Below are 72,089 nucleotides of genomic sequence, written 5' to 3'. Positions count from 1 at the left end.
CTGAGCACTATGTTTAAATAACAGTCCATATAGTAGCTACCTACATAGTGTATAAGGCTTCGTTCACATCACCGTTCAGCCTTTCCGTTTTCCTGATCCGTTTAGGATCCGGATTTGGCACATAACTGAGCCTAACGGAACCTAAGGACCCCATAGACTATAATGGGGTCTGTTAGGTTTCCGCTCAGAAGAAGATTATGGAGCGAAGACAAAAGTAGTTCATGCATTATAGTCTATGGGGTCCTTAGGTTCCGTTCGGCTCAGTTATGTGTCAAATCCGTCCTTTCCATTTTCCTGCTTCCAAACGGATCAGGAGAACGGAAAGGCTGAACGGTGATGTGAACGAAGCCTTATAGTGCAAGGTTGCACAATATATTAACGATTTCTGAGGCAACAGGGATCGTGAAGAAAGGCGTTGGGAATATATGGACTGCTATTTGTATAAGAGATCTACTCCTCTAACTGGCATAGTGTCCTCATTTATAGGAGCATATCTGTGAAATTAAAAGAGACAAAACAAATACGAAATTTAAATATTAAATCAAATCAGGCGTATAATAAACATAGCCTACTTGGAACACACACAGAATCCCTGCTATATCTGCAGATCCCCTATTTGACATATAAAGTGGGATGCTAAAGTTTGGGCAACCTTGTTAATCGTCATGATTTTCCTGTATAAATCGTTGGTTGTTACGATAAAAAATGTCAGTTAAATATATCATATAGGAGACACACACAGTGATATTTGAGAAGTGAAATGTAGTTTATTGGATTTACAGAAAGTGTGCTATAATTGTTTAAACAAAATTAGGCAGGTGCATAAATTTGGGCACCACAAAAAAAAGAAATTAAATCAATATTTAGTAGATCCTCCTTTTGCAGAAATTACAGCCTCTAAACGCTTCCTGTAAGGTAGGTTCCAATGAGAGTCTGGATTCTGGTTGAAGGTATTTTGGACCATTTCTCTTTACAAAACATCTTTAGTTCATTCAGGTTTGATGGCTTCCGAGCATGGACAGCTCTCTTTAAGTCACACCACAGATTTTCAATTAGGTCTGGGGACTGAGATGGCCATTCCAGAACGTTGTACTTGTTCCTCTGCATAAATGCCTTAGTGGATTTTGAGCAGTGTTTAGGGTTGTTGTCTTGTTGAAAGATCCAGCCCCGGCGTAGCTTCAGCTTTGTCACTGGTCTCCAGAATCTGCTGATACTGAGTGGAATCCATGCGTCCCTCAACTTTGACAAGATTTCCAGTCCCTGCACTCGCCACACAGCCCCACAGCATGATGGAACCACCACCATATTTTACTGTGTGTTCTTTTTCCTCCATGCATAACGCCCCATGTTATGGCCAAATAACTCAATTTTAGTTTCATCAGTCCACAGCACCTTATTCCAAAATGAAGCTGGCTTGTCCAAATGTGCTTTAGCCCACCTCAAGCGGCACTTTTTGTGCTGTGGGCAGAGAAAAGGCTTCCTCTGCATCACTCTTGCATACAGCATCTCCTTGTGTAAAGTGTGCCGAATGGTTGAACGATGCACAATGACTCCATTTGCAGCAAGATGATGTTGTAGGTCTTTGGTGCTGGTCTGTGGGTTGACTCTGACTGTTCTCACCATTTGTCGCTTCTGTCTATCCGAGATTTTTCTTGGTCTGCCACTTCAAGCCTTAACGTGAACTGAACCTGTTGTCTTCCATTTCCACAATATGTTCCTAACTGTGGAAACAGACCGCTGAAATCTCTGAGACAGCTTTCTGTATCCTTCCCCTAAACCATGAAGGTGAACAATCTTTGTCTTCAGGTCATTTGAGAGTTGTTTTGAGATCCCCATGTTGCTACTCTTCAGAGAAAATTAAAAGAGGAGGGAAACTTACAATCGACCCCCTTAAATACTCTTTCTCATAATTGGATTCACCTGTGTATGTAGGTCAGGGGTCACTGAGCTTACCAAGCCAATTTGAGTTCCAATAATTAGTTCTAAAGGTTTTGGAATTGATGAAACCGCCCTAAATTAGGGCATTTAAGATGCACTCTGGTGTTCCTAATCAATGTACCCTCAGGGGGTTAATATCCACGCGTGGTTGAGAGACTGGACACTGACACAGAAGTTGGTCAAAGCAATCTCTAACTTTTATTACATGGGGTAAGCCGTATTATACATCTTCAGAAGAGGACAGTCCTTGCTGAGGCTTAAACATTGTTTCATTGGTCAAAAAGGAAAAAGTGATAAGAGAAACAGAGATAACACTTCAACATCTGCGCAGTGAGTACCACTTTGGAATGTGAACTAATGTAAACATCTAGGTGTTCGCCATTTTGTAATGGCGGACAATCTAACAATAATACTGCATACGTCATATGTGACACTTCAAAGAGGTGCTTCTCTATAGGCAGTGAATAATATATATATCATCAAGCCATATGATTGGCTTATGCATCTCCACCACACTCTATGGGACACCTGTATAAAGATGAGAAATCAGACACTGCCCACAGCACAGCACTTTGCCCCCCTCTCTCTCCTCTCCAGCCTTGAAACAAAGAGAGGGGTGCAGGGGAGGCACTTGGAGAAGAAAAAGTTAACTCATTACAGTCCTAGCTATACAAAAAATATAGAATAAAATTCACACATCTTTAACAGTCCCCCCTTGAATTTCATTCTCTCCCTAAACCTAACCATCTGTCCCAATGCTCCGCCTCCTCTTCACCAGCTTCCACGACAAGTCATTCCTAGCAAACAACCTCCCGTGACACTGGATTTGAGCACGGGAAAGTCAGATGATCTTTCCCTAACCGGCGTCGTTGACATTATATGGGGGGACTGGAGGTCATCAGTGCTCTTGATTTTCTGGATCGAAGTCTTCATACAATTCTCCCATCATCATCTCTGGTGCAGCCTCATCAACTGCCTTGTTGAACAATTTCTTTACACAGGGAATAATACAGCAGATAATTAGAACAAGCAAAATCAAAACAACGATGATGATTAGAGTTGAGCGAACACCTGGATGTTCGGGTTCGAGAAGTTCGGCCCCGAACCCCATTGAAGTCAATGGGGACCCGAACTTTTCGGCACTAAAAAGGCTGTAAAACAGCCCAGGAAAGAGCTAGAGGGCTGCAAAAGGCAGCAACATGTAGGTAAATCCCCTGCAAACAAATGTGGATAGGGAAATGAATTAAAATAAAAATAAAATAAATAAAAATTAACCAATATCAATTGGAGAGAGGTCCCATAGCAGAGAATCTGGCTTCACGTCAGCAGAGAATCAGTCTGCATGTCATAGCAGAGAATCAGGCTTCACGTCACCCACCACTGTAACAGTCCATTGTCATATATTTAGGCCCCGGCACCCAGGCAGAGGAGAGAGGTCCCGTAACAGAGAATCTGGCTTCATGTCATTGCAGAGAATCAGGCTTCACGTCACCCAACACTGGAACAGTCCATTGTCAGATATTTAGGCCCAGGCACCCAGGCAGAGGAGAGAGGTCCCGTAACAGAGAATCTGGCTTCATGTCAGCAGAGAATCAGTCTGCATGTCATAGCAGAGAATCATGCTTTACGTCACCCAACACTGGAACAGTCCATTGTCAGATATTTAGGCCCAGGCACCCAGGCAGAGGAGAGAGGTCCCGTAACAGAGAATCAGGCTTCATGTCAGCAGAGAATCAGTCTGCATGTCATAGCAGAGAATCAGGCTTCACGTCACCCACCACTGTAACAGTCCATTGTCATATATTTAGGCCCTGGCACCCAGGCAGAGGAGAGAGGTCCCAAAACAGAGATTCAGGCTTCATGTCAGCAGAGAATCAGTCTTCATGTCATAGCAGAGAATCAGGCTTCACGTCACCCACCACTGGAACAGGCCACTGTCAGATATTTTTAGGCCCCGGCACCCAGACAGAGGAGAGAGGTCCCATAACAGAGATTCAGGCTTCATGTCAGCAGAGAATCAGTCTTCATGTCATAGCAGAGAATCAGGCTTCACGTCACCCACCACTGGAACAGGCCACTGTCACATATTTAGGCCCAGGCACCCAGGCAGAGGAGAGAGGTCCCATAACAGAGATTCAGGCTTCATGTCAGCAGAGAATCAGTCTTCATGTCATAGCAAAGAATCAGGCTTCACGTCACCCACCACTGGAACAGGCCACAGGACCCAGACAGAGGAGAGAGGTCCCATAACAGAGATTCAGGCTTCATGTCAGCAGAGAATCAGTCTTCATATCATAGCAGAGAATCAGGCTTCACGTCACCCACCACTGGAACAGGCCACTGTCAGATATTTTTAGGCCCCGGCACCCAGACAGAGGAGAGGTTCATTCAACTTTGGGTTGCCCCGCAATATAATGGTAAAATAAAAATAAAAATAGGATTGAATGAGGAAGTGCCCTGGAGTACAATAATATATTGTTAAGGGGAGGTAGTTAATGTCTAATCTGCACAAGGGATGGACAGGTCCTGTGGGATCCATGCCTGGTTTATTTTTATGAACGTCAGCTTGTCCACATTGGCTGTAGACAGGTGGCTGCGTTTGTCTGTAATGACGCCGCCTGCCGTGCTTAATACACGTTCAGACAAAACGCTGGCCGCCGGGCAGGCCAGCACCTCCAAGGCATAAAAGGCTAGCTCTGGCCACGTGGACAATTTGGAGACCCAGAAGTTGAATGGGGCCGAACCATCAGTCAGTACGTGGAGGGGTGTGCACAGGTACTGTTCCACCATGTTATTGAAATGTTGCCTCCTGCTAACACGTTCCGTATCAGGTGGTGGTGCAGTTAGCTGTGGCGTGGTGACAAAACTTTTCCACATCTCTGCCATGCTAACCCTGCCCTCAGAGGAGCTGGCCGTGACACAGCTGCGTTGGCGACCTCTTGCTCCTCCTCTGCCTTCGCCTTGGGCTTCCACTTGTTCCCCTGTGACATTTGGGAATGCTTTCAGTAGCGCGTCTACCAACGTGCGCTTGTACTCACGCATCTTACTATCACGCTCCAGTGCATGAAGTAAGGTGGGCACATTGTCTTTGTACCGTGGATCCAGCAGGGTGGCAACCCAGTAGTCCGCACACGTTAAAATGTGGGCAACTCTGCTGTCGTTGCGCAGGCACTGCAGCATGTAGTCGCTCATGTGTGCCAGGCTGCCCAGAGGTAAGGACAAGCTGTCCTATGTGGGAGGCGTATCGTCATCGTCCTGCGTTTCCCCCCAGCCACGCACCAGTGATGGGCCCGAGCTGCGTTGGGTGCCAGCCCGCTGTGAACCTGCTTTATCCTCATCCTCCTCCACCTCCTCCTCATCCTCGTCCTCCAGTAGTGGGCCCTGTCTGGCCACATTTGTACCTGGCCTCTGCTGTTGCAAAAAAACCTCCCTCTGAGTCACTTCGAAGAGACTGGCCTGAAAGTGCTAAAAATGACCCCTCTTCCTCCTCCTCCTCCTGGGCCACCTCCTCTTCCATCATCGCCCTAAGTGTTTTCTCAAGGAGACATAGAAGTGGTATTGTAACGCTGATAATGGCGTCATCGCCACTGGCCATGTTGGTGGAGTACCCGAAACAGCGCAACAGGGCACACAGGTCTCGCATGGAGGCCCAGTCATTGGTGGTGAAGTGGGGCTGATCCGCAGTGCGACTGACCCATGCGTGCTGCAGCTGAAACTCCACTATGGCCTGCTGCTGCTCACACAGTCTGTCCAGCATGTGCAAGGTGGAGTTCCACCTGGTGGGCACGTCGCATATGAGGCGGTGAGCGGGAAGGCCGAAGTTACGCTGTAGCGCAGACAGGCGAGCAGCGGCAGGATGTGAACGCCGGAAGCGCGAACAGACGGCCCGCACTTTATGCAGCAGCTCTGACATGTCGGGGTAGTTGTGAATGAACTTCTGCACCACCAAATTCAGCACATGCGCCAGGCAAGGGATGTGCGTCAAACCGGCTAGTCCCAGAGCTGCAACGAGATTTCGCCCATTATCGCACACCACCAGGCCAGGCTTGAGGCTCACCGGCAGCAACCACTCGTCGGTCTGTTGTTCTATACCCCGTTACAACTCCTGTGCGGTGTGGGGCCTGTCCCCCAAACATATGAGTTTCAGAACGGCCTGCTGACGTTTACCCCGGGCTGTGCTGAAGTTGGTGGTGAAGGTGTGTGGCTGACTGGATGAGCAGGTGAAGGAAGAGGAGGAGGAAGCTGAGGAGGAGGAGGAAGCTGAGTAGGAGGAGGAGGAGACAGGAGGCAAAGAATGTTGCCCTGCGATCCTTGGCGGCGGAAGGACGTGCGCCAAACAGCTCTCCGCCTGGGGCCCAGCCGCCACTACATTTACCCAGTGTGCAGTTAGGGAGATATAGCGTCCCTGGCCGTGCTTACTGGTCCACGTATCTGTGGTTAAGTGGACCTTGCCACAGATGGCGTTGCGCAGTGCACACTTGATTTTATCGGATACTTGGTTGTGCAGGGAAGGCACGGCTCTCTTGGAGAAGTAGTGCCGGAGGGGAACAACATACTGTGGGACAGCAAGCGACATGAGCTGTTTGAAGCTGTCTGTGTCCACCAGCCTAAATGACAGCATTTCATAGGCCAGTAGTTTAGAAATGCTGGCATTCAGGGCCAGGGATCGATGGTGGCTAGGTGGGAATTTACGCTTTCTCTCAAATGTTTGTGAGATGGAGAGCTGAACGCTGCCGTGTGACATGGTTGAGATGCTTGGTGACGCAGGTGGTGGTGTTGGTGGTACATCCCATGTTTGCTGGGCGGCAGGTGCCAACGTTCCTCCAGAGGCGGAGGAAGAGGCCGAGGCGGCGGCAGCAGCAGAAGAGGCCGAGGCGGCAGCAGCAGAAGAGGTAGCAGGGGGGAGCCTGAGTGACTTCCTTGTTTTTAAGGTGTTTACTCCACTGCAGTTCATGCTTTGCATGCAGGTGCCTGGTCATGCAGGTTGTGCTAAGGTTCAGAACGTTAATGCCTCGCTTCAGGCTCTGATGGCACAGCGTGCAAACCACTCGGGTCTTGTCGTCAGCACATTGTTTGAAGAACTGCCATGCCAGGGAACTCCTTGAAGCTGCCTTTGGGGTGCTCAGTCCCAGATGGCAGCGGTCAGTAGCAGGCGGAGTCTCTTGGCGACGGGTGTTCTGCTTTTGCCCACTGCTCCCTCTTTGTCTTTTGCTACGCTGTGGCTCGGTCTCACCACTGCCTCTTCCTCCGAACTGTGAAAGTCAGTGGCACGACCTTCATTCCATGTGGGGTCTAGGACCTCATTGTCCCCTGAATCGTCTTCCACCCAGTCTTGATCCCTGACCTCCTGTTCAGTCTGCACACTGCAGAAAGACGCAGCAGTTGGCACCTGTGTTTCGTCATCATCAGATACGTGCTGAGGTGGTATTCCCATGTCCTCATCATCAGGAAACATAAGTGGTTGTGCGTTAGTGCATTCTATCTCTTCCACCCCTGGGGAAGGGCTAGGTGGATGCCCTTGGGAAACCCTGCCAGCAGAGTCTTCAAACAGCATAAGAGACTGCTGCATAACTTGAGGCTCAGACAGTTTCCCTGATATGCATGGGGGTGATGTGACAGACTGATGGGCTTGGTTTTCATGCGCCATCTGTGCGCTTTCTGCAGAAGACTGGGTGGGAGATAATGTGAACGTGCTGGATGCACTGTCGGCCACCCAATTGACTAATGCCTGTACCTGCTCAGGCCTTACCATCCTTAGAACGGCATTGGGCCCCACCAAATATGGCTGTAAATTCTGGGGGCTACTGGGACCTGAGGTAGTTGGTACACTAGGACGTGTGGCTGTGGCAGAACGGCCACGTCCTCTCCCAGCACCAGAGGGTCCACTAACACCACCACGACCATGTCCGCGTCCCTTACTAGATGTTTTCCTCATTGTTACCGTTCACCACAATAAGAAAAATATTATTCGGGCCAATGTATTGAATTAAAATTCAGGCCTTTTTTTACAGACACCTAACACTATCTGGCTATCTATTTAGGTACCGTATTACACTAATACAGGCACAGCAGTAATGACAGATTTAGCTGAATATAAATTTGAGGCCTATTATTTAGGCGCTGGGTGACAGGTATACGTTTACGGACAGAATTAGACTTGGATCTGCACTGTAGCGTGTGTTTTGAAGTTCTTGAGAATTACCCTATCAGCACCTTGAATCTAATATACCCTTTTAGGGATAGATTTAAAGTAGGCCTGATACAGCAGAAACCACTAATTTTGAGAATTGCAAAATTGGGAATTGTTTTTCAACCCAGAACAAAAACTGTGCTTTGACGGACACTAAAAATAACTTGACCAGCTAAAACAGTACAGATTTGGATGAATATAAATGTGAGGCCTATTTTTTAGGCGCTGGGTGACAGGTATACGTTTAATCACAGAATTAGACTTGGATCTGCACTGTAGCGTGTGTGTTAAGTTTTTGAGAATTACCCTATCAGCACCTTGAATCTAATATACCCTTTTAGGGATAGATTTAAAGTAGGCCTGATACAGCAGAAACCACTAATTTTGAGAATTGCAAATTTGGGAATTGTTTTTCAACCCCGAACAAAAACTGTGCTTTGACGGACACTAAAAATAATTTGACCAGCTAAAACAGTACAGATTGGATGAATATAAATGTGAGGCCTATTTTTTAGGCGCTGGGTGACAGGTATACGTTTAATCACAGAATTAGACTTGGATCTGCACTGTAGCGTGTGTGTGAAGTTCTTGAGAATTACCCTATCAGCACCTTGAATCTAATATACCCTTTTAGGGATAGATTTAAAGTAGGCCTGATACAGCAGAAACCACTAATTTTGAGAATTGCAAATTTGGGAATTGTTTTTCAACCCAGAACAAAAACTGTGCTTTGACGGACACTAAATAACTTGACCAGCTAAAACAGTAATGACAGATTTGGATGAATATAAATGTGAGGCCTATTTTTTAGGCGCTGGGTGACAGGTATACGTTTAATCACAGAATTAGACTTGGATCTGCACTGTAGCGTGTGTGTGAAGTTCTTGAGAATTACCCTATCAGCACCTTGAATCTAATATACCCTTTTAGGGATAGATTTAAAGTAGGCCTGATACAGCAGAAACCACTAATTTTGAGAATTGCAAATTTGGGAATTGTTTTTCAACCCAGAACAAAAACTGTGCTTTGACGGACACTAAATAACTTGACCAGCTAAAGCAGTAATGACAGATTTGGATTAATATAAATGTGAGGCCTATTTTTTAGGCGCTGGGTGACAGGTATACATTTAATCACAGAATTAGACTTGGATCTGCACTGTAGCGTGTGTGTGAAGTTCTTGAGAATTACCCTATCAGCACCTTGAATCTAATATACCCTTTTAGGGATAGATTTAAAGTAGGCCTGATACAGCAGAAACCACTAATTTTGAGAATTGCAAAATTGGGAATTGTTTTTTCAACCCAGAACAAAAACTGTGCTTTGACGGACACTAAAAATAACTTGACCAGCTAAAACAGTACAGATTTGGATGAATATAAATGTGAGGCCTATTTTTAGGCGCTGGGTGACAGGTATACGTTTAATCACAGAATTAGACTTGGATCTGCACTGTAGCGTGTGTGTTAAGTTTTTGAGAATTACCCTATCAGCACCTTGAATCTAATATACCCTTTTAGGGATAGATTTAAAGTAGGCCTGATACAGCAGAAACCACTAATTTTGAGAATTGCAAATTTGGGAATTGTTTTTCAACCCGGAACAAAAACTGTGCTTTGACGGACACTAAAAATAACTTGACCAGCTAAAACAGTACAGATTTGGATGAATATAAATGTGAGGCCTATTTTTTAGGCGCTGGGTGACAGGTATACGTTTAATCACAGAATTAGACTTGGATCTGCACTGTAGCGTGTGTGTGAAGTTCTTGAGAATTACCCTATCAGCACCTTGAATCTAATATACCCTTTTAGGGATAGATTTAAAGTAGGCCTGATACAGCAGAAACCACTAATTTTGAGAATTGCAAATTTGGGAATTGTTTTTCAACCCAGAACAAAAACTGTGCTTTGACGGACACTAAATAACTTGACCAGCTAAAGCAGTAATGACAGATTTGGATGAATATAAATGTGAGGCCTATTTTTTAGGCACTGGGTGACAGGTATACGTTTAATCACAGAATTAGACTTGGATCTGCACTGTAGCGTGTGTGTGAAGTTCTTGAGAATTACCCTATCAGCACCTTGAATCTAATATACCCTTTTAGGGATAGATTTAAAGTAGGCCTGATACAGCAGAAACCACTAATTTTGAGAATTGCAAATTTGGGAATTGTTTTTCAACCCAGAACAAAAACTGTGCTTTGACGGACACTAAAAAACTTGACCAGCTAAAGCAGTAATGACAGATTTGGATTAATATAAATGTGAGGCCTATTTTTTAGGCGCTGGGTGACAGGTATACATTTAATCACAGAATTAGACTTGGATCTGCACTGTAGCGTGTGTGTGAAGTTCTTGAGAATTACCCTATCAGCACCTTGAATCTAATATACCCTTTTAGAGATAGATTTAAAGTAGGCCTGATACAGCAGAAACCACTAATTTTGAGAATTGCAAATTTGGGAATTGTTTTTCAACCCAGAACAAAAACTGTGCTTTGACGGACACTAAATAACTTGACCAGCTAAAGCAGTAATGACAGATTTGGATTAATATAAATGTGAGGCCTATTTTTTAGGCGCTGGGTGACAGGCTCAACTTGCCCCTGATGTAGTATATGGCCAAAAAATAACCACACTATTGATGGTTAAATGCACTTGATGAAAGCTTGACCCTGATGTAGGATATAGCAAAAAATAATCACACTATTGATGGTTAAATGCACTTGGGTGACAAGGTCAGCTTGCCCCTGATGTAGTATATGGCCAAAAAATAACCACACTATTGATGGTTAAATGCACTTGATGAAAGTTTGACCCTGATGTAGGATATAGCAAAAAATAACAACACTATTGATGGTTAAATGCACTTGGGTGACAAGGTCAGCTTGCCCCTGATGTAGTATATGGCCAAAAAAATAACCACACTATTGATGGTTAAATGCACTTGATGAAAGTTTGACCCTGATGTAGGATATAGCAAAAAATAACAACACTATTGATGGTTAAATGCACTTGGGTGACAAGGTCAGCTTGCCCCTGATGTAGTATACGGCAAAAAAATAACCTCACTATTGATGGTTAAATGCACTTGATGAAAGCTTGACCCTGATGTAGGATATAGCAAAAGATAACCACACTATTGATGGTTAAATGTACTTGGTGGCAGCTTGTGCTGGCGCACAAGCAAGCCACAAAATGGCCGCCGATCACCCCAGAAAAAAGTGACTGAAAAACGCTCTGGGCAGCCTAAAAACACTGAGCAATTGAATAGCAGCAGTTCAATGATCCACAGCTGTAGATCGATCACTGAATGAAGTCTTTTGGAGGAGTTAATCACTGCCTAATCTCGCCCTAACGTCGCAGCTGCAACCTCTCCCTACACTTGTATCAGCAGAGTGACGTGCAGCGCTACGTGACCCAAGCTTATATAGAGGCTGGGTCGCATGCTGCACTGGCCAATCAATCACAGCCATGCCAATAGTAGGCATGGCTGTGATGGCCTCTTGTGGCAAGTAGTATGATGCTTGTTGATTGGCTGCTTTGCAGCCTTTCAAAAAGCGCCAAGAAAGTGCCGAACACCGAACTCGAACCCGGACTTTTATGAAAATGTTCGGGTTCGGGTCCGTGTCACGGACACCCCAAAATTCGGTACGAACCCGAACTATACAGTTCGGGTTCGCTCATCCCTAATGATGATGATACCAATTTGCAACAACATCTGCTTCCAATTTTTGAACCAATTCTCTAGCCCTTCTGCCCATGAATTGTCTATTCCTGAATTCCTTTTTAATTCTTCTGATAGTGAGGTCAATCCCTTTAAAGCACTCATGACCTGCCCATTGGGCCCTAGATTATCGGGTATGACAGTACAGCAGGTTTCTCCTATCATTTTGCAAACTCCTCCTTTCTCTGCCAGCAACATGTCCAAAGCCATTCTGTTCTGGAATGCCATAGTACTGGTGGGACCCAATTGTTCTATTATACCTTTTAGGGCATCCCGAGTATAATTCACAAAGCGTTGCTGGTTATAGTAGATATAATTTATCCATTCCACATTTTTGTTTACCACAATTATTGGGAGTATAGATTCAAATCCTGCTGCAACTTGATTCTGTGCCTTAAATTCATCAGGGACCCCCCTTGGGACTCCAATAGCATCTATATATACATGGGCGTCCAAACTACCACCTGGAATAGTCTCCCGTTTTTCCCTTGTCCCTATGTGCCCCTGGGATCTTGGAGACTGCTGTATCTGACTTACAACCTTCCTCCAATCAGGGATATCGAAAATATGGAAGGGCATCAATACCATGGCTAATGCACACTGACCATGCCATTGTACTTCGATTTTTGTTCTCAATTTCATGTCTGCACATATCCATATTATATCTCCTAGAGCCTGGGTTTGATTCACCAAATGGATTTTATACTCCTGTCCAGTGGTATTTACTATCTCACCACAATATCCTTCTGGGAATTTTCCCATCTCCTTTCCTTCCTTGCCCTCTATCTAAAAACAAGTGTAGTTGCCCTTGTATATAGTAATACCAACTATCTTGGGGCCTTCATTAAGAAGAGGGTACTGGTTTTTCCATCGTTCACAGGCTCTCTCTTTAGATGTGGAGTTGGTGTATAGGCCAAGGAAACAGGTGAAATGATCTTGAGGGAGATGCAGAGGAACGGTACCTAGGTGGGGCCGGGCTGCAGCACAAGTTATACACGCACTCCTATTGGCTTGGGCTGTAGTATATCTCACCCAATCAAGCCACACATTACGATCTGCAAAGCCAGTTTCTGTGACTAAGGTTTCTTTCACTGTGTAGGGTTTCCTTCCCTCCTGACTGCGAGCAAGGGGCAATAAGGGGTTTCCAGGGGTTGGAGTGGGGCCAATGAACCTACTTGCCAAATCCTTTAGGTAGAACTGCCCCCAAGGTGCATAGTTTCTATAATTTGACGGGTATCTTCTGAGTACGTACCTGCCCAGATCTGTCCTTTGTGGGTTCTGCAATGTTAGGGTCAGGGGGTAACATTTTTGGGGACCCTTGCAAGTTATAGTATTTGGATATAGCTGACAACCACTGGGCCGAGTTTTCCCCACATTTCTGTCAAATAAACGCATTCTATGTATCAGGTTCTTTCCCTGTTTATCCTTACTTTTTAAAGCCTTTTGGGGCCTATATCCCCAATCTTCCCCTGCGTTAGTGATCACATTAGACCAGGAGGAACAGTAAGAGTTACCTGCTTCAGTAGCACAGATATAGTATTGGAACAGTTTATACTCCTGTATTGTCATCAAATCATAACATCTGCAATCAGCAACATCACAGTAATCAAAGTCATATACTTGAAGCTCATTGTGGTTCCCAATAATGACATTTCAGCGGAGGTTTTGGGCACACATCTTTGTAGAAACATTTGTCTGAGCTTACATAACCCCCCCATGTGATGAATAGAATGAAAAAGGATATCATCATTGTTCAGGAGGTGAGTTAGGATTCGTGGTTCTTTTACAATGGGATGCGTGTATCCAAGTCTTTTTTCCCTCAAGTTTCACTGAGGTAGCTGTGGTGAGCAGTACTTGGTAAGGCCCCTCAAATATGGGTTCCAGTGTCTTTCTGACGTGTTTCTTTACCAGGACCCAGTCTCCGGGCTGCAACTTGTGACTTCCAGGAATCTGCTCGGGATCTGGAATTGAAGAAAAAACTTGAAAATGTAGATCAGTCAAATGTTTACATAGAGCAATCACATAATCAGCTAGACAGTCATACTGTAATGCAAGCTGTTCTGGAAAATACTGTCCTAGCTTAGGGGCACTACCAAATAGGATCTCAAAGGGGGATAGTTTCTCTTTTCCCCTGGGAGTATGGCAAACACTGGCCAGGGCAATTGGAAGGGTTTCTGGCCATGGTCTGCCAGTCTCTTGGGCCATCTTCAGCATCTTTAGTTTCAGAGTGCCGTTCATTCTCTCTACTTTTCCGCTGCTTTGTGGTCGGTGATGGGATATATGTGACTCCATTTTGTCTCATTTAGCCACGTGTATTACATTTGGTTAGTGCACTACAAAACCTCCCTCCCCCCTATGGAATGTGAGACACTTCCTTAAACTGTTTCATGAAATCCATACATGTTGAAAGTATGAACAGCCTTCTAGCCATAAAAGGACATCTGGCTCAACTGTATGCTAGCCTATGTGTATATACCTGATTGGTCAAATGCTGTTACTATGAGTCAGCTATGATGTTAATGCAGAGCTTATGTGTGACCATACTATTGGTCACATACTAATGCTAACATATGATTGGATGTAAAGGAAGCTCAACCCCCTCTATTAAAACTGTTTGCCAGCTGTGAATAAACCAGAATGGATTGGAAATAGACATGTGTTCATGTGGTCTATCTTCTTCATCTCCCGGTACCGGTAAGACTTAATTCAAGCTGGCCACTGAAATCATGGTGTCAGGGACACACCGTTAGGGAAGAGAGTAAATTTTCCTTACAGATCTGGGGACTCAGTCCGGGATTGGGAGGGTCAACTCTTCAGGTCTACCGTGAAAGACATCAACTTTTGTCCCGCCTTGGACCTGGGAGCAATGACCAAAAATCCCATTCAAGTAAGTCGAACCATCTATTTATGATTCAGTGGATTGCGATGTCTGGGACCACGCAAATGTTGATTTTAAGCGGCTCATATCATAGGTCCATATCGTTAGGTAAAAATGTTGATTATTAAGAGGCTTAGTAAGTCCATATCGTTAAGAGATAGTGCACTATATAAGGATATCTGTTCCGGGAACAGAAGGATACAAGCTTGAATTAACTCTTATGTATATATAGTATAAGTATTTTAGAAGTATTAAGATTATCTGTCTGTGTGAGATGTTGGCCGGGTGGTAAGTTTACGGTCGCATCCCGCTTTGAAATCATTCTGTTTCTATCACTGCCAACATGTAAACTTTGTTGCACGGTCTAGTCCCACAAATTATTTTCTAGTTAACACATGAGTAGACAATTGGGCAAGATGTGAGAATTGACAGTTAAAATGTGAAACAGAATGTTATGCCAGGCTGGCAGGGATGAAAGGCTGCAAAAATCTGTTAGAAGCTTACAGACAGTGTACATCAGAGCTCCTGTGATTGTGAAGGGGGGCTATAGTGAGTGACAAGACACAGCAGAGTCAGGAAGTTAATTCATGGCAAGGGAAAAAGTGTCTCAGTGTTTGCAATTAGAAAGGGCTTGTGTTAAACGTTCAGAAATGAACTGGTTAAGTTTGTTGCCCTAATGATCAGTGTGTGTTTAAATAGTGACGATTTATAGTCCTGAATTAGAGATTACAGCACTAAAAGATGACAGTTAATGCATAAGTGTATTGATAGTTGAAGAGAGAAGTTGTTGAAGGATAATAATAGCCTGGTGCAAGCTGAGTAATGGTGAAAAAGTGTATATGGAAGTGACTGAGAGAACTTGAAGTTAGAGAAATGAAATGAGCAGCATTTCTAATTTCAAGATGGAGGATTTTGAATCCTATAGAGAACAAAGGTTGCCATGAGGCATCCCCCCCCCCCCACCACATCTGCAGTAAACTCCAAAATGTCACTTGTAGTCCCACAAAAAAAAAATAATAATAATAATTTCTTCCTGTTCTGTCTGAGATGTGTTTTCAGAGAGAGCCCCCTCCCATCTCACCCCCCCTCCTCTGCTCAGGAATTTCATATGGGGGTTGAGGGGGGAGGGGGGGCTGCTAATTGGTAATGCATAAGCAGCAATGTGAAGATACTAACCTGTGTTATCTATAAGATATTCCAGACAGGGCTCCAGTATTAATTGTATCTTTCCAAATTTGTATGTTCCGATGGTTTAAAATGTGCCTGCAGTGATGATGCTAATTGGAAGTGTCGCACTCTTATCAATCTAAGGTTGCACCCCAATAAGTCCTTATTCAGATGTGAGTAAAAGTTTGAGAGAACATGTGGTACAGCTGAACGTCTTGATGTATTGCTTTACTTCCCCTGTTTGAACACTCCTGAAATGGGAGACGCAAGACAAGAGGAAGTAGAAGGCACGGTTGTGTACGGTGGGGGGCGATGTGTGTAACACTAAAAAAAAAAAAAAAAAAAAAAAAAAAAAACGACATGGCATATAAGATGATTTGTTAATTTTAACAAAATGACTGTATGATTAACATGTATATTGTTTTACAGCGACAGACCATCAGCAATTGCTGTGTTTGTCTGTGCTGTCAAGTTTTGGGATGTAACAAAGAGATTGTGTGATTGGGTGAAAGATACATGATTCAGTGGAATGTGAATGGGTGTGGCTCTGAGTTGTATGTACTAGCAGAGCTGTGTGTGGCAATTCATATATTTATGTATAAGGGCGTGGTTATGAGCTGGTTTGTGAAGATGAGTACATGAAAATGTATATGAATGCGTATGGAATACGGTATTTGTTTTTAAATATGCGCATTAAGAATTTTATTTATTTTATTGGAAGTTTTTTTTTTTTTTTTTATTGGTACCAACAGCATTGATCAGCTGTACATTTTATTTCAATGAAAAGTTTTTATGGGCCCTTTGTGTGTTCATGTCTGTATTGTCAGATCTGTTTGTTTCGATGTTTGCAGTTACATGTTACATGTTCAGTGTTGTGCTTAACATCAGAGCTCTGCTCGTATGGACAGCTAAGATACTAATGGCGAGAACAGAAGACAGACCAAAGCGTCCACCAAAAGGGGCGGACTTAGGTGACTCAGAGTGTCAGGGAAGGAAATGTGAGCCCTCTATGTGGAATAAATGGGGTAGCTGACAAGGACATACAGAATCAGATTCCTTACCAGTAGAAACCATGGACAGGGAATACAACATGTCATGTATTTAGCATTATACTAGATTGGCCCAGTCAGCCTATTAGGGAGAGATTTGTTCATTAGGCTTAACTTGCAGGTATCAGCAAAGAATCAGGACATAAGATTACACTCTAGGTCTCATTCCAGTCTCTACAACCAGTGCCACTGATTCTTGCAAACATATACAGGACCACCCAGAATAACATTAACCCTGCATTATGGTTCCTCAAATGAATATGACACAGGAGATCATAGATTGCAGCACCTTACAAAGCTACTGTGAAACCAGGTGTCATCTCAGTGTTCCAGAAACAATACCTGCTGTTAAAAGAGGAAACTTGATGGACTTAGGCCAATGATAAAGGAATTCCTACAAAAGGGAATCCTGGCAGAGGTGATTTCACCCTAGACAGCACGCCCGTGAATCCAGTGACAAAGGCAGAGTGTTGCTGCCCGCTTTGTACAGGATTTAAGGGCCATCAACAGTCATTGTGCCTATAGCCCCTGTTGTACCTGATGTCACTTAATTATTATCTGCCATTCCAGCAGACGCTGTTTGGTTCAGTGTGATAGATCTGAAAAATGCTTTCTTTTCTATCCCAGTTGATAAGATAACCAGACTACTTTTTGCTTTTTTTCCTTTGACAGACGACAACTGACCTGGTGCAGAGATGCCCCAGGGATATTCTGATTCACCTGTAGTTGTACATGCATAGTCCTCCGAGCGATGTTAGAGCCATGGTACACCCCCCAAGGTTCTGTGCTGCTGCAGATATGTCGAATGATTTATTACTGTGTAGCATGTCAGTCGGAGGGCCAAGCATTCAGGAATGGTTTATCACTGTTATAAAGGTTGTCTGGATGTGGTCACAAAGTGACACTTAAGCAAATGCAATGGTGTAAAATGCAGGTTGAATATTTGGCTTTTGTCCACACAAAAGGTGAACGGTAGAATCAGCGCAGAAAGAGTTCCAGTCTATTGCGGGTTGGTCGCCCCGCACAACCAAGAAAGAAATGTAATCTTTCCTTGGTATGATAAACGGTAGACAATGGATTACTGGTTGCTCCCACTATTGACAATGTTTTGAGGGCAAGCCACTCTGGATGGAAATCCAGATTTGATTAAATGGGTCTTCTGAAATGTAGCAATGCATTTGATTACTGAAATGTTCGCTCATGTCGAGTCCAGGGACTGGGCCTCGCCTGACTATAATATGCCCTTCCACATGTTTGCACGGCCAAAATTGTAAAACCATGGGCGGGTGTACTGACACAAGAAAACGGAGGCAAGTTGCGTCCTTGTGTTATTTCTCAAAGGTAAGTGCCCACCTCTGTCCAGGGGGATGCCGGCATGTCTGGCGTTCTCTGGCAGCCTGTGCTATGATGGTAGAGTCGGGCAAATTCTTTCACAATGTGACATTACACCATTTTGCACACCACTCATGATGTTGTAGGCCTACTCAAGGACATCCGCACTCAACACAGCAGGCAGCTGAGCTTATTGCACTCACTAGGACATGTATTCTACATGCTGATAGACCTGTCACCATTCATACTGAGAGTAGGTACACACATGGGGTAGTGTGGGACCATGGTATGATCTGGCAGAGGAGAGGATTTACGGCAGCAGATGGTAAGGATCATGTCTCACAGGGCAATGCGCTGGCAGTTAAGATGGCGAAATGAGTTGCCAAAAGCAACCTCACAGGTTTGTATAACCATTGGGAGATGCCATGTTTGGCATCTCCAACCCCTGAGATGCTGCAAATACTTACTGATCTTCAGTGGTATGTCACTGAACAGGAACAGCAGGACTGGTGTTATCCAGTATTGCAGAAAAATCCTGAGATAGGATTAGTCTGCGAAGAGGGGAAGTTATGCATTCCCCAACACAGTGCTTCCATCTTAAGTAGCACATTTCCACAGAGTAGGACATTCCACAGAGTAGGACATAAACAGCATTGAGATACTCATGGGTAGGCCTTTCCCCACACCATGGGCAAGACGCCCCCTGGTGGTGGCAGGAAGGGGACTTGGACCTGATCAGAGAGAACGTACTAATCTGATCAAAGTCCTCAGTCAAACTGAAGAAAAAGTGGCTTGTAAGTCTCCTTCTCTTTCACAGGAATCAACCCGTCCATTCCGGATAGGCAACCAGGTGATGATCAAGATCTTAAAGAAGGGAAAGGAACCAGGAAGTTTCACCTACGGACAACCCACCGAGGTAGTCGTGATCACCAGAACAGCGGTCCTCACTGAACAATCGCCCATGTGGATCCACGCCACAAGGATTAAGTTGGTGAAGGAAAAGAGAGGTACTAACGGGGGCAGACAGGGCCCTGACCTCCCAACGAGGCCCAGAGGTACTAACGGAGGCAGACAGCCTTGACCTCGAAGAAGATACAGAAGGGGTACTAACGGAGGCAGACAGCCTTGACCCCCAACAAGATGACGCAGTCGGGAAATTCCTCGAGATGGCTGAGATGTAGTGCCTTAATAATTGTAATTTTGTGTCTCCTACTTACTGGCCCATGGCTGTGAACAGACAGTATATAACCTGGAAACAGAATGCAGAGGGGGAAGACAGTCTATGCAAGACAAAGGAGAACTTATGGCTGTATCCTGGCCAAAACTCTGAACTTAACTGACTTTTGTCTCCAAACCACTTTATCGGCATCTACATTTTGGAGACATGGTCTGGTAGCAGTCCCCACCCCACTAGACGTATGAGAGGAGCTCCTACGTTCCCAATGGAATGACGCAGATATGGAGGATCATGATGTTAAATATGGATATGTAAATCCTTATCATGCTTGTTATGACTGTCCTACATATGAGAATCTGCAGAGTAATATGATAGAAGTAATTACAGGTCTTGTCACAGCAGCAGAAATATGTTATAACTTCACCTGTGATGAGACACTATTGCCTCCCTGCATACAAGCAAAAATGCAGAATAAGATTAAGCCTAATATTTGTGATAGAGATTTAGGTAGTTGTAAAAAGATAATATCAGGAAAGAATATGCAATGTAATATTACAAAAACAGTAGCCAATCCCTAGACAAAACATGGTACCTCTACCATGCAGGATGGGGTATTGGCCTGTGGGAATACTAGTCACACATATATACCCGGCAATATTACAGAGGGACCCTGTACAATAGCCAGGTTGACATTAACAATGATACCACTATTCCCAGCAATGCAGCACTCGACACACGAGAGACACTTCCCTACAGCTACCAAATAAATTGTGATTATAATGTGAATCTCCTCTCTAGATTAGAATATATGAGTTTAGGGGTAACTTTGATAGGGGTACCAGGGTTGGCCATATATAACCACAGACAATATCAAAACTTGCCTGTTTTATGGTAAAACAGATAAATGTCACTAGTGCATGTTCTGCAAGATAGCTGCTGATATACAATCGTATGAAAAGGCTATCCTGCATATTGACTATTTATTGCTCCAACATGGTGTAGGATGCTCAGCGTTCACAGGGATGTGTTGTTTCAATTTATTAGATCACTCCCGTGGAATAAAAGATAAAATAGGCCAATTTAGAGGAGATGAGAAAACATATAAAACAGGATGTTGACCAAGGTTGGTTGGGACTGGCTTTTTTGGCTGAATACCTGACTTTGGTCAAATAAGATATGTTTTAGGAGTGGTAGCTCCGCCGTGGTCGCTGCAATAGTGTGTCTCTGCTGTTGTCTGTAGTGTGTGCCCTCCTTCTAGCCATATGTCAAAAAGGTGGCCGTAAGAGGGGTACACCCACATCCCTCTATTCATCCGGTAGAGGTAAGAAGAGGTAAACACAACCTCAACAAAGCCTGAGGATTATACTGCTGAAGGGTACATGGAATACCTAAAGGCTTATAAGCAAACAAGGAAGAGCAGAGAGAAGAACCATATAGTATATTATATATATATAAGGTTCTAAGGAGGGGATTTGATGGGATATATGTGACTCCATTTTGTCTCATTTAGCCACGTGTATGTACATTTGGATAGTAGCACTACAAAACCTCTCCCTCCCCCCTATGAATGTGAGACACTTCCTTAAACTGTTTCATGAAATCCATTACATGTTGAAAGTATGAAACAGACCTTCTAGCCATAAAAGGACATCTGGCTCAACTGTATGCTAGCCTATGTGTATATACCTGATTGGGTCAAATGCTGTTACAATGAGTCAGCTATGATGTTATTGCAGAGCTTATGTGTGACCATACTATTGGTCACATACTAATGCTAACATATGATTGGATGTAAAGGAAGCTCCTAACCCCCTCTATTAAAACTGTTTGCCAGCTGTGAATAAACCAGAATGGATTGGAAATTAGACATGTGTTGCATGTGGTCTATCTTCTTCATTCTCCCGGTACCGGTAAGACTTAATTCAAGCTGGCCACTGAAATCATGTGTCAGGGACACACCGTTAGGGAAGAGAGTAAATTTTCCTTACAGTCGGTATGGTGTATGAAAGACCAAGTGCGTTCCCAGAGCTGTCCATATTTCCTCTGCAATGTCCGCAGTGAAAGCAGTCCCTTGATCACTCTCGATCACTTCAGGTACCCCGAACCGGCAAACCACTTCGTTCAACAACTTCTTCATAGTAGTTTTTTTCGCTGTCTGGTTCTTCACGGGGTAGGCTTCTGGCCATCCAGAGAACATGTCTACAACCACCAAAGCATAATGGAACCCCTGTGCAGGGGGCATTTGGATGTGGTCGATTTGGATCCTTTGGAAAGGGTACAAGGGTTTTGCTAGGCACTTTGTGGGAACCTTCTCCAGCTTCCCTGGATTGCACTTGGCACAGACCATGCAGCTGTTCACATATTGAGAGGTGTAGGTGGAGATGGCGGGTGCAAACCATATGGAGGATATGAGATTGTTCATGGCTGTCTTCCCTAGATGTGTAGGTCCATGGGCCCAACAGACTACATTTGGATATAAACTTCTCGGTAGGCACAGGAGGTGGCCCAATCTCCATATTCGATCTTCATCTGGGCTAGCATTTTTCCGAGCCCACACCTCATCATCTGTAGCCTCACATTGTCTGTCTTCCAAGATATCCTTAGTGAGGAACAATCCCTTTGGAATTCCACCTTCTTTCCTGGCCACTTTACCCGGAGCGAAAGCCATTATGCTGCTGAGATCCTTCATTTCCCTCACTGCCACTTCTTTAGCTGCCTTGTCTGCTAGAGCATTCCCCTGGGCCTCTGGAGTTTCCGCTTTTGAATGAGCTTTGATCTTCAAAATTGCAGCTTGTATGGGAGTGGCTCAGGGCTTTCATCAGGGCCTGCACAGCTTCCCGCATTCTTCACAGGTGTGCCTCCTGCTGTAAGAAACTTCCTGCTTCTCCATATTGGTCCAAAGTCATGGGGCTACTCCAAAGGCATAACGTGAATCAGGATACCGTATTTTTCGCTTTATAAGACGCACTTTTTTCCCCCAAAAGAGGGGGAAAATGACAGTGCGTCTTAAAAAACGATGGTTCGACAGTTTTTTACAGGGCTGACACGGATGGTATCGCCGGCCGCTATGCTGCACATGTCTGGCCGGCGATACATCAGTCACAGTGCGGGGAGGGAGGAGGGGCTGGAGGCAACTCACAGCGGGGCCCGGGGCTGTCACTGTATTACACCGGGCCCCGCTCACGAGAAGTCTCTTTGTATGTAAATCTTTCTTTAATCCTTTATACCGTAATCGCTCCTCCTTTTGATAAACTTTACTAGCCTAATCGCCTGCATCAGTACTCACTAAGAATGTAGCGTGCGGTCCGGCCGGCGTGTGACTGACGTCACGCTCCTCCCTCTTCATTAATGAAGCAGGAGCAGGCTGAAGTCATGCGCCGGAGGGACCGCACGCTACATTCATAGTGAGTACTGATGCAGGCGATTAGGCTAGTAAAGTTTATCAAAAGGAGAGCGATTTACGGTATAAAGGATTAATGAAAGATTTTACATACAAAGAGACTTCTGTGCGCGGGGCCCGGTGTACTACAGTGACTGCACCGGGCCCCGCTGTGAGTTGCCTCCAGCCCCTCCTCCCTCCCCGCACTGTGACTGATGTATCGCCGGCCACACTGTGCAGCATAGCAGCCGGCAATATATCAGTGTCAGCTAGTTTATCAAATGGAAAGCGATTGATTCAGGATTAAATAAATATTTTACATACAAAGAATAAAATACTGTAATGCTGTGAAACATAGGGCCATGAGGGGGACCAGCATAAGATACTATATGTGTGTCACCCACACATATGGCATCTTATGCTGGCCCCCCTCATGGCCCTATGTTTCACAGCACACATCCCCCATAACAGTGCATCATCCATAGATCCCTCCCATAACAGTGCATCATCCACAGATTCCCCCCCCATAAAAGTGCATCATCCATAGATCCCCATAACAGTGTCATCCCCAGACCATTAGTTCAAAATCCACCAAAAGCACACCTTTTGGTTCAAAATATTTTTTTTCTTATTTTCCTCCTCAAAAACCTAGGTGCGTCTTATAAAGCGAAAAATACGGTATATGTTTGCAGTTTTCCCTTCTGCCATCTTGCAAGCCTCAGTCAGAGCTATTAATTCAGTGCCTCCTGTGCTGATTTATTCCGGTGGAAGGGGGTTGTTGCTGTAATACTGTTTCCATTGAGGTAACTGCATATCCTGTGTGGAATTTTCTGTTTCATCTGCGTATCTAGATCCATCCACAAACAGTGTCAAGTCCGGGTCCAGAATAGGAGTTTCTTTGATGTTCCATAGGGGCTTAGTTTCTTGTTCAATTAATTGTAGGCAGTCATGGGCTTCCCCGTTATAAACTCATCATCTGAGTATGTGGCATTGATGCTGTCGTCCTTCCCTTCTTGAGACCCCCCTTGAGGGAAAGGAAGGAGTGAAGCTGGATTGAGGACATGGCATCTGCAGATAGTGACCGTATCCGGAAGTAAGAGAGAACACTGCATTCTGAGATTTTTGGGGCCTGAGTTTGCTGAAGGATGGCTGATATGTCATGAGGGGGCCAGGATTTGAAGTGAATGACCCAGGACAACATCAGGCTGTTTGTCCAATAGCAAGTGACATGCATGAATGGCTCGGGATACATGATGGACTTTCCTCTGGCCACTGGGTCAAGCCTGGCAGAGTAGTAGCCCAGAGGGCGACTGCGGCCTCCATGTAGTTGGGTTAGCACACCTGTGGCATATCCTTGACGTTCCATGACGTAGAGTCTGAATGTAAGTTGTAGTTCGGGAGGCCCAAGCTGGAGAGGATATGACTGCCTGTTTTAATAGTTCAAAGCATTGTTTTGCCTCAGAGGTGAGGTAGAAAGGCTGAGTAGGAACACAATCATACAAGGGCTGCATGAGGATTGAAGCATCCAGAATCCATGGTCGACAATATGAGATGAGTCCTAGAAAGGCTTGAAGTTGTTTTGGTGTTGCAGGCTCAGTCATCTTCATAACCGCTGTCTTTCTATCTTCAGTCAGGTGTTTAGCCCCAGGGCTGAGACAATGGCCCAGGAAGACCACCTTGTCCTGACACCACTGTATTTTCGCAAGACTGACCTTGCATCCTTGTTGAGCCAAGAAGAGTAGTAGTGCAACAGAAGCTTCTCTGCATGTTTGTGCAGTGTCAGCACACAAGAGCAAATCATCCACATATTGCAGAAGTGTCACTGTATCATGCTCCATTCTCCATTCATCCAGTATGGAAGACATGGCTTTACTGAACTGAGAAGGGACTGTTCTGTGGCTCCTTGGGGGCATGACCGTCCAGGTATATTGGCATCCACAGCATGTGTGAAAGCAAACAGATATTGACTGTCTGGATGAAGTGGCACTGAGAAGAAGGCATTTGCCAAATCAATTACAGTGAAACGGGTGGCTTCTGGAGGCACACATGACAAAAGGGTATATGGGTTTGATACCACTGTGTTTTCCTGGACTGTAACTTCATTGACAGCCCGTAGATCTTGTACCATACGATAAGTGTCTGGCTGTCCTTTTTTCCCCTTCTTTTTAACTGGGAAAAGGGGCGTGTTACACGGAGAGGTTGTTTTAATTATTGCTCCCTTTTCCTGGAATGCCAAGATTTGCTTAGTCACCGCATCTATTTGTGCCACTGACAATGGATATTGGGGTTTGCGTGGTAGGATGACACCTGACTTGAGCGTGACTACTACCGGCTAGACATTTAGTCTTCCAATATCTTGTGGCCCTGAGGACCATATATGGGGAGGTATCAGCTTCATTACATCTGATGGGATCGCTGTTCCAGATATCTCATCCTGTATTATTTGTAGGGCAGCAAGCCTAACGGTCTCTTCTGGTTGTAGGAGGGAAGAAAGTTTAATTGTTCCATCTTCCTGGAACTGGATGTTTGCTTGCATTTTTTGGAGTAGGTCTGCCCCCAAGAGGTTGAGGGGGCAGGTAGTAGACACTACAAATTGTGACAGGACCGTGGGAGAAAGGACTAAACCTGAGGACACAGGCAATGGTTTAGTCAACACAGATGTTCTTGCCTCTCCATCAATGCCAATACATTGTACAGTAATATTGTCCAGAAAGGACGGGTCATAGATCTCTTCAAGTCGGAGCACACTTCTGGCTGCACCAGTATCCACAAGAAAGGTGTGTGGGTTCCCCCCCCCCACCTGCACAGTTGGTGTAGGGCCACACTGGGGAGGACACAAAGCCATAGTATTAATGGCCTCTCCGACTTGTGGATCTGGCTTGCCCCCGTCCTATGGTTGATTTGGGGCTGCCCCCATTTGTTGAACTGCCTGGGCAGTTTGGGCCGGTGCCCAAGGAAATTGGAAAGGTCTCCTCTGCCCCTCCCTTGGCCGATGTGGGCATTCCTGTTTGAAATGTCCCTGTTGTCCACATCCATAGCAGGTGATACGGGCTCTCCAGGCTGGATCCTGAAATCTGTCTTCTGCTCCCCTGGGTCCTTCCCTGCTAACCGTGACAGGATGAGTATTGAGGGGCTGCCTCAATGCTTTTTGCTATTACTACAAGTGTTTCCAGGTCCAACCGTCCGATACTCAGGGGCGGGCAATTTTTAAGCGTTTTTGGATAGGTATTTTTAGCCCATCCACGAAGGCACTGCTAAACGTAACATATTTTCCTCCTGTTCTATACTCCTCACTGGACCCTGGCTGTTAAGGTCTGGGCTTGTCGTGTTAGGATGTCTATTTGTCCAGATAGTTTGGCTACCATCGGATCCAGTTCCTTCTCTTTCTCTACTCTGGACATATCATCCAACTCAGGTGGTTCCTCATCTGCTGCACCTGTACTCTCTCCCTGTCCTCATCGTCTGTTCTCTCATTAGATTTTTGCAGCTCCTGTCTTCCACACTCCTCCTGCCCTCATCATGATTGGCACCACTGGTTTCACTCTTTGTGACACTTCCCTTTTCTGGTACGTAGGGTAGGTGCCGTCAGCAATTATGACTGGATATATGGGCGCTGGAAGGGGGGGCATGGGGCTGAGTTGCTCCTTTGTTTCCCCAAGGGAGATGAGAGGCGGGTACATTATCTGCAGCACAAGGGGGGGGCTGAGTGGATTTGCAGCCACTGCTATCAGAGAGAGAGGCGTTACGAAGCATGGGGGCTCCACATGCCAGGCATGTGTTATGTGCATCTGGATTTTTCTGCCTGCATACATTACAAACCCACCCCGTCTGGTCTCTGTTGGTGGGGGGGGGGTGGGCACTTTTCAACAGGGGGCTGCAGAGCTCTTTTGTTTGTGAGCACCATGATAGGGTGGTGGCTCATCTGGTCCCACAATATACATATACATCTTTGTTTTTTCATTCCCATCTTTCTGTCCCTCCAGTTGCCATAAAATCGACTTGCCGCTCGCGGTGCCATGCCTGTGCTGCACATAATAATTCCTTCATCATTCAGCTTTCCCTGACATCGGCTGTACCAGCCGTTTCAATACTTCAACATTCAATTCTCCATTTATATCACATCCTGCAATCTTCATTAACTTCTTATAACTTTTCACATGTTGACTTCCTTCTTCTCTCGCTACAATCTGAGGAGCAGTATATTCTCCTCCATCTCCATGTGAGTGGGATTGGCCCATCTTAACAACAGTATTTCAGACTGACACACACACAAAACAGAGGAGTGATCAGCACCTTTAACCCTTTCCTCCGCAGACAAAGGATTCACCCTCCCCACTGGTTTGCTCAAATCTGACTATCACATCTGACTAGTCAGCCGGGACTCCCCGCACATCTTCCCCAAAACCAGGGGTCAGGCGGGCTCCGTCGCGTCCTCCTGGGGTCAGGTCAGGTAGTCTCCGCAGTCTTCCCCTTGAACAATGAGTCATGCGGAACCACCATCTTCCTAGGGTCAGGTCAGGTAGTCTCCGCAGTCTTCCCCTTGATCAATGAGTCATGTAGAACTACAGTCTCCCTGGTCAGGTCAGCCGGAGTTCCTTTGTCCCACACCTCGGCGCTACAGCGGCCCCTTCCAAACCAGGAGGTTACTGTCCCCTCCCTTTGTCTGTGGTTTTACCGTCTGTGCTCAACTCACTCCTCACATAAATCACAGACACACACAAAACATATACACACCAGAGTGATCTATAAATTCAGACTATTGGTTCAATAGACTCTAAGCTTCAGCATTACAGCCGACTACTATACTTACATCAGTACCACCTCACAGCAGACTGAGCTATCTGAGCATGACGAAGTAAATAGCAGAAAGGCAGATAAGATAAAAGTTTTCTCACCTTTCTTTGAGGCTGCAGTCCTCTCCCCTCTGCCGTTCGTCAAGCTCAGGGCCCGTCTTGTCAGCTGTTTGACGCTACTTCGCTCAGAGTCCCATCTGTGGTGCCATTTTGATGAAACCGCCCTAAATTAGGGCATTTAAGATACACTCTGGTGTTCCTAATCAATGTACCCTCAGGGGATTAATATCCACACGTGGTTGAGAGACTGGACACTGACACAGAAGTTGGTCAAAGCAATCTCTAACTTTTAATACATGGGGTAAGCCGTATTATACATCTTCAGAAGAGGACAGGCCTCGCTGAGGCTTAAACATTGTTTTATTGGTCAAAAAGGAAAAAGTGATAAGAGAAACAGAGATAAAACTTCAACATCTGCGCAGTGAGTACCACTTTGGAATGTGAACTAATGTAAACATCTAGGTGTTCGCCATTTTGTAATGGCGGACAATCTAACAATAATACTGCATACGTCATATGTGACACTTCAAAGAGGTGCTTCTCTATAGGCAGTGAATAATATATATATCATCAAGCCATATGATTGGCTTATGCATCTCCACTACACTCTATGGGACACCTGTATAAAGATGAGAAATCAGACACTGCCCACAGCACAGCACTTTGCCCCCCTCTCTCTCCTCTCCAGCCTTGAAACAAAGAGAGGGGTGGGGGGGAGGTACTTGGAGAAGAAAAAGTTAACTCATTACAGTCCTAGTTATACAAAAAATATAGAATAAAATTCACACATCTTTAACAGAATCAATAAAATGACAACAGTGCCCAAATTTATGCACCTGCCTAATTTTGTTTAAACAATTATAGCACACTTTCTGTAAATCCAATAAACTTAATTTCACTTCTCAAATATCACTGTGTGTGTCTCCTATATGATATATTTAACTGACATTTTTTCTCGTAACAATCAACGATTTATACAGGAAAATCATGACGATTAACAAGGTTGCCCAAACTTTAGCATCCCACTGTATACTAATGCCCTGACTAGTGGTTTGTCCCAGCAGCCAGCTGATAATTTTAAGTTTCCATTTTTTGGGCGCTTTTCATTTTTTGTTTTAGTTATTGTTTAGTTGTTTTAGTTTGTTTGTTTGAGTAAGTTACATAATAAAGGTTACGTTTTGAAGATCACCCTCTCTAGTGGGGTAGCACAGGAGTCAGTACTGGGAAAATTGCCATCATTAAAATGATGATTCTGCCTATCATTCTTTTTTCACTTGGGGCTTTGATCATTTCTTTACCCAGTTCGTTCCTAAACTGTTTACAACAATTACTCACTAATTTAATCTGGCCTGGTAGGAAATACAGAATTAGATTCAGCCCCATGACACAGACATGGTATTTTGGAGGTATGGGCCTCCTAGATATTTCTAAGCATCACCAGGTGGTAGTTTTGGACCAACTGAAATACCTCTGGTCTCATAATTCCGATAAACAATGGGTCTTTATTGAGCAGGCAATTCTAGGGAATCCTTTAAGATCTGTATTAGTACATGAACACTCATTTATCCAATGCATCTTGTTCACATAGTATGAAAATATCTATTAAATGCTATTTAAATTTTGTGCTCCTAACACATTCCTCAGATCGCATGCATCTTAAAGGCATTTTTGTCATCTCATATGTAGTGCCCTGGAGCAGGAGTACTATGAATTCTAGACATTTGTCCTTGTTTCCCCTATGCAAAGTTATAAACTTTTTATTTTATTTCACTTGAAAGGGTTAACTTGCACTGTTTAACCCCTTAAGGACCGGGCTCATTTTCACCTTAAGGATCAGGCAATGTTTTGCAAATCTGACCAGTGTCACTTTATGTGTGAATAAATTTAAAACGCTTTTACTTATCCAGGCCATTCTGAGATAGTTTTTTTTGTCACATATTGTACTTCATGACACTGGTAAAATGTAGTAAAAAAAAATATAATATTTATAAAAAAATTCCAAATTTACCAGAAATTTTGTAAAATTAGATAATTTCCACATTTCAATTTCTCTACTTCTCTACCTCATAGTAATACCTCTAAAAATAGTTATTAATTTACATTCCCCATATGTCTACTTCATGTTTGGATCATTTTTTAAATGCCATTTTATTTTTGCAGACGTTAGAAGGCTTAGAAGTTTAGAAGCAAATCTTGAAATTTTTCCAAACATTTCCAAAACCCACTTTTTGAAGACCAGTTCAGGTCTGAAGTCACTTTGTGAGGATTACATAATAGAAACCACCCAAAAATAACCCAATTTTACAAACTACACCCCCAAGGTATTCAAAACTGATTTTACAAACTTTGTTAACCCTTAGAGTGTTCCACAAGCATTAATGGAAAAAAGAGATAAAATGTCACTTTTTTGGCAGATTTTCCATTTGAATCAATTTTTTTCAGTTACAAAGCAAAGGGCTAACAGCCAAACAAAACTCAATATTTAGGGCCCAAGATTCTGTAGTTTACAGAAAACACCCCATATGTGGTTCTTTAAACTGCTGTACCTCTTGACATGTGCATTTGTGTTGTAATTTTTATTAGTTTAAAATTTAACTTTTATTGGTTTTGAAAATAATAATATATATTGAGCCATTTTTTTATCTAACCTACTAATTTAAAACTATCTCCGGACCTCCAGATGATGTTTCCTATTATATTATATTAATTTTTTGCTGTATAGCCAGCAGTAGTGAAAGGTTAGCGTTGCTGTTTAATAGTCAGCCTTTTGATACATGCTGCCTTCTATTCAGGTACCTATCTGTACTTTTATTTGTTGTGATATGGGCAGTTGTGGCTGGTATACACTGACTCAGACAGTTAGATACATAGGAACCGACCAGCTTGCTACTGTTTGTCCATAGCTGGTAACTGTAGCTTAATTATTGCAACATTGTTGCTTTTGATTGCTGTATAGCTGTTCCTATGATGCTACTGCTATTTACACTGCTGTCTACTGTTGGTGCTATCGCTATAGTCTAGCTTCTTTAATGTCTGACTATTTGTGGTAGCCTATCTTCTGTCTGTGCTGTCTATTATTTCACTGCTGGCAGCTTGCTTTGTGAGCTGATAATGCTGGTACCAGCAGAGTGCTTTTGTAGGCTATCGCTATATTAGTCTGACTCTAGGTCATTGGTCTCTGGAAGTCCTAAAGGCTAAAATCTAATTACTGCCCCCCGAAGGGATCAGAAACTTCCGAAAGCGCTGCAAACTGCAGGTCTGAATTGACCTGCGGTTTGCAGCGATCACCGATATTTCACAGGACCCCCCTCAACATTATCACAGAGTGCGTGCTGAATGATTTCATCAGGCACTTTGTTCCGATCACCGCCCACTACACGACGGTGATCGGAAATACACAGGGCGTACAGGTACGTCCTGTGTCCTTAAGTACCGGGACATACGGCCTGTACCTGTATGCCCTATGTCCCCAAGAGGTAAATATGATGTAACTGCATTTTATATATTGTTATATATATCCTGTTAACTTGCACTGTATTTGCAAGGCTCTGTGGAAAGGGTTAATTAATACTGGGAGATTTTTGGGACTTTGAATGAGAAGCTGGAAATTTTCCACAGCCGACATAGGGTTTAAAGAGGAGCATGTTTTGGAGGGAAAAAGCTAAACTTGTTTACCACCAAAACCAGACAGACTGACCTTTTGAATGTCTGGTTTTAGCTATGTTGTTATGTCTGGAAACTTGTTTTTGTCTGAAAAAACTGCTATTTCATTGCTAGAGATGTCGCGAACATATAATTTTCCAGTTCGCGGAACGGAAACCCGAGTTTCTGCAAATGTTCGCAGAACGGGCCGAACGCTTGGCGTACCGCCATAGACATTCAAGAGGCAGAGCGAATTTTAAAACCCCACAAGGGACTCTTTCTAGCCACAGTAGTTATATGGAAAAGTTGTTTCATAGGGGGACTAACACCTGGACCTGTGGCAAGCAGGAGGGGGATCCATGGCAAAACTCCCATGGAAAATTACATAGTTGACGCAGAGTTGGGGATTTTTAATCCATAAAGGTGCATAAATCACCTAACAATCCATTTTTTTTTGAACAACGTGGGTTTTACAACATTCCAGTATGTGTATACGGATCAGGTATGATGTTGTATCGATCAGGTAGTTGTAAGGGTTATCCCACATTCACAGACATTGACAGACCAAATCCCCCCTTTAATGCACCGCAAAACAGTCCATTTGCCCAACAGCAAACTTCCCATTTGCACATGGTTAAATACCAGCTAGCCATGTCCCGTTGATGTCATTGAAGGGTTTTCTTCATCCACCCAGCCACGTACAACACCAGGTCCCCGAAAGGTGAATTGAATTGATTTTTCGAACGGGGAGATGGTTAAAAAAACACTGTTTCCCTCCCCTTTGTTTGAATCCTACACCACGGTCACTGCGTCTGCGCCATGCAATTTACTGTTACACCCGTGAGTGGTATTTTCTGTAGTACAATCTCATCAGGTTTAATCCCTGTTACGTTCCCAATCTGGGGTCTATTTATTAAATAGATTTTTTCGAACGGGAGAAGGGTTAAAAAAACGCTGGCTCCCTCCCCTTTGTTTGAATCCACGCCACGGTCACTGCGTCTGCGCCGTGCAATTTACCTGTCACACCCGATATGAGTGGTATTTTCTGTAGGTTCTCTCTTTTCATCAGTTTAATCCCTTTTACGTTCCCAATCTGGGTCCATTTATTAAATAGGTTATTTTATCGAACGGGGAGATGGTTAAAAAAAACGCTGGCTCCCTCCCCTTTGTTTGAATCCACGCCACGGTCACTGCGTCTGCGCCGTGCAATTTACTGTCACACCCGTGAGTGACACCCTGTAACGGTATGAATGGAGGCCTAGCCAGTGGCCACAATACAGTCTGTGTGGGCCTGACACCCACTGGCTTGCAACTGTGATTATATCACAGAAAAATATTAAATAGAATTTTTTTTATCTGCGAGGTATTTGTGGTGAGTGACACCCTGTAACGGTATGAGTGGAGGCCTAGCCACTAGCCAGTGGCCACAATACAGTCTATGTGGGCCTGACACACACGGGCTTGCAAATGTGATTATATCACAGAAAAATATTAAATAGATTTTTTTTATCTGCGAGGTATTTGTGAGTGAGTGACACCCTGTAACGGTATGAGTGGAGGCCTAGCCACTAGCCAGTGGCCACAATACAGTCTGTGTGGGTCTGACACACACGGGCTTGCAAATGTGATTATAACACAGAAAAATATTAAATATTATTTTTTTTATCTGAAAGGTATTTGAAGTGATGACACCCTGTAACGGTATGAGTAAAGGACTAGCCAGTGGCCACAATACAGTCTGTGTGGGGCCTGACACAAACTGGCTTGCAACTGTGATTATATCTAGAGATGGCGGAATAGTTCGCGACGGCGCATAGTTCCCGCGAACATATGCGATGTTCGGTCCGCCCCCTATACATCATCATTGAGTAAACTTTGATCCTGTACCTCACAGTCAGGCAGACACATTCCAGCCAATCAGCAGCAGACCCTCCCTCCCCCGGACAGGCATCCATTTTAGATTCATTCGGAATCTGCATTCTCAGTGAGAGGAGGGACAGTGCTGCTGCTGATTCAATAGGGAAAGCGTTAGCTAGGGCATTTGTTTCTGTGTCCACAGACTCATCTGCTGTAAGGATAGCGTCCTGTCAGCATCCCCAAAAAAGCCCTTTTACAGGGCTGGTACATCAGTCTGCTTTTTTTTAAATTTTTTATATATACATATATTGCAGTTGCCTGCCCGTGTGTGAGAGGAGGAAGGGTCTGCTTATGCTGCTGCTGATTCATATAGAGAAAGCGTTAGCTAGGGCAGTGTGTCTGTGTCCACAGACTCATCTGCTGTAAGGACAGCGTCCTGACAGCATTCCAAAAAGCCCTTTTCCAGGGCTGGTACATCAGTCTGCTTTTTTTATTTTATTTTATATATACATATATTTGCAGTTGCCTGCCCGTGTTGTGAGAGGCTGCAGGCTCAGTCACAGACAGTACTGTGTGCACACCATTCATACAGGGTGTGACAGAAAATACCTCGCAGATAAAAAAAATTCTATTTAATATTTTTCTGTGATCTAATCCCATTTGCAAGCCCGTGTGTGTCAGGCCCACACAGACTGTATTGTGGCCACTGGCTAGTGGCTAGACTTCCACTCTTACCGTTACAGGGTGTCATTTACTCACAAATACCTCGCAGATAAAAAAAAATTATATTTAATATTTTTCTGTGATCTAATCCCATTTGCAAGCCCTGTGTGACAGGCCCACACAGACTGTATTGTGGCCACTGGCTAGTGGCTAGACTTCCACTTATACTGTTTACAAGGGTGTCCATTCACTCACAAATAACCTCGCAGATAAATAAAAATTCTATTTAATTTTTTTCTGTGATCTAATCCCATTTGCAAGCCCGTGTGTGTCAGGCCCACACAGACTGTATTGTGGCCACTGGCTAGTGGCTAGACCTCCACTTATACCGTTACAGGGTGTCATTCACTCACAAATACCCTCGCAGATAAAAAAAAATTTCTATTTAATATTTTTCTTGATCTAATCCCATTTGCAATGCCCGTGTGTGTCAGGGCCCACACAGACTGTATTGTGTCCGCTGGCTAGTGGCTAGACTTCCACTTATACTGTTACAGGGTGTCATTCACTCACAAATACCTCGTCAGATAAATAAAAATTATATTAATATTTTTCTGTGATATAATCACAGTTGCAAGCCAGTGTGTGTCAGGCCCACACAGACTGTACTGTGCCCACTGCCCACCACTTATATAGGGTGGCACAGTACCTTGCACGCATAGTAACACTTATCTAATAAAAAATGACAGCCAGAGGCAGGCCACGCCGCAGGGGCCGTCGTGTTCGTGGTGCTGTGATCTCCACTGACCCTGGAATAATGCCCCGTGTTCAGAGGGCCACGTACCCTGAGCCCAAAAAATTCTGAGAAAATAGTTGACTGGCTTACACAGGACACCCAATCTTCAACAGCTTCCGCTAAGAACCTTGACGCACATCCTCCTCCAGCTCAGCTTTGGTCACCTGCTCTCAAGTTACGCTGCCACCACCACCACTACCACCACAGCCACCACAGCCTCTTCACTTGATCCCTCAGAGGAGTTATTTACACATCATTTGGATGAAATTAGTGATGCGCAACCATTATTGCCAGAGGATGGAGATAACAGGGATATGTCTCAGTCAAGCAGCATTACACACATGGACGTACAGTGTGATGATGATGATGATGTTGTACCCGCTGCTGCTTCCTTTGTTGAGGTGTCAGATACAAGTGAAGTGGTTGATGATGACAATGTGTCCGTGGATGCCACGTGGGTGCCTGCTCGAAGAGAAGAAGAAGAGGGGGAAAGTTCAGAAGGGGAGACAGAGAGAAGGAGGAGACGAGTTGGAAGCAGGGGGAGGTCGTCGCAAGGAGCTAGTGGCACAGTCAGACAGCATGTATCGGCACCTGGGGTCAGCCAGACAGCACGCCAATCAACACATGCTGCTGCCACCACCAGAATGCCGTCATTGCAAAGCTCAGCAGTGTGGCTTTTTTTTTTGTGTGTCTGCCTCTGACAACAGCGATGCCATTTGCAACCTGTGCCAAAAGAAACTGAGTCGTGGGAAATCCAACACCCACCTAGGTACAACTGCTTTGCGAAGGCACATGATCGCACATCACAAACGCCTATGGGATCAACACATGATGACGAGTAGAAGCAGCACACAACCTCAAAGCCACCATCCTCCTCCTATTCCTATCATCTTCAGCCACGTCAACCACTGCTGTCCTCCTTGCCCCCTCTCAACCACCCGCCACTCCGCCTCTCACCTTCAGCAGTTCCATCTCATCTGCCCACAATCAGGTGTCTGTAAAGGAAATGTTTGAGCTTAGGAAGCCAATGTCCCAGAGTCACCCCCTTGCCCGGCGTCTGACAGCTGGCTTGACGGAACTCTTAGCCTGCCAGCTTTTACCATGCCAGCTGGTGGAGTCTGAGGCCTTCAAAAAATTTGTCACTATTGGGACACCACAATGGAAGGTACCCGGACGAAATTTTTTTTTAAAAAAGGCAATCCCAAACCTCTACTCAGTGATTGAAAAGGAAGTCATGGCATCTCTGGCATACAGTGTTGGGAAGAAAACAGTGGGGTTGCGCGGAGACGCAAAAAACGGAAAAAAAGGACCACGAAGAGGCGCCAGTATCCCTAGTGTCTAGGGTTATGATGGTGTAAAACCCAAAGGTAGAGGCTTATGTTTTTAGGTGATGTGCACACACTCACCGGATATTGTAGTAAGTTGATATACGATAGGTAAATGGTAGTTAAAGTAAAATCACAGTAGCGATAATAGACAAAATATAAAATCAAGGTATAAAATCAAAATTTTGGTATAAAATCAAAATTTGAATTTTAGTGACTCACTTCACCCAGGAGGGTAATGTGAGATAAAGCTCAAGACACCCACATCACACCTCCTGCGCCTGGATCGTCAGTAGAGTCTCAGAAACGAACAGTGATCACTCTGGAATCCGTGTTCTTTCTTTTAGTCTTTTATTTCAAAGCCAGGGTGGGGGAGTGAGGAGCTCGACGCGTTTTGGGGCCTCTTAGTGGGTCCCCTTCATCAGGAGCATATATAATCAGAACATGGTACAGTGGGGTTTAAATAACAATGGAGGAGCACAAAAGACCGCCAAAACGGCTTACAAATCCGTCACTTCCGGTGTCTCCATTCGTTCCACTGTGGAACGCACCGGAAGTGACGTCCCGATGGTCTCAGGGTTGTTAGTTTTGCAGATAATATAATTATGTTAGACAATCATAAAAACAGTTGGTTATGGGACACCTGTGAGGCCGGTGGAGGGTTTCGCGATACGTCCTCACCGCTTCCTTGTGGTTCACTGTTGGAGCGCTCACGGTGGAACGCATATCGGACTTCCGGTGCGTTCCAGCTTGGAGCGCATCCGGACCGGAAGTAGGCCTCTAGCCGGGAGTGTTTGTTTTAGTGGGTTATCAATATGAGGAAAACCAAGTATATCTAGCGTCTATGGATACAGATATTGAAGAGACATGCCAATTTTATGTAAAATACATCTTTTTGCAAGAATATCTTTGGGGATGGGGGAATCACATTGTGGGGAATAGCAGGATCGTATCTGTGTTTGTGGACATTATTCTGCATCAATAATTAGTATTCATATTCCAGAAATAAATAAAAAATATATATAATGTAATAAATATTAAATAGGAGATAATAAAAAAAATTAAATAAATGGATTATATATTAAAAAATGAGAAATATTGAAACTGAAAAATAAAAAATAAGTAAAAAATATTATTAATAATAAATCTTGGCTGATAGATAGAAATAACTAATAAGTAATGTCGCCAATGATGGAGATGGTCATGATAATAGAGAAAAAGAGAGGGGATGGGTATATATAATAAAAATGGATAAATATATATTAAAATATATATATGAATGCACATACCACTGATATACAGTATAATCAGATATTAGCATGAAATGTATTAAAATGATGTATTAAAAAGTGAATTATAAATAATGAAGTGAATTATAAAAAATAAAATAAAAATATGTAATGATGATGAGATGTAGACGTAATGGTGAGAGTTTGTCCCTAGGGAGCAGATATAATTTGTGACGATTATATTCATTTAGTAATTGGAATATTCAAGACATTCATTAAGGCCGAAGGGGGATAGAGTATTGAGTGTGAATATCCAGTACATTTCCTTCCGGCATAACTGTTGATAAGATGAGGTAATGGCTTCTAAAGGAGTGACTGTGAGGCCGGTTATGGAGCCCTCATGTTGTGTAGAGAAGTGGCGTGATACGCTGTGTGTCGGGACTTTGCGTTTGATGTTGGACCTATGTTCGCACATTCTTTCCCTAAGGGTTTGCGTAGTCCTACCTACATATTTTAAACCGCAGGGGCATCTAAGCAGATAAATGACATTTCTTGTCCCGCAGTTTAGGTCTTGTTTTATTGTCCAAGGGCCCGAGGGGTCTCCAGTTTCGATAGTCTTAGTGTTATGTGTGATCATCACACAGCATTTGCATTTTTTAATGTTGCATCTGAAGCACCCTTTTCTTGTTGGCAGCGGGAAAATGGTTTTCGTTGGGGCTTCGAGTTGGGGCAGGATAGGGCGATAATATTTTTGATGGTTTGTGCCCTTCTGAATGTTATGGACGGTAATTGGGGTAGTATATTTTTGAGAATGGGGTCCTTTAGCAGGATATTCCAATGTTTCATAACTACCTTTCTAATGTTGCGGTGGTCTTTATTGTATCTGGTGATAAGATTGTATTGGTATCCTTTTGGATCGACTGTTTTTGTGGGTGGTGGTTTCAACGTTTCTCTTTGGTTTATTTTTAAAACCCTCTGCGTTGATGCTTTAATTTAACTTTTCGGGTAGCCTTTTTCCAGGAAGCGTTGGGTCAGACAAGATTCTTTTCGATTCCTGTATATAATAGTCTAGGTCCATAATTACGACGCCCCCTCCTTTATCAGCGTTTTTTATTACGATGTCTCTGTTCTTTTTGAGTTCTGTCAATGCTCTTTTTTCTCGGGCGTTAAGATTATTCCGACTATCCGTGGTTAGGGGTACTTTTGTTTTTTTAGGTCATCTAGAACTATATTAAGGAAGCTCTCTAGATGAGGGCCTCTACTTTGTAGTGGATAGAATGAGGATTTATTCTTTAGGCCTGATGGTATGTAGGTGGTAGTGGGATCTTCAGTTTGAGCTGATAGTGATGAATCTTCTGTAGTGGGGGGGGGGGGGGTTGGCTGTATGGTGACAATGGTGTTGGTGGTATTCGATACTGCTGGTGGGTTTTCTTTTTCTCCTGACCTGATCTCTTGGATTGCAAAATGTCTTTTGAGTGTTAGTTTTCGGATCCATTGATTAATGTCGACAAATAGTTTGAAAGGATCAGAGCTGTTTGTGGGGCAGAAGGAAAGTCCCTTATTGAGTAGGCTGAGTTCGGTTGGTTTGAGTTCATATTTTGATAAATTAAATATTCCTCTAGTATCTTTAGGTGTTTCGGTCTGTGAATTAGTGAGGGAATCTTTTAGTGTGTTGAGGGCTGAGGTGTTGGGTCTGTCGTCATTTTGCAATCCAAGAGATCAGGTCAGGAGAAAAAGAAAACCCACCAGCAGTATCGAATACCACCAACACCATTGTCACCATACAGCCAACCCCCCCCCCCACTACAGAAGATTCATCACTATCAGCTCAAACTGAAGATCCCACTACCACCTACATACCATCAGGCCTAAAGAATAAATCCTCATTCTATCCACTACAAAGTAGAGGCCCTCATCTAGAGAGCTTCCTTAATATAGTTCTAGATGACCTAAAAACCCCAAAAGTACCCCTAACCACGGATAGTCGGAATAATCTTAACGCCCGAGAAAAAAGAGCATTGACAGAACTCAAAAAGAACAGGGACATCGTAATAAAAAAACGCTGATAAAGGAGGGGGCGTCGTAATTATGGACCTAGACTATTATATACAGGAATCGAAAAGAATCTTGTCTGACCCAACCTATTATAAAGTGCTTGCTAATGACCCAACGGCCTCTTTCAAGAAAACACTGTTTGAACTTGTAGACTCTGGTTCTAATCAAAACATCTTAAACAAAAAAGAAAAAACATTTCTCACCCCCAACCACCCCACCACTGGCCTGCTTTTTACTTTCTGCCTAAAATCCATAAAACCCTCATTAACCCACCTGGTAGACCAATTATTTCCGGCATAAATTCGCTTATGTCAACACCTTCTTACAAAAATATGCACAAAAACTCCCCTCTTACTTAAGAGATTCCACAGACCTCATAAACACCCTCAACAACATAGTTTGGAAGGACCACTATATCTGGGTCACCCTTGACGTGGCATCCCTCTATAGCAACATCCGTCATGACTTAGGATTAGGCGCAATCAAACATTTTCTCGAGCTAGACCCGGAAATGCCCCCCCTTCAGAAAGATTTCATCTTAAACTCAATACAATTCATCTTAGAACACAATTTTTTCACCTTTAATGACACCTTCTATATCCAAACAAGGGGTACCGCTATGGGCACAAAATTTGCACCCTCTTATGCAAATCTGTTCGTAGGCCTTTTTGAAGAGTCTTCAGGTCTCCAGTCCCATAAGGATGTGTACCTTTATCGTCGATATATCGACGACATTATTTTCATCTGGGGGGGAACAATGAAGAATTAACATCCTTCATATCGGTGCTAAACCAAAACGACTGGGGTCTTCAATTCACACATGAATTTGACTCCAAGGAAGCAACGTTTTTAGATCTACATATCGAAACCATCACTAACAAGATCATCACTAGCACCCATTTTAAAAAAGTTGACACCAACAGCTACCTGGAATATTCTAGCTGCCACTACACAAAATGGAAGAGGAACATACCGTATGGGCAAATGAAAAGAATCCGGAGAAACTGCTCCAATGAAAAGATCCTAAAGACACAACTTGGAATTCTGAAAGAACGCTTCCTGGAAAAAGGCTACCCGAAAAGTTTAATCAAAGCATCAACGCAGAGAGTTTTAAAAATAAACCAAAGAGAAACGTTGAAACCACCACCCACAAAAACAGTCGATCCAAAAGGATACCAATACAATCTTATCACCAGATACAATAAAGACCACAGCAACATTAGAAAGGTAGTTATGAAACATTGGAATATCCTGCTAAAGGACCCCATTCTCAAAAATATACTACCCCAATTACCATCCATAACAATCAGAAGGGCACAAACAATCAAAAATATTATCGCCCTATCCTGCCCCAAACTCGAAGCCCCAACGAAAACCATTTTCCCGCTGCCAACAAGAAAAGGGTGCTTCAGATGCAACATTAAAAAATGCAAATGCTGTGTGATGATCACACATAACACTAAGACTATCGAAACTGGAGACCCCTCGGGCCCTTGGACAATAAAACAAGACCTAAATTGCGGGACAAGAAATGTCATTTATCTCCTTAGATGCCCCTGTGGTTTAAAATATGTAGGTAGGACTACGCAAACCCTTTGTCACGAGGGTGTCAAGACCCACGCCTGACTCCGTTATACCCGGGGTCAGGAAGTCACAGCAGTTGGCTGCGCGCTCTATGTAAGATAGGGCTGTTTTCTTATGGTAGCTTTCTGGGTTTGCTTTGCAACCCTTTTTGGCTCACTCAGGGATCCGTAGCTCTTTCTCCTCAGCTGTTCCTTGTCCAGCACTCCCAACCTCCTTATATTCCCCTCTCACACTTCTCTGGTTGCCAGATATAGAGCTTCCTGCCTGGACTTCTATACTGACCCTCTGGAGCTGTGTTGCTGCGTTCTCTGGTTGTTGGTCCAGAACGTTACCCTCCGGATCCCTGTTGGACCTTTGTGGTCTGCTGTGGTCGCCCACCTGGGTGTATGTGTTTGTCTGTATTGTCTGTCCTCTCCCTGGTGTTTCCCTCTTAGTGTCAGTGGTGCGGACTAGCGATCCCACCAGCCCGTTCACTATCTAGGGCTCATTCTAGGGAAAGCCAGGGTTTAGGCACGTGATCGCCGCACTGGTGAGGAACCCGTCTAGGGACGTCAGGGCAGTCAGGTGCCAGCCGCAAGGTGAGTCAGGGGTCACCACCTTTCCCTCTCCCTTGGGCAGGGCTTTCCCTTTTCCTTCCCTGTGCGTGACGCCGGTCATTACACCCTTAGGGAAAGAATGTGCGAACATAGGTCCAACATCAAACGCAAAGTCCCGACACACAGCGTATCACGCCACTTCTCTACACAACATGAGGGCTCCATAACCGGCCTCACAGTCACTCCTTTAGAAACCATTACCTCATCTTATCAACAGTTATGCCGGAAGGAAATGTACTGGATATTCACACTCAATACTCTATCCCCCTTCGGCCTTAATGAATGTCTTGAATATTCCAATTACTAAATGAATATAATCGCCACAAATTATATCTGCTCCTTAGGGACAAACTCTCACCATTACGTCTACATCTCATCATCATTACATATTTTTTATTTTTATTTTTTATAATTCACTTTATTATTTATAATTCACTTTTTAATACATCATTTTAATACATTTCATGTCAATATCTGATTATACTGTATATCAGTGGTATGTGCATTCATATATATATTTTAATATATATTTATCCATTTTTATGATATATACCCATCCCCTCTCTTTTTCACTATTATCGTGACCATCTCCATCATTGGCGACATTACTTATTAGTTATTTCTATCTATCAGCCAAGATTTATTATTATTAATATATATATATTTTTTTTTTTCAGTTTTCAATATTTCTCATTTTTTAATATATAATCCATTTTTTTAATCTTTTTTTTATTATCTCCTATTTAATATTTATTACATTATATATATTTTTTTTTTATTTCTGGAATATGAATACTAATTATTGATGCAGAATAATGTCCACAAACACAGATACGATCCTGCTATTCCCCACAATGTGATTCCCCCATCCCCAAAGATATTCTTGCAAAAAGATGTATTTTACATAAAATTGGCATGTCTCTTCAATATCTGTATCCATAGACGCTAGATATACCTATTATATCTAGGATGGGGTCCCCCCTGGTTTTCCTCATATTGATAACCCACTAAAACAAACACTCCCGGCTAGAGGCCTACTTCCGGTCCGGATGCGCTCCAAGCTGGAACGCACCGGAAGTCCGATATGCGTTCCACCGTGAGCGCTCCAACAGTGAACCACAAGGAAGCGGTGAGGACGTATCGCGAAACCCTCCACCGGCCTCACAGGTGTCCCATAACCAACAGTTTTTATAACTGTTTTTATGATTGTCTAACATAATTATATTATCTGCAAAACTAACAACCCTGAGACCATCGGGACGTCACTTCCGGTGCGTTCCACAGTGGAACGCATGGAGACACCGGAAGTGACGGATTTGTAAGCCGTTTTGGCGGTCTTTTGTACTCCTCCATTGTTATTTAAACCCCACTGTACCATGTTCTGATTATATATGCTCCTGATGAAGGGGACCCACTAAGAGGCCCCAAAACGCGTCGAGCTCCTCACTCCCCCACCCTGGCTTTGAAATAAAATACTAAAAGAAAGAACACGGATTCCAGAGTGATCACTGTTCATTTCTGAGACTCTACTGGCGATCCAGGCGCAGGAGGTGTGATGTGGGTGTCTTGAGCTTTATCTCACATTACCCTCCTGGGTGAAGTGAGTCACTAAAATTTAAATTTTGATTTTATACCAAAATTTTGATTTTATACCTTGATTTTATATTTTGTCTTTTATCGCTACTGTGATTTTACTTTAACTACCATTTACCTATCGTATATCAACTTACTACAATATCCGGTGAGTGTGTGCACATCACCTAAAAACATAAGCCTCTACCTTTGGGTTTTACATCATCATAACCCTAGACACTAGGGATACTGGCGCCTCTTCGTGGTCCTTTTTTTGCGTCTCCGCGCAACCCCACTGTTTTCTTTCCAATCACCCACCTTGAGGGATCAGGGTGGGTCGAGACCATTGGCAGCCGGCCCCTCTCTGTTCTACTATTGTCAGTTGACCTAAATATATTTTTAAGATATATAATTTTATTTATTTATTTATTTTTATTTTTTTCTGCCCTACCTCTGGCGCCCTGTGAAGTTACCCCTGGACCATCGTTTTGAAGGCCCAGTGACTAACCCTCTTTTTTCTTCCCCTGTCTCTGACATACAGTGTTGGGGCAAGGGTCCATCTGACCACTGATACCTGGTCTTCAAAGCACGGTCATGGCAGGAATATCACCTACACTGCGCATTGGGTCAACCTGCTGACGGCTGGCAGGCATGGAATGCGTGTCTCTGCAGCGGAGTTGGTGACACCGCCACGACTTGCAGGCAGGCCTACTGCCACCTCCTCTACTCCTCCTACTCCATCCTCTTCCATAACCTCCTCGGCTGAGTCCTCTTCTGCTGCAGTGTCTGGCTGCACATCAACTGAATCCCCCTAGCTCCCCAGGGGCTATTCCACATCCCGGATACAACAGTGTCACGCTGTCTTGGGGTTGACTTGCCTGAAAGCAGAGAGCCACACCAGACCAGCACTCCTGTCCGCCCTGAACGTACAGGTGGATCAGTGGCTGACCCCACAGCAACTGGAGATCGGCAAAGTGGTGTGTGACAATGGAAGCAATTTGTTGGCGGCATTGAATTTGGGCAAGTTGTCACATGTGCCGTGCATGGCACACGTGTTGAATCTCATCGTACAACGCTTTGTGTCTAAGTACCCCGGCTTACAGGACGTCCTCAAGCAGGCCAGGAAGGTGTGTGGCCATTTCAGGCTTTCCTACGCGGCCATGGCACACTTTTCAGACATTCAGCGCCGAAACAACATGCCAGTGAGGCGCTTGATTTGCGACAGCCCGACACGTTGGAATTCAACACTCCTAATGTTCGACCGCCTGCTCCAACAAGAAAAAGCTGTCAACGAGTATTTGTATGACCGGGGTGTTTGGACAGCCTCTGCGGAGCTGGGAATTTTTTTGCCACATTACTGGACGCTCATGCGCAATGCTTGTAGGCTCATGCGTCCTTTTGAGGAGGTGACAAACCTAGTCAGTCGCACCGAAGGCACCATCAGCGACATCATCCCATTTGTTTTCTTCCTGGAGCGTGCCCTGCGAAGAGTGCTGGATCAGGCTGTAGATGAGCGTGAAGAGCAAGAGTTGTGGTCACCATCACCACCAGAAACAGCCTTGTCATCATCGCTTGCTGGACCTGCGGCAACGCTGGAAGAGGAGTGTGAGGAAGAGAAGTCAGAGGAGGAATGTGGCTTTGAGGAGGAGGAAGACCAACCAAAGCAGGCATCCCAGGGTGCTCGTTGTTGTCACCTATCTGGTACCCGTGGTGTTGTACGTGGCTGGGGTGAAGAACAGACCGTCAATGACATCAGTGAGGACGAGAAACGGGAAATGAGTAGCTCGGCATCCAACCTTGTGCAAATGGGGTCTTTCATGCTGTTATGTCTGTTGAGGGACCCTCGTATAAAAAGGATGAAGGAGAACGACCTGTACTGGGTGGCCACGCTACTAGACCCCCGGTATAAGCAGAAAGTGGCGGAAATTTTACCAACTTACCGAAAGTCAGAAAGGATGCAGCAATTCAAAACAAAACTAAAAAATATGCTTTACACAGCTTATAAGGGGGATGTCACAGCACAACGGGAATCTAACAAGGGAAGAGGTGAAAGTAATCCTCCTCCTACCACGACCACGGCGGCATGGACAGGACGCTTTACAGATGTGTTGTTGATGGAGGACATGCGGTGCTTTTTCAGTCCTACACATCGCCACAGCCCTTCGGGATCCAGCCTTAGAGAACGATTTGACCGACAGGTAGTAGACTACCTCGCCTTAACTGCAGATATCGACACTCTGAGGAGCGATGAACCCCTTGACTACTGGGTGTGCAGGCTTGACCTGTGGCCTGAGCTATCCCAGTTTGCGATAGAACTTCTGGCCTGCCCCGCTTCAAGTGTCCTGTCAGAAAGGACCTTCAGTGCAGCAGGAGGCATTGTCACTGACAAAAGAAGTCGCCTCGGTCAAAAAAGTGTTGATTACCTCACCTTCATTAAGATGAATGAGGCATGGATCCCGAAGGGACTGACAGTGGGGGATACGTTTGACTAACAAAGGGCCTGATGACATGCCTTGGCCTTAAAATGGTCCCCACGCTGCTGTATTTAATGTCTGCATATTTAATGTCACGATGACTTTCGTGAATTCTCCGCCACCAACTAGGGTTTAAGCCGCAATGTTTTAGTCACCTTTCTGCCTTGAAAACATCAATTTTTTCGGCCGCTGCTACAACAGCTGCAACAATACCATTATTTTTCAGGCATGTGTACATGCCTAATTTTTCTGGCCTCTGGTGCTGCACTGTGGCTGCAAAAACAAAACAAAACAAAAAGGCACATACAAGTGTCAATTCCCCTTCGTGATCGTTACCTTGTTGTGGTGAAGGGGTTTGCATATAACAATGAAGCGATCATCACCTCTATGAGTGTGTTGGCAATGTTGCCACACCCCAGATGATAAAGACGTTGCTTCATTATGATCAGACCAAAAGCGATCGGCTGGATAATTTTTCATAGAAAAAACATAAATTTTTTAATTTTTTTTTTTTAAAGTTGTATGGGTGGGTTTTTAATACATAAAATAAAAAAATCACAATAAAGTCTCTTAATAGTTTATTAGAAATAATGCAGACAATTAAAAAAATCCCCATCAATTCCAATGCAAAGCAAGTACAAAGCTCAGAACTAAATTATTCCAGGATGTCGTAATGGTTCGTTAATTCGACAATGGTTAATCAATTCGACACACGTCCCCGGATAGGGGACGTAACAGGGATTAAACTGATAGGAATAGTACTAGTTAAGACACCACTCATATAGGGTGTCACAGCACATTGCTCCGTGCACGCGCAGTGCCCCAACTTGGGACTGAGTAAGAGGACCGACCAAGCTGCTTTTTCCATCTCCCGGTTCCTAAAATCAATTCATTTTGGTGTATCAGAGTTTGGTCTGTCACTGTGAAGGCAGTCGAAGGTACCCCGGCCTAAATTTTTTTTCACAAAAGGCAATCCCACCCTGATATGGGACGTAACAGGGATTAAACTGATGAGAATAGTACTACAGAAAATAGCACTCATATCGGGTGTGACAGTAAATTGCACGGCGCAGACGCAGTGACCGTGGCGTGGATTCAAACAAAGAGGAGGGAGCCAGCATTTTTTTAACCATCTCCCCGTTCGAAAAATCAATTTAATAAATTGACCCCACATTGGGGACGTAACAGGGATTAAACTGATGAGAATAGTACTACAGAAAATACCACTCATATCCGGTGGGGCAGTAAATTGCACGCACAGACGCAGTGACCGTGGCGTAGATTCAAACAAAGGGGAGGGAGCCAGAATTTTTTTTAACCATCTCCCCGTTCGAAAAATCTATTTAATAAATTGACCCCAGATTGGGGACGTAACAGGGATTAAACTGATGTGAAGAGAGAACAACAGAAAATACCACTCATATCGGGTGGGGCAGTAAATTGCACGGCGCAGACGCAGTGACCGTGGCGTGGATTCAAACAAAGGGGAGGGAACCAGCATTTTTTTTAACCATCTCCTCGTTCGAAAAATCTATTTAATAAATTGAACCCAGATTGGGGACGTAACAGGGATTAAACTGATGAGAAGAGAGAACTACAGAAAATACCACTCATATCCGGTGGGGCAGTAAATTGTATGGCGCAGACGCAGTGACCGTGGCGTGGATTCAAACAAAGGGGAGGGAGCCAGCATTTTTTTTAACCATCTCCCCGTTCGAAAAATCTATTTAATAATTTTACCCCAGATTGGGGACGTAACAGGGATTAAACTGATGAGAATAGTACTACAGAAAATACCACTCATATCGGGTGGGGCAGTAAATTGCACGGCGCAGACGCAGTGACCGTGGCGTGGATTCAAACAAAGGGGAGGGAGCCAGCATTTTTTTTAACCATCTCCCCGTTCGAAAAATCTATTTAATAAATTGACCCCAGATTGGGGACGTAACAGGGATTAAACTAATGAGAAGAGAGAACTACAGAAAATACCACTCATATCGGGTGGGGCAGTAAATTGCACGGCACAGACGCAGTGACCGTGGATTCAAACAAAGGGGAGGGAGCCAGCGTTTTTTTAACCATCTCCCCGTTCGAAAAATCTATTCAATTCACCTTTCGGGGACCCTTGGTGTTGTACGTGGCTGGGTGGAGGAAGAAACCTTCAATGACATCAACGGGACATGGCTAGCTTGGTATCCAACCTTGAACAAATGGGGAGTTTGCGGTTGGGCAAATGGACTGTTTGCGGTTGTTTGCGGTGCATTAAAAGGGGAGTTTGGTCTGTCAATGTCTGTGAAGCGGGCGTAACCCTTACACTACCTGATTGATACAAGATCATACTTGATCGTATACACACACTGGATGTTTTAAACCACGTTGTTCAAAAAAAAATTGGATTGTTAGGTGATTTATGCCCTTTATGGATTAAAATCCAACTCTGCGTCAACTACATATTTTTCCATGGGAGTTTTGCCATGGATCCCCCTCCGGCATGCCACAGTCCAGGTGTTAGTCCCCTTGAAACAGTCCCTGTGGGTTTTAAAATTCGCCTGCCTATTGAAGTCTATGGCGGTTCACCCGGTTCGCCCGTTCGCGAACATTTGCAGAAATTCGCGTTCGGCGTTCACGAACGGAAAATTTTATGTTCGCGACATCACTAATTATATCACAGAAATATATTAAATTGAATTTTTTTTTATCTGCGAGGTATTTGTGAGTGAGTGACACCCTGTAAGGGTATGAGTGGAGGCCTAGCCACTAGCCAGTGGCCACGACACACACGGGCTTGCAAATGTGATTATATCACAGAAAAATATTAAATAGAATTTTTTTTATCTGCAAGGTATTTGTGAGTGAGTGACACCCTGTAACGTTATGAGTGGAGGCCTAGCCAGTGGCCACAATACTGTCTGTGTGGGCCTGACACACTGGCTTGCAACTGTGATTATATCACAGAAAAAGATTAAATAGAATTTTTTTTTATCTTTGAGGTATTTTCTGTCACCCCCTGTATGAATGGTGTGCACACAGTACTGTCTGTGACTGAGCCTGCAGCCTCTCACACACGGGCAGGCAACTGCAATATATATATAAAAAAAAAAAAGCAGACTGATGTACCAGCCCTGAAAAGGGCTTTTTGGGGTGCTGTCAGGACGCTGTCCTTTCAGCAGATGAGTCTGTGGACACAGAACACTGCCCTAGCTAACGCTTTCCCTATTGAATCAGCAGCAGCAGCACTGTCCCTCCTCTCACTGAGAATGCAGCTTCCGAATGAATCTAAAATGGATGCTGACAAACTATGTTCGCCGGGAACTATTCACCGGCGAGCTATTCGGGCCATCTCTAGTCATTGCCATTGAGTATCATTGAAGCTCTAATGTATGTCTATGCTAGATGGGAGTGGTAATTGTTTGTGCTCAGTTTCTCTATTCTACCCCTTCCACTAGAAGGTTCCAGTCTAGCTAGAAATGGTATATAAGGACAGCAGTCAGAGCCCCTAGTGTCTTGCAGTTAGGAAACAGTGCTTGGTAGAGGAGTCTCTGCCAGACTTCTGAGTGACCAGAAGAAGATGCTGAGATGGGGATACTCTGCCACAAGGAGGAGACTGGAAAACTGACCCCTATGTCTTGCCTGTATTGTTTTGCACCTGAATTCCTCCAGTTAAAGAAGCACACTGGTGTACTGCAAACCCTAACTCTCTGGACTTATTTCCCATTAAGGTGCACAACGCCTTACCATTCTTTGCAGAGAGCAGCAACACGTGGTGATACCTCGATGGTGTCTGGGGGACTTAGCGTAGTGTTGGAGCCACCCCAAACCCGGCCACTGCACATACATTGAGGCTAGGCTATTTTCGGCACTCCCATAAAAATGAATGGAGAGCGGTTGCACATGCGCAGTCTGCTCTCCTTCTCTTTGCTGTCTTCTATCAGATATTGGGGCATATCCTGGTGATATATCCCCAATGTACAGTCAGGTCCATAAATATTGGGACATCAACACAATTCTAAATTTTTTGGCTCTATACACCACCACAATGGATTTGAAAAGAAACAAACAAGATGTGCTATAACTGCAGACTGTCAGCTTTAATTTGAGGGTATTTACATCGAATTTAGGTGAACGGTGTAGGAATTACAACAGTTTGCATATGTGCCCCCCACTTGTTAAGGGACCAAAAGTAATGGGACAGAATACTAATCATAAATCAAACTTTCACTTTTTAATACTTGGTTGCAAATCCTTAGCAGTCAATTACAGCCTGAAGTCTGGAACGCATACACATCCCTGGTAATGCTCTGCCAGGCCTCTACTGCAACTGTCTTCAGTTCCTGCTTGTTCTTGGGGCATTTTCCCTTCAGTTTTGTCTTCAGCAAGTAAAATGCATGCTAAATTGGATTCAGGTCAGGTTGTTGACTTGACCATTGCATAACATTCCACTTCTTTCCCTTAAAAAACTCTTTGGTTGCTTTTGCAGTATGCTTTGGGTCATTGTCCATCTGCACTGTGAAGCGCTTTCCAATGAGTTCCGAAGCATTTGGCTGAATATGAACAGATAATATTGCCCGAAACACTTCAGAATTCATCCTGCTGCTTTTGTCAGCAGCCACACCATCAATAAATACAAGAGAACCAGTTCCATTGGCAGCCATACATGCCCACGCCATGACTCTACCACCACTATGCTTCACTGATGAGGTGGTATGCTTAGGATCATGAGCAGTTCCTTTCCTTCTCCATACTCTTCTCTTCCCATCACTCTGGTACAAGTTGATCTTGGTCTCATCTGTCCGTAGGATGTTGTTCAAGAACTGTGAAGGCTTTTTTAGATGTCGTTTGGCAAACTCTTATATGGCCTTCCTGTTTTTGAGGCTCACTAATGGTTTACATCTTGTGGTGAACCCTCTGTATTCACTATGGTGAAGTCTTTTCTTGAATGTTGACTTTGACACACATACACCTACGTCCTGGAGAGTGTTCTTGATCTGGCCAACTGTTGTGAAGGGTGTTTTCTTCACCAGGGAAATAATTCTTCGGTCATCAACCACAGTTATTTTCCGTGGTCTTCCATGTCTTTTGGTGTTGCTGAGCTCACTGATGCGTTCCATCTTTTTAAGAATGTTCCAAACAGTTGTTTTGGCCACACCTAATGTTTTTGCTATCTCTCTGATGGGTTTGTTTTGCTTTTTCAGCTTAATGATGGCTTGTTTCACTGATAGTGACAGCTCTTTGGATATCATCTTGAGAGTTGACAGCAACAGATTCCAAATGCAAATAGCACACTTGAAATGAACTCTGGAACTTTTATCTGCTCATTGTAATTGGGATAATGAGGGAATAACACACACCTGGCCATGGAACAGCTGAGAAGCCAATTGTCCCATTACTTTTGGTCCCTTAACAAGTGGGAGGCACATATGCAAACTGTTGTAATTCCTACACCGTTCACTTGATTTGGATGTAAATACCCTCATATTAAAGCTGACAGTCTTCAGTTAAAGCACATCTAGTTTGTTTCATTTCAAATCCATTGTGTTGGTGTATAGAGCCACAAATCTTTGAATTGTGTCGATGTCCCAATATTTATGGACCTGACTGTATGAGATGACGCAACCCCTTTAAAGCTCTTCCATTATGTTTCTTACATTCTCTTATTTCAGAAACTGACTTGGACTCTTGGGTGGATAGGGGACTCACACAAATTACATAACTTACAAGATGACCCTTTTTCAGATTTTCTTTCACCTTTCCAATATACACTTCTATAAATACTCATGGATTTGCCAGGATATACAGTCTCTAAATCTTAAAGAACCTCTTTTCCCTAAATTTGAATTCTGATTTTTCTAAAACTTTCAACCTCTGAATAAAATCATTTCTGTTTTTTATTACTCCTTTCTATCACCATGAGTCACTGTTAAATAGTGTTGAGCGCGAATATTCGAATAGCAAATTTTAATCTCGAATATCGGCACTTCGAGAATTCACGAATATTTAGAATAAAGCGCTATCATTTATTTTCTTAACACAGTACACATCAGGTGATCATCCCTCCCTTTTGTCTAGCTTGTGGGCCAATGAGAAGGCTTTGTCACAGCTTAGCAACATCCTTAGCAACCAATAGAAAAATTGCCTACCCCTTACTATATAAGAACCTCCCCAGCAGCTATTTTCTAAAGTTTATTGCAGTTCTTTGTTGTATTAGATTAGACAGTTAACTTATATAAATAATTCAGATAGTTAGGGGGAGATAGTCAGAGTAGGTTAGATTGATCTATAGTGTAGCTGATAGGTTCCAGTGCAGGGTGTTAGGCAGTGTAATAGGTTCTGCTGTCCATACATACATGCTACAGACATAGTGCTGTGATGTCACAAGTTACACGTATTGCGAAAAAGTATGCGCATCATTAATTGCTGAAAATTCGCAAGCGCTAATATATTCAAGCACTCTATCTGCATATAAAGCTATTCTAATGTTCTGCCGTGCCAATCATTTTCCCCAGTCTCAGGAAACTTATACCAGCTTGAAAAAAGTGACCCACACCTGTATTTCGCGCGCATTACGCGAATATTACATTTTCGCAATCAAGAATATAATCTCGAATTCTCGAATTCGGGAATATATGATGAATATTCTACAAAATATTCGCGAAATATCGCAAATTCGAATATTGCCCCTGCCGCTCATCACTACTGTTAAACTCCTACATTGGGTTAAATAGGAAGGAGATCTTCACTCCTTAGTTCTCCTTACCTCAGTGGCATAAGGGGATACGATAGTCTGGCCGGGTTTCTAAGAGTACCAAATATCGGGAATAATCTGAAAAACTCCTACCTCTTTGGTACCTTAGCCCTTCTCATATTGCTAAGATAGACAAGATGTACTCTGATCTGTGATGAGGGGTGGTGGTCTCACAGGAACATATATTCACATGTGATGGTACTGCTCAGGGTATATTCAAATTTTATTTCAAACTGGTACATAAAAGACTTCATCCAGATCCAGCACTCACACTTAGCTTTTTTATTACCAACACCCTTCCACTAGCTGTCTGCACACAGGATAGCAATAGTATCCTGTCACCTAGTTTAAGTTATGGCCGGACTGAAGGGCGTAGCCTTAGGGGAGGGCATCATGACGGGGGTTTGGTTTAGGGAGGCCCCAGGTAGTGGGTTAGGTGGAGTTTTGAGGGGATGGGAGGAGGAATCTGGGAAAAGAAGGATTGGGTGGTTTAAGTGTAGGGGTGTGGTTAAGGGGTTAAATAGGGTAGCAGAGAGGAGGACGGGGCCATTTTGTGTAAATCCTGAGAAGAGCTGGTACCTGTACTCAGAACGTGTGACCGTTATGGACCAGCTAGAGGACTGCGGCGCCGACTGGATTGATGCGCAGGTGCAGCAGATGCTCCAGGGGGCAGCAGAGGCTCCAGCTGGGCCTCAGCAAATGTCCATCCGGCCGAGGCGGGCCAGGCCGCCGGCGCGCTACAGCCCGGAGGCGTCTAAATCGTCTCAGCGCCGAAAATGGAGCCCCTCAAGGGACACTCCACGACGGAGGTCGGCGTGGACCGCTTCCTCAAGTACTCCCCGTCGTGGGAGGAATCCGGCTGGTACGCGGAGCCTGCGAGGTAGCCAGGCCCGGTCACCTCGGCCTTCACTGATTGACGGCGGGGGAGAGGGTCTCCAGCCCAGGATCGGAGGCTGAGACCTCCCAGCGTGTACAGGACGGCGGGAGGAACGGGGCTGCTGTAGTTTCCATGGTGTCCGGCGGCAGGCCCCTGTCTTCTGTGGTTGTGGTGCAAGGAAGAGGAAGCTCCGCCCACTCTGCTGCAGCCCGGGAAGATGGATGTCCTAATGTCTCTAGCCTGGGGCTGGCTAGGGGACTGGATGAAGAGGCGGCAACGCGGAGGAGTGATCTGCTGGAGTCCGGATCTACAGCTGGTGGGGACACAGCACGCAGGCAGCCAGGTGAGGCCTCTTGGGGAACTTTAGCGCAGATTGTTGGGGGGGCTGGGGGTGTTGAGGGGTCCCCAGTAGATATTAGCAGAGGTTTGGGGCAATTGTTAGGGGGGCTGGCGGGTTTGCTTGCGGGCTGGGGCATGGGGGGGGGCATCTCCGTTACCAGCGTGGGGGGTGTCTGGGTTTTCTGGGGGAGCGAGTAGGGGTGGGGGGGCCAGTTCAGGTGTAGGGTCTGCGGTAGCGTCAGTGCAAACGCAGGTGGGGTGTGCGGCGGAGGAGGAGACGGTGCGGATGGATGATAGGGCGAGAGGGGAGGTATATGTCTGCTTTGAGGGCCCATTGGGGGCGCATTTGAAGCAGGAGGTGAGGGAAAAGATTTGGAGGGGGGAGTATGTGGAGATTTTTTCTTTGCTTCCCTTAGACAAGTTTAACCTAGATAGGGTGAGACGGGATGAAGGTAAGAAGGAGGAGGAAGAGAAGCAGAGGTACCGGCTGATACAGCGGACGTTTACGAACTGGCTGCAGACGTTCGCGATATTAGCGAGTGTGATTGGGGAGAAGGCGCCGGAGTGCTGTTCGGCGTTGTTTTGTTATTTGGATGCTGTTGGGGAGGCGTACAGGGTGTATGAGGGGATAGCGTGGCTGCGGTACGACAAACAGTTCCGGCAGCGGAAGGCGGTGCGACCCGAAATAAAGTGGGACCACAAGGATATCGCTTTGTGGTTAAAGGTTACTGCGCCGGTGAGACAGGGCCAGTCCTTTCGGGGGGATGCAGGAGGCGGGGGGCAGTCCAATGTTGCGTCAGCATCAGCAAAAGGGCTTTGTTTTGCATTCAATGATGGGACATGCAAATTCGGAGCAAAGTGTAAATTTAAACACGAGTGCTCGGTGTGCGGAGGGTCGCACGGGGCGCCGCGGTGCTTTAGGGGCAACAGACAGAGGGGGGGGGGTTTAATAGCAAAGGGGGAGACGCCGGTACGTCTGGGAAGGATGGGCCCGTTTCTAGACAGGTATCCGGATAAGGAAGCGGCAGCCTTATTGCGGGAAGGTTTTTCGGTTGGTTTTCGGATCCCGTTTGTTCAGTGCGATGCGAGGTTGTTTAAAAAAAAATTGAGGTCGGCGTTGGAGCATCCGGAGGTTGTGGCGGAGAAACTTAGCAAAGAGGTCAGTCTAGGCAGGATGGTGGGCCCATTCTTGGACCCACCATTGCCGAATTTACGGGTGTCGCCGTTAGGGGTGGTTCTGAAGAAGGAGAGGAATAAGTTTAGGCTTATTCATCACCTGTCTTTTCCGAAGGGCTCGCCGGTCAATGACGGTATAGACCCCGCCTTGTGTTCGGTGGTGTATACCTCATTTGACGCGGCAGTGCAGTGGGTTAGAAAATTTGGGAGGGGGGCGCTGTTAGCAAAGACTGACATCGAGGCTGCGTTTCGGTTGCTGCCGGTTCACCCGGATTGTTTGCATTTGTTGGGGTGTTTTTGAGGGGGGGGAGTTTTTTGTGGATAGGTGTCTGCCTATGGGCTGTTCCCTGTCCTGTGCGTACTTTGAGGCGTTTAGCTCATTTTTGGAATGGGCGGTGGCGGATTCGTCGGGTTGTGAGTCTATTATTCATTACCTGGACGATTTCCTATGTATTGGTCCGTCGGGGTCTAGGGTGTGCGCATTGTTGTTACATACATTAGAGTCGTCGTTTGGGGTTTTTGGGGTCCCGTTGGCCTCAGATAAGACAGTTGGGCTGGTCACAGAGTTGAGTTTTTTAGGGATTGTGATTGACACGGTTGGGATGGAGTGTAGGTTGCCCTTAGATAAGTTGGAGGACTTGAAAGGGGAGGTAGCGAGGGCGTGTCGTTTGAAAAAGCTGCAGTTGAGGGAGCTTCAGTCGCTGCTTGGAAAACTCAATTTTGCGTGCCGGATTATGCCTATGGGGAGGGTGTTTTGTAGGAGGTTGTCTATGGCGACGGCGGGGGTGGTCGCACCACATCACTATGTTTGTTTAGGGAAAGAGTTGAGAGCGGACTTGAAGGTGTGGGGTTCCTTTTTGGAATGTTATAACGGTCGCTCTCTGTTTATGGGTGATGTGGTGAATTCGTTTGATTTTGAGTTGTTTTCGAATGCAGCGGGGAGTGAGGGCTTTGGGGTCTATTGCCGGGGGCAGTGGTGTGCGGGTCGGTGGCCTGACAGCTGGGTGGAAAGAGGTTGGGTAAAGAATGTGGCCTTGTTGGAACTTTTTCCCATTGTGGCGGCGGTGGTGTTGTGGGGGGAAGTGTTCCGAGACAGAAAAGTTCGGTTCCACTGTGATAACTTGGGAGTGGTACAGGCGATAAATGGGTTGTCAGCCTTGTCAGGGTTGGTGGTGCGGTTGTTGCAACAGTTGGTGTTGGAGTGTCTGTTAATCAATGCGTGGGTTGTGGCGGTGCATGTGCCTGGTGTAGATAATGGTATAGCTGACGCTCTTTCTCGTTCACAGTGGGATCGGTTCCGGCAGTTGGCTCCAGACGCGGAGGAGTTTGGGAGGGAATGCCCGAGTTGTCTTTGGGAGGTACTGGAAGAACGGTAGCAAATCTCATTCAAGCATCGCTGGCGCCTAGGACGTGGGAGTTGTATTTAAAATCGTGGCAGTACTGGGAGGATTGGTGCAGTAAGTTGGGGGTTGGGGAGGGGGAGCTAGAGGTTCCGATGTTGTTGTTTGTGGGTCACTGTAGAGAGGAAGGCTGGTCTGTGGCAAAAATGAATAGTTGCATGGCCGGATTGGCGTTCGGTTTTAAGTGTAGACAGCGGCCGGATGTGACTAAGTCATTTTTGGTGATGCGGGCGTTGAAGGGGTGGTGCAGGGCAGGAACAGGGTGTGATGGCAGGAGACCTGTGTCTTTTGGGTTATTGTTAAGACTGGGGGAGCAACTGGGGGTGGTGTGTACTTCCGCCTCTGAGGTTCGGTTGTTCCGGTTGGCCTTTTCATTGGCGTTTTTTGGGGCGTTACGGGTGGGGGAATTGGTTAGTCCGACGGTGCGTAAGGCAGGGGGGTTGCAGAGGACGGATGTGGAGCTATTTCAGGACAAGCTGGAGTTCGTTATTCGCCGGTCTAAGACAGATGCGGAAGGACGGGGGCGGAGGGTAGTGTTGTTTGGGGTCCCGGATTGCGCTATGTGTCCGGTGTTGAGTTTACGTGAATACTGGGAAGGTAGGAGGAGCGATACGTTGCCGTTGTTAGTGCATGGAGATGATTCTTTTTTGTCGCGTTTCCAGTTTGTGGCGGTTTTTTCGAAATGTTTGGTTCGGTTGGGTTTGGGACCTGACGGGTATTCGAGCCATTCGTTTAGAATCGGGGCGGCAACGGAAGCGGCGAGGTGGGGGTTGGGCGACGAGATTATAAAAAGGATTGGGCGGTGGGAATCTGTTCGGTTCAGGTCGTATATTCGTTTGCATAGCTTGTAAGGGAACAGCCGGGGGGGCTGGTAGGTGGACGGTTTATGCATGCAATGTCATTATTGGTTGTTCTTGGTTTGTTTTCGTTGCAGATGCAGTGCCGGCCCTAGTGTGGATCCTCGGACATTCTTATGTCTTTTGGGGGGCTGTCTGGGCAGCGGTTCGGCCGGATGGTCAGCAGTTGGTGTTCCCGAGGTCCGTGGCGGTGGTGAGATGGCTAGGGCGGAGGGGTATGGTTTGGGCGGGGGTGTTGCCGGAGATTCACAGGTTTGTGAGGCAGGATAGGGCACCCGAAGTGTTGGTTTTGCATGTGGGAGGGAATGACCTGGTAGCGCGGCCGTTCCGCGAGTTGTTGCAGGGCATTAAATTTGATTTGCTAAGGATTTGGGCGTTGTTCCCACGGATAGTGATGGTATGGCCGATATAGTTCCTAGGATGGGTGGAGGGATGCACGGTCAGTGGAGGGTGTGAACAGGGCCCGTGTTGGGTCGATTCATGGCCAGGAATGGGGCGGTGGCAGTGAGGCATATGGAGCTTGAGAAGGGTGTGGGGGGGTTTTGGCGGGCTGACGGTGTGCACTTAAATGCGGTTGGTCTGGACATGTGGAGCTTGGCAATCCAGAAGGGTATTGAGGTGGCCTTACGTTTGTGGAGGAACGCTCAGTCTTAAGGCGGTCAAGTCTTCGCGTCGGTGGCGGGGGGAGGTCCTTGAAGTTGGTCATATTCACAGAGGAGGATGCTGGGAGGGCTCCATTGTTGGGGCTGGACTCCCAGTGGTGACGGATTTTAAAGGGGCCATTCAGTGGTGCTTCTGAGCTGGAGGGCAACGGCTGGAGGCAAGATGGCTCACCCAGTGGGGTATTTGCAGTTGTTTGGGGGCTTTAAGGACCTCCCCTCGGGGGGGGGGGGGTTTGTTATTTATTAAATGTTATGTTTATTTGTTAATAAAAGACGGCTGCTGTGGCCGATTTATTCCAAGCTCGGTGTCTGTGTGTCATTTGGGGACAGGAGAGTTGAGAGATGGGTGGAGTTAGTTTCAGGGATTTGGGGGAACAAAGGGGAGTGTTAGGGGTCGGACGGCAGATAACCAATACCTCCATCATGTACAGGGAAATCATGGAAATTACCCACTTCCCCTTCTCCCAAAGAAGTCATCCGATTAGTGGATATTTCATATTACATAGAAATTATACATGCAAACAAACTTCACGACGTTCCCTTCAGAATTCACGTTTGCAATCTTGTCAACTTTTAAAGGCCTCCATTTCTGACTAACCTATTCAAATTGGAAAATTAATTATTCCTTTATTAGCTTAAAAAATTGGTGATATGGTTTCTTTAAGGAAACCCATTATCTCCTCTAAGCTGCGTCAAAGGTATCTCACTCACACAGCCAGAATTCTACTCCCCACTGATGAGGGGCAAGTACCCTGAAACAGCTGTCTGCAGATGGATATATGATTTAGCTATTTTCCCTTGTCATCTTCCACCGTTTGTTGAAGTCAAACATTAAGTCATAGGGAGCCACTTCCAATAGCTGGCACTAGTGCTACTGTAATGTTTCTTTAGGATATAATTTGAGGGGTACTATCTCTCTTTGGGGTGAGAGCGCCTTAGTCAGCGTGAGGAAACTTATAGGGCATAGTGCTCCTCTGGAATTCTGAGAAGAAAGGCATGCAAATTAGCTAATTTCAGAGGCGCATGTATGGCCTATAAATCTCCTCATGCTGACTAAGGCGCTCTCTCCCTAAGGAGAGATAGTAGCCCCTAAATCCTGACCTCTCACCCAAATAAGCCAGTGATCTTTGCTCTGCACTGATGAGAGGCGATTACCCTAAAACGGGTGTCTGCAGATGAGGTGCTGGCAAATGTAATATCCGAGTCATGTCTCAAGTCCCATTTAAAGGGTTGAACATTGACTTATAGGATAGCTTATTAAGAGCTCATTTGCATCCCTTTCTTTTTAGGATGTATCTGTTAGCATATCATTTTCCTACGGAGCATTGCTATTAAGTCTCCATATACAGCAGGTCTTGATAACTTCATATACTAAGGCCTTGTGTGAAGCTTATGCGATAAAAACAGAAGTGGACTAGGAACTAGGGTTGAGCGAACCTGAACTGTAAATTTCAGGTTCGTACCGAACTTTAGGCTTTTTGGACCTCGGACCCGAACCTGTTCAGTAAAAGTTCGGGTTCGGGTTTGGTGTTCGTCGATTTAATGGCGCTTTTTGAAAGGCTGCAGAGCAACCAATCAATAAGCGTTTAACTCTGTGCCCTTAGAAGCCATCACAGCCATGCTTACTAATGGTATGGCTGTGATTGGCCAGTGCAGCATGTGACCCAGCCTCTATATAAGCTGGAGTCACATATCGCTGCATGTCACTCTGCTGTTACTAGTGTAGGGATAGGATGCTGCTGCTGTGAGGGAGAGAATAGGACAGAAACTTTAATCAGAAGTGCTTGTTAACTCAGCGATCTACATAGATTTAGCTTTGTGGGTGCAGTGCACAATCTTTTTACCCTGCCCTGAGCCCAGTGACACAGAAAAATAACTTTTATCCGTCTGTTAGTTAGGTGGGCAGCAGCGGCCATTTTATGCCAAGCTCAGTGCACCAGCACAGCATATGTGCATTTGTGACATTCAAATCCAAGCTTGAAATACTGCAATAATAATCTGGGTCTAAAAAAACACACATTTTTTGCAATATCCTACATCTGGTGCCTTTGCAGCATTTGTCAGTGTGAAATACAAGCTTGCAATACTTCAATAATTTTCTGGGTTTAAAAAATCACCCATTTTTTGCAAGACCCTATATCTGGGGCCTTTGCAGCATTTGTCAGTGTGAAATCCAAGCTTGAAATACTGCAATAATTTTCTGGGTTTAAAAAACACCCATTTTTGGCAATACCCTACATCTGGTGCCTTTGGAGCATTTGTCAGTGTGAAATGAAAGCTTGCAATACTTCAATAATTTTCTTGGTTTAAAAAAACACAAATTTTTGTCAATACCCTACATCTGGGGCCTATGTTGCATTTGTTAGTGTGACATACAAGCTAGAAATACTGCAATAATATTCTGGGTTTAAAAAAACACACCCATTTTGGGCAAAATACTTAATTTGCAGTCATTGCTGTATCTGTCAGTGTGAGATACACACGTTAGATACTGCTCTTCTATTCTGTTATTAAAAAATCACCCATTTTGGGGCAAGATCCAAAATTTGCGGAGAATGAGGAGAGCATCGAATAAGGGACGCGGCCCCAGTCATGGTGCTGCTGGTGGAGCTCCTGTTGCAGAGAGAGGACGTGGTCGATCTGTGCCAGCTACACGCACAAGTGAAACACCTTCCTTAGGTGCAAGTAGGCAATAGAGATATCCCGAACATCGCTTGTTCGCGTTCGCCGCGGTGGGCGAACATATGCGATGTTCGGTCCGCCCCCTATACGTCATCATTGAGCAAACTTTGACCCTGTACCTCACAGTCAGCAGACACATTCCAGCCAATCAGCAGCATACCCTCCCTCCCAGACCCTCCCACCTCCTATCAAAAAGCAAGGACAGCATCCATCTTAGATTCATTCGGAAGCTGCAGTGTTAGTGAGAGCAGGGACAGTGCAGCTGCTGCTGATTTAATACGGAAATCGATAGTTAGGCCAGTGTATTCAGTGTCCACTCCAGTCCTCAAAGACTCATCTGATCTGCTGTAAGGACAGCGTCCTGACAGCACCCCAAAAAGCCCTTTTTAGGGCTAGTACATCAGTCTGCTATTTTTTTTCTCTGTAATATAATTGCAGTTGCCTGCCATGTTGTGTGTCAGGCCCTCAGAGTGTACTGTGCCCACTACTGCCAGTGCCCAGTGCCACCACTCATATCTGGTGTTACAGTAGCTTGCATTTAAAAAAAATATATAATTTTTCACTGTAATCTAATTGCAGTTGCCTGCCAGCGTGTGTGTCAGGCCCACAGAGTGTACTGTGCCCACTACTGCCAGTGCCCAGTGCCACCACTCATATCTGGTGTCACAGTAGCTTGCATTTTAAAAAAACAACCTATTTTTTCACTGTAATCTAATTGCAGTTGCCTGCCAGTGTGTGTCAGGCCCACAGAGTGTACTGTGCCCACTAGTGCCAGTGCCACCACTCATATCTGGTGTCACAGTAGCTTGCATTTTAAAAAAAAACCATTTTTTTCACTGTAATCTAATTGCAGTTTCCTGCCAGCGTGTGTGTCAGGCCCACAGAGTGTACTGTGCCCACTACTGCCAGTGCCCAGTGCCACCACTCATATCTGGTGGCACAATAGCTTGCATTTAAAACAGTAAAACCATTTTTTCTCTGTAATATAATTGCAGTTGCCTGCCAGTGTGTGTCAGGCCCATAGAGTTTACTGTGCCCACTGCCAGTGCCCACCACTCATATCTGGTGTCACAGTAGCTTGCATTTAAAACAGTAAAACAATTTTTTCTCTGTAATATAATTGCAGTTGCCTGCCAGCGTGTGTCAGGCCCACAGCGTGTACTGTGCCCACTACTGCCAGTGCCCACCACTCATATGTGGTGGCACAATAGCTTGCATTTAAAACAGTAAAACTATTTTTTCTCTGTAATATAATTGCAGTTGCCTGCCAGCGTGTGTCAGGCCCACAGCGTGTACTGTGCCCACTACTGCCAGTGCCCACCACTCATATGTGGTGGCACAATAGCTTGCATTTAAAACAGTAAAACAATTTTTTCTCTGTAATATAATTGCAGTTGCCTGCCAGTGTGTGTCAGGCCCACAGAGTTTACTGTGCCCACTGCCAGTGCCCACCACTCATATCTGGTGTCACAGTAGCTTGCATTTAAAACAGTAAAACAATTTTGTCTCTGTAATATAATTGCAGTTGCCTGCCAGCGTGTGTCAGGCCCACAGCGTGTACTGTGCCCACTACTGCCAGTGCCCACCACTCATATCTGGTGTCACAGTAGCTTGCATTTAAAACAGTAAAAAAAAAAATCTCTGTAATATAATTGCAGTTGCCTGCCAGTGTGTGTCAGGCCCATAGAGTTTACTGTGCCCACTGCCAGTGCCCACCACTCATATCTGGTGTCACAGTAGCTTGTATTTAAAACAGTAAAACATTTTTTTCTCTGTAATATAATTGCAGTTGCCTGCCAGCGTGTGTCAGGCCCACAGCGTGTACTGTGCCCACTACTGCCTGTGCCCATTACTCATATCTGGTGTCACAGTAGCTTGCATTTAAAACAGTAAAACATTTTTTTCTCTGTAATATAATTGCAGTTGCCTGCCAGTGTGTGTCAGGCCCACAGAGTTTACTGTGCCCACTGCCAGTGCCCACCACTCATATCGGGTAGCACAGTAACTTGCACGCATAGTACCACTAATCTAAAAAAAAATTACAGGCAGAGGCAGGCCACCCCGCAGGGGCCGTCGTGGTGCTGTGATTTCCTTTGGCCTTTGAATAATGCCCAGTGTTCAGATTCCATGTACCCTGAACTCAAAAAGTTCTGAGGACATAGTTGACTGGCTAACACAGGACACCCAATCTTCTACAGCTTCCGCTCTGAACCTTGACGCACCATCTTCCTCCAGCTTAGCTTCGGGCACCTCTCAAGTTACCACTCGCCCGCCTGCTGCCACCACCAACACTAGCACCACAGCTGCTTCACTTGATCTGTCAGAGAAGTTATTTACACATCAGTTGGAAGAAATGAGTGATGCGCAACCATTATTGCCAGAGGATGTAGATAACAGGGATATGTCTCAGTCAGGCAGCATTACACACATGGACGTACGGTGTGATGATGATGATGTTGTACCCGCTGCTGCCTCCTTTGCTGAGTTGTCAGATACAAGTGAAGCGGTTGATGATGGCGATGTGTCTGTGGATGTCACGTGGGTGCCCGCTCGAAGAGAAGAAGAACAGGGGGAAAGTTCAGATGGGGAGACAGAGAGGAGGAGGAGACGAGTTGGAAGCAGGGGGAGTTCGTCGCAAGGAGCTAGTGGCACAGTCAGACAGCATGTATCGGCACCCGGGGTCAGCCAGACAGCACGCCAATCAACGCATGCTGTTGCCACCACCAGAATGCAGTCATTGCAAAGCTCAGCAGTGTGGCTTTTTTTGTGTGTCTGCCTCTGATAACAGCGATGCCATTTGCAACCTGTGCCAAAGGAAACGGAGTCGTGGGAAGTCCAACACCCACCTAGGTACAACTGCTTTGTGAAGGCACATAATCTCACATCACAAACGCCTATGGGATCAACACATGATGAGTACAAGCAGCACACAAACTCAAAGCCACCATCCTCCTCCTGGTCCAGCATCTTCAGCCACGTCAACCACTGCTGTCCTCCTTGCCCCCTCTCAACCATCCGCCACTCCGCCTCTCACCATCAGCAGTTCCTGCTCATCTGCCCACAGTCAGGTGTCTGTCAAGGAAATGTTTGAGCGTAAGAAGCCAATGTCACAGAGTCACCCCCTTGCCCGGCGTCTGACAGCTGGCTTGTCGGAACTCTTAGCTCGCCAGCTTTTACCATACAAGCTGGTGGAGTCTGAGGCCTTCAAAAAATTTGTAGCTATTGGGACACCGCAGTGGAAGGTACTCGGCCGAATTTTTTTTCAACAAAAGGCAATCCCCAACCTGTACTCTATTGTGGAAAAGGAAGTCATGGCATGTCTGGCACACAGTGTTGGGGCAATGGTCCATCTGACACCACCACGACTTGCAGGCAGGCCTGCTGCCACCTCCTTTACTCCTCCTACTCCATCCTCTTCGCTAACCTCCTCGGCTGAGTCCTCTTCTGTTGCTGCGTCTTGCTCCACATCAACTGCACCCCCCCAGCTCCCCAGGAGCTATTCCACATCCCGGATACGACAGTGTCACGCCGTCTTGGGGTTGACTTTCCTGAAAGCAGAGAGTCACACCGGACCAGCACTCCTGTCCACCCTGAACTGTGCGGTGGATCAGTGGCTGACTCCGCACCAACTGGAGATCGGCAAAATGGTGTGTGACAACGGAAGCAATTTGTTGGCAGCATTGAATTTGGGCAAGTTGACACATGTGCCGTGCATGGCACATGTGTTGAATCTGATCGTACAACGCTTTGTGCATAAGTAACCAGGCTTACAGGACGTCCTTAAGCAGGCTAGGAAGGTGTGTGGCCATTTCAGGCGTTCATACATGGCCATGGCGCACTTTTCCGATATTCAGCGGCGAAACAACATGCCAGTGAGGCGCTTGATTTGCGACAGCCCGACACGTTGGAATTCAACACTCCTAATGTTCGACCGCCTGCTCCAACAAGAAAAAGCCGTCAACGTGTATTTGTATGACCGGGGTGCTAGGACAGCCTCTGCAGAGCTGGGTATTTTTTTGCCACGTTACTGGACGCTCATGCGCAATGCCTGTAGGCTCATGCGTCCTTTTGAGGAGGTGACAAACCTAGTCAGTCGCACCGAAGGCACGATCAGCGACATCATCCCATTTGTTTTCTTCCTGGAGCGTGCCCTGCGAAGAGTGCTGGATCAGGCCGTAGATGAGCATGAAGAGGAAGAGTTGTGGTCACCATCACCACCAGAAACAGCCTTATCAGCATCGCTTGCTGGACCTGCGGCAACGCTGGAAGAGGAGTCTGAGGAAGAGGAGTCAGAGGAGGAATGTGGCTTTGAGGAGGAGGAAGACCAACCACAGCAGGCATCCCAGGGTGCTCGTTGTCACTTATCTGGTACCCGTGGTGTTGTACGTGGCTGGGGGGGAGAACAGACATTCAGTGAGGACGAGGAACGGGACATGAGTAGCTCGGTATCCAACCTTGTGCAAATGGGGTCTTTCATGCTGTCATGCCTGTTGAGGGAAGCAGAAAGTGGCTGAAATGTTACCGAATTACCGGAAGTCGGAAAGGATGCAGCAGTTCCAAAACAAGTTAAAAAGTATGCTTTTGCAATGAGCAGGACACTCCGTCAGTGGGCATGCTATGCAGTGGGTCAGTATATATGTGTATAAGTTCGTGATGCCAGTTGCAGCTTGCGCAGGTACTGTAGCAGGGCCCTTTAAGATGGTATAGCTCACGTACCAGGTGAGGAATGCCAGAGGGGGACAATGTCTCTGTCTAGCAGATATGGTAGTGTCAACGGTGTCTCCTACCTTGGTACGGCTGGACTCCTGTATCCCGGCTCACATGCAACAAATTGAGTGTTGTTAATAGGAGTAATTGAGGAATGATGGAAATCCACACAGATAATAGGGTCCAACTTGTCTTTACTTGGTGTTATGCAGCTTTGATCCATACAGTGTACAGCAATAGTCTAGGGTCCCAGCAGGTAGTGGCAATATGTGGCAGGAATTTATATGTATTCTGCATCTGATCATATGCCTAGAATATCTGGCAGGTATCTATCTTCTGCTCTGTCTTTAGTCTGCTTAGTTTGGGTCTGACTAGCTGATGAGGTAATTATCTTCTCTTTGTCTTAGGATCTTTACTTACAGGACTGCTCGCAGGGTATGATGGTTTCTTCCTGGAGATCTATACGTCTGTGAAGGGCTGCTTTCTTTGTTCACCAGCTGAGGTAAGGGACTCAGGCTGGGAAGGTTGATCTTGGGCCTCAGCTGAGGATTGGATCCTTGGTTGGGGTCCCTGTTTCTGGGGGCTCCTACTAACACAGCCTACCCCAGCAGGGGGGTGGCTCACTCTGCCTAGAACTTTCCTTCCTCCCCCTGAAGTAGGATGTGGGAACATTCCACTCCTCCTCCGAAAGGAGGGAGCTAGCCTGGAATGGTCTATTCCAGTCTAGATATATTAACTAACCATGGTCTGCTTACATATTGCTGCCACCTGCTGGTGTACATTGGGAATTACAGCAAATATACAATACAACAGGCCTGGAAAATGCACATTATGAAGAGAGTGATGCAAACTTATACCAGATGACAATATGCGTACACATAACATGTTGTAGCAGGGGGGAAAAGAGTTTAGTGACATACTCTGGGATGTTACACTTTACACAGCGTATAAGGGTGATGTCACTGCACAACGGGAATCTAACAGGGGAAGAGGTGAAAGTAATCCTCCTACCATGACCACGCCGGCAAGGACAGGACGCTTTACAGACGTGCTGTTGATGGAGGACATACAGAGCTTTTTAAGTCCTACGCATCGCCATAGCCCTTCGGGGTCCACCCTCAGAAAACGACTCGACCGACAGGTAGCAGACTACCTCGCCTTAACTGCAGATATCGACACTCTGAGGAGCGATGAACCCCTTGACTACTGGGTGTGCAGGCTTGACCTGTGGCCTGAGCTATCCCAATTTGCGATAGAACTTCTGGCCTGCCCCGCTTCAAGTGTCCTGTCAGAAAGGACCTTCAGCGCAGCAGGAAGTATTTTCACTGAGAAGAGAAGTCACCTAGGTCAAAAAAGTCTAGATTACCTCACCTTTATTAAGATGAATGAGGCATGGATCCCGAAGGGACTGACAGTGGGGAATGCATTTGACAAAAAAATGCCTGATGAGATGCCTTGCACTAAAAATGGTCCACACGCTGCTGTATTTAATCTCTGCATGCCGGATGACTTGCGTGACTTCTCTGCCACCAACTAGGGTTCAAGCCACAATGTTTTAGTGCACTTTCTGCCTGGAAATCATAAATTTTTCAGGCGGCTGCAACAATTCCTAGTTTTTCAGGCATGTGTACATGCCTAATTTTTCTGGCCTCTGGTGCTGCACTGTGGCTGCAAAAACAAAACAAAAAAAAAAGGCACCTACATGTGTCAATTCCCCTTCGTGATCGTTACCTTGTTGTGGTGAAGGGGCTTGCGTATCACAATGAAGCAATCACCTCTATGAGTGTGTTGGCAATGGCAATGTTGGCACACCCCAGATGATAAGGTCGTTGCTTCATTGTGAACAGACCAAAAGCGATCGGCTGGATAATTTTGCATCGAAAAAACATACATTTTCTTTGTGATCATCTAAGGTGATCATTAAAGCCTACTAGGCCCACACACTGCAGAATCATTGTTTTCTGGGTCACTTAACTGTCACTGAACTACCTCAGCACGACCATAGGCTTTGAAAAACCGTCATCGCCTGCAATCTCCCAAACGTGCGCACGAGCACAGTCATCACTACACCAAGATTGACGCATAGAGGAATAAAATTTATGTCATGAGTGTATCAACTATTGACAACTCTTTGCGGTTGTCTAAACTCTATTCGATACACGTTCCCTGATAGGGGACGTAACAGGGATTAAACTGATAGGAATAGTACTACTTAACATATTACTCATATAGGGTGGCACAGTACATTGTACGGCGCACGGGCAGTGCCCCAAATTGGAAATAAGAGGACCAACCAAGCATCTTTTTCAATCTCCCTTTTCCTAAAATCTATTCCATAAACCGTCCCCTCATAGGGGACGTAACAGGGATTAAACTGATAGGAATAGTACTACTTAACGTAGCACAGTACATTGCACGGCGCACGCGCAGTGCCCCAAATTGGAAAATGGAGGACCAACCAAGCATCTTTTTCAATCTCCCGGTTCCTAAAATCTATTCCATAAACCGTCCCCTCATAGGAGACGTAACAGGGATTAAACTGATAGGAATAGTACTACTTAACATACCACTCATATAGGGTAGCACAGTACATTGCACGGCGCACGCGCAGTGTCCCAAATTGGAAGTAAGAGGACCGACCATTCGACCAAGCATCTTTTTCCATCTCCCGGTTCCTAAAATCTATTCCATACACCACACCGGCCCCTGATAGGGGACGTAACAGGGATTAAACTCATAGGAATAGTACTACTTAACATACCACTCATATAGGGTAGCTCAGTACATTGCACGGCGCACGCGCAGTGCCCCAAATTGGAAGTAAGAGGACCGACCAAGCATCTTTTTTCATCTCCCGGTTCCTAAAATCTATTCCATACACTACACCGGCCCCTGATAGGGGACGTAACAGGGATTAAACTGATAGGAATAGTACTACTTAACATACCACTCATATAGGATAGCACAGTACAGTGCACAGCGCACGCGCAGTGCCACAAATTGGAAGTAAGAGGACCGACCAAGCATCTTTTTCCATCTCCCGGTTTCTAAAACCTATTCCATACACCACACCGGCCCCTGATAGGTGACAAAACAGAGATTAATCTGGTAAGAACAGATTTTTTTTATAAAAAAAAAAAGAGGACAGCCTCTGCGGAGCTGGGTATTTTTTGGCCGCGTTAATGAATGCTCATGCACAATGGCTGTAGGCTCATGCGTCCTTTTGCGGAGGTGACAAACCTGGTCACTCAAACCCAAGGCAACATCATCGACCTCATCCCATATGCGTTTTTTTCTGGAGAGTGCCCTGCGAAGAGTGCTGGATCAGGCCGTAGATGAGCATGAAGAGGAAGAGTTGTGGTCACCATCACCACCAGAAGCAACTTTGTCGTCGTCGATTGCTGGACCTGCGGCAACGCAGAGAGAGGAGTCTGAAGAAGAGGAGTCAGAGGAGGAAGGTGGCTTTGAGGAGGTGGAAGACCAACCACAGCAGGCGTCCCAAGGGGCTTGTTGTCACCTTTTGGGGACCCTTTGTGTTGTACATGGCTGGGTGGAGGAAGAGACCTTCAATGACATCAGTGAGGACAAGGAACGGGACATGGCTAGCTTGGTATCCAACCTTGTGCAAATGGAGAGTTTGCGGTTGTGCAAATGGACTGTTTGCGGTTGTTTGCGGTGCGTTAAACGGGGAGTTTGGTCTGTCATAGTTTGGTCTGTTCCTGTGAAGCGGGCGTAACCCTTACACTGCAAATATCGAGATGGTGGCTCACTCCAAACGAGATACAGGAACAGGTGCTACTAGCCCAAATTAGAGGGACACCCACCCTCTGGTAGAGTTTGAATAATAGAAGCTATAATGATGGGCGAGCACACTTGATTTGGACTGATACAATTTATAAAATGTAATTAAATCACACAATTGTATACTGCACACGTGTATAACATATAGTAATAAAATCAGATATAAACCAATATACTGTAAAATACACTAAAATCGGATAAAATATAAATAAAATGCACTTGATGAAAGCTAACACCACCACATATATCTGGCAAGGTCCACAGGGTTTGGCAGGAACTGCCGAGATAGTTCCTAATTCGCACAATAATAGGCTGGCTATTTTGGGTCAAAGTTCTTAATAGTATTTAATTAAAGTCCCATGGGGATAAATCCACATATAGATACAGTTGTATATCCAAAATATTGTTGTACGGGTATTCAGACACTTTGGCGTTTCATGAATTGTTGGAATGTCAGTCTCTTGTGCTGATATACTCCAATGACCGTTAGTTTTTATTTTACCCACATATATTATGGTTGATATATTTGTAGGTTAAGTCCTCTTACCTTCCTCGGCGTTAATAGTATATTCTGGCGAGGGTCGGGCAGCGCGGGACAATGCCGGCGTCTCACTCCGTACTCCTCTAGCCGGCTTACCCGAGATATCGCGGGAATTCGGACGGGACTTCAGTGTATACTTCGTCCGTGCTTGTTTCTCTCCCGGCGTAGTACAGAGGAAGGTGTCTTTTCGGTCTGTAGATCTTAGTTCCAATAGTTTTTCAGCTGTCCTTTGATTTCAATTTTCATAGCGTGGCCACGCTTATGACTGCGGAGATGCTCTTTACAGGTATCCGATCCGGCACAGACGCGTTTCGGGAATTAGCCTTCCCTTCATCAGTGGTATCGCAACACCTGTTAGCCTCCGCCTTTTATTTCCGAGAGAGCACTCAAATTGTGGAAAGCTGGATTTCCTTTTAGAGAGATTTTTCATGCGATTTTTTTGGTACATGTGCGTTTTTTATGCTGTATGTTCCTTTTGGACTTGTGGTATAAACAGAATTGCTATTTATAATCGCCTATTATAGAGATGTTGGGAAAATTTTATGTTCCCGACATCTCTAGTGTGTATATGTAATGACAGATTATGTGACACTTAGATTGCACAGAGGTGGACATCAGTTCACAAATTATGTGACTACAAACGGTAATTGGTTGCACCAGAGCTTTTTATGGGCTTCCTAACAAAGGAGGTGAATACATACGCACATGCCAATTTTCTTTTTTTTTTGTTCTAAACAATAGTTTTATTTATATTTTTTTTCCCATTTTACGCCACGACCCAGAACAAATCATGGTCCCTGTCTTAGGTAAATACAGCGGCATAAAAGGCCTTTTATGTCCGTTAAATGCCAAATTTTTGGGGCCTGTACTGGCCGACAGTTTTATATATTTATCCTGTGACCGCCTAATGTACCTCCAGCCACATAATACAAAGTTCTTTGCTGTCAGGTTAATGCCTATTGCCTAATTTTTGGGGCCTGTACTGGCCGACAGTTACATATTTATCCTGTGACCGCCTAATGTACCTCCAGCCACAGAATCCAAAGTTCTTTGCTGTCAGGTGAATGCCTATTGGCTAATTTCTGGGGCCTGTACTGGCTGACAGTTACATTTTTTATCTCTAGCCACATAATCACACCCCTGTCTCACTCCTCTGCCTCTCTTTATGGTGGCGTATGAACTGCATTCACCATAAGGACCTTCTAATGTCACAGGGTCATGTGACTGTGTTCCCCACCCTGTACTGTGCCACTCACCCCTTATTGTGCACCCTTATACCCTGCATTGTGCCCTTTACCACACCCTGTGCAGTGCCCTTAATCATTCTCTGTACTGTGCCCTCTTATGATCTTTTATCCGGCCACGGTATGGCAGTGTTATCCGGTCACTGTGCAGAGGTGTTATCCGGTCAATGTATGACGTTGGTATCCAATATCTGGATGGCCATAACTGTATCCCTTTCCCTGCCCACGCCATCCTTTTTTTTAGACCTGGCATGAGTGGGAAAAATTTGCAGATTGCGGTGCTAAGGACCTTTGCGCCACACTCTGTGTCAGAAATACGCCTAACATAGACGTATTTCTATATATTAAATGATCATCTAATTGTATTATCATTCGGGGGTAGGGTGTCACGACCATGGTAATGGCCATGACTCCTGAACCGCATGCAGTTGCCTGTGGTCTGGGGTTGTTGTCAATCACAGGTGAGGGCTGAAGTATGTTGCCTCACCTGTGGTTGCCGCTGGCAACATTAGGTATGTGGCAGTAGAGCAGCTGGAGCTGGTTGCTAGGCTGCTCGCTGTCATTGCATGTGGTTGCACCTGGCAACCTCTCTATTAGGTGTGCCTTGTGTTTGTTGTGCACGAGGTTTTTGTATGTGTGCACGTCCCCTTCAAGTGGCTATCTTCCCTTCCCTGGTGTGGGAAGGGTTAATTCCCTTCCTAGTGTGTGTGCACTGGGTGTGTCTGTGTGGGTGTGGCTACTTGGGCCTATATAGCCTCTGCTGAGAGCAGTAGTCAGAGGGGTACTTCAGCCATGGTCTGCTGGAGTCATCCTCATACCACCTGCCAGTGAGGGCCACCCTTGTGGTCATAGCAAATGTTATGTGATGTTTACTCGATGTTGTTTTCCTTCTGTTATTTAATGCAGCTATGGATCTGGGTTCCTGTCTGTATGTGTGTTGGCTGTGTCCTTTTAAGTATGGTTTGGACGTCAGCGTGTCAGCACAGGGATCCAGTCAGCAAGGCTGTGGCAGGTAGGTGGAACTAGTGCAGTTCACCTGCCATATCCATAGATCTGTTTATGTACCCCATCTCCTTGCAGCTTGGCCACTTTAGACTCCTGTTTCTCCGCGTCCAGGAGGAACGGGCTTTCTACCCAGCTCTTAGCTCAGGGATCTGCGGAGGGTTAGTAGGGATCCGAGGTTCCGGAGCATGAGCCCTCCTACCATCAAGGTCAGCTCATGCAGCTAGGAGTCAGGGTCAGATTAGGGATGCGATAGGAGGTGTCCTGCTCCCTAATTCTGTGGTCCTGGCCAAGTAGCGACGCACCATCTCCTGGCATCGCACGTCTGAGGGTTTCCCCCCTCCTCAGCCATGACATAGGGCTAATATCTTTATATTATATAGATTCTAGTGTATTATACTGTGCCCTGTATTTCCCAGTAGAAAATTATCCTTGGGAAGCACAGTCCTCATCCCTGACCACCAGGACCAGTTATCGCTCGGTCAGTACATGGCGGCCTCCCCTCTCCACCACGTTGCTCCGATGTGTACTGGTGCTTATTCTGACATTAGGGCTGGGTTCACATCCCTTTT

At 45.3% G+C, this 72,089-nt stretch overlaps 1 long non-coding RNA gene across 1 annotated transcript; it reads left to right on the top strand.

The window, feature by feature from the left end:
- Positions 1–27,083: 27,083 nt before the first annotated feature.
- Positions 27,084–43,624, top strand: LOC120993370. The gene is made up of 3 exons (XR_005777235.1): positions 27,084–27,294; positions 28,906–28,907; positions 43,615–43,624. It is a non-coding gene; the product is annotated as an uncharacterized LOC120993370 (long non-coding RNA).
- The last annotated feature ends 28,465 nt before the right edge of the window (positions 43,625–72,089 follow it).

This window comes from Bufo bufo, chromosome 3 (assembly GCF_905171765.1).
Source record: "Bufo bufo chromosome 3, aBufBuf1.1, whole genome shotgun sequence".
NCBI lineage: Eukaryota > Metazoa > Chordata > Amphibia > Anura > Bufonidae > Bufo > Bufo bufo.
The sequence above is the reverse complement of the archived record's forward strand: the minus strand, read 5'-3'. Positions and strand labels throughout refer to the sequence as shown.